Source organism: Haliotis rufescens, unplaced genomic scaffold (assembly GCF_023055435.1).
Source record: "Haliotis rufescens isolate VD_foot unplaced genomic scaffold, xgHalRufe1.0.p SCAF_6, whole genome shotgun sequence".
NCBI lineage: Eukaryota > Metazoa > Mollusca > Gastropoda > Lepetellida > Haliotidae > Haliotis > Haliotis rufescens.
Genome location: NW_025964334.1, coordinates 9,678,475 through 9,746,415, shown reverse-complemented (window position 1 = coordinate 9,746,415; position 67,941 = coordinate 9,678,475). Strand labels below are relative to the sequence as shown.

At 40.4% G+C, this 67,941-nt stretch overlaps 4 protein-coding genes across 4 annotated transcripts; all 4 read right to left on the bottom strand.

Moving 5' to 3' along the window:
• Positions 1-16,101: 16,101 nt before the first annotated feature.
• Positions 16,102-29,138, bottom strand: LOC124151659 (CD9 antigen-like). The gene is made up of 8 exons (XM_046524239.2): positions 28,980-29,138; positions 28,708-28,881; positions 21,631-21,831; positions 20,852-20,926; positions 20,152-20,247; positions 19,887-19,973; positions 19,093-19,176; positions 16,102-18,082 (listed from the first exon to the last, which is right to left on the bottom strand). The coding sequence occupies exons 2-8, from the start codon at positions 28,771-28,773 to the stop codon at positions 18,020-18,022; spliced, it is 672 nt and encodes a 223-aa protein (XP_046380195.1). The 5' UTR covers positions 28,774-28,881; positions 28,980-29,138; the 3' UTR covers positions 16,102-18,019.
• A 1,545-nt stretch (positions 29,139-30,683) lies between these two features.
• Positions 30,684-40,083, bottom strand: LOC124151660 (CD9 antigen-like). The gene is made up of 7 exons (XM_046524240.2): positions 39,870-40,083; positions 37,256-37,456; positions 35,796-35,870; positions 34,875-34,967; positions 34,440-34,529; positions 33,920-34,003; positions 30,684-32,485 (listed from the first exon to the last, which is right to left on the bottom strand). The coding sequence occupies exons 1-7, from the start codon at positions 39,933-39,935 to the stop codon at positions 32,426-32,428; spliced, it is 669 nt and encodes a 222-aa protein (XP_046380196.1). The 5' UTR covers positions 39,936-40,083; the 3' UTR covers positions 30,684-32,425.
• Positions 40,084-45,298: 5,215 nt separating this feature from the next.
• LOC125374732 lies at positions 45,299-47,376 on the bottom strand. Its single transcript, XM_048386063.1, has 2 exons — positions 45,499-47,376; positions 45,299-45,423 (listed from the first exon to the last, which is right to left on the bottom strand). The coding sequence occupies exons 1-2, from the start codon at positions 46,469-46,471 to the stop codon at positions 45,401-45,403; spliced, it is 996 nt and encodes a 331-aa protein (XP_048242020.1). The 5' UTR covers positions 46,472-47,376; the 3' UTR covers positions 45,299-45,400.
• A 380-nt stretch (positions 47,377-47,756) lies between these two features.
• Positions 47,757-56,607, bottom strand: LOC124151661 (CD9 antigen-like). The gene is made up of 7 exons (XM_046524241.2): positions 56,335-56,607; positions 51,758-51,958; positions 51,004-51,078; positions 50,324-50,416; positions 49,935-50,027; positions 49,028-49,111; positions 47,757-48,012 (listed from the first exon to the last, which is right to left on the bottom strand). Exons 1-7 carry the CDS (start codon positions 56,380-56,382, stop codon positions 47,959-47,961), a joined length of 648 nt encoding a protein of 215 aa, XP_046380197.2. The 5' UTR covers positions 56,383-56,607; the 3' UTR covers positions 47,757-47,958.
• Between the last annotated feature and the right edge of the window lie 11,334 nt (positions 56,608-67,941).

Here is a 67,941-nt window from a genome sequence, read left to right as displayed (position 1 = left end):
TGTCTCTCTGTAAACAGTGTCACGCTGTGTCTCACTGTAACCAGTGTCACGCTGTGTCTCACTGTAAACAGTGTCTCGCTATAATCGTGTCCCAATAATAACCGTAGCTCCATTTATATCTTCCAACAAACGGCGTCTAAATGTTAGCGAATCTTGATATATATGGCGTCCTAATGTTTTAAGACACGGTGTCCCACAGCAGACTGCCTCAAACTTAACATATCTATTATCTTCGAGATAAATTGGAAATTCACACTTGAAAAGTCTAAATCACCATTCTCGTCATGTAGGTTGGTACAGAGGTCGCCATCATTTGGAATATCTCTGCATAGATCCATGGTTTTATATTTGCGCGTTTGATTTCCAACTCAGTGAGATCTTAGAGAACTCTAGATCTGGTGGACGCATGAGGTGAAGATTCTCATCAAAGCGTTTTATGGTAGATCTGTGAAGAACATTTCCACATTTGATGCATCAGTGATTAAAGTGAATAGGTGAATATGGTTTTACGTCGCTTTTAGCAATATTCCAGCAGTATCACGGCGGGGGACTCCAGAAATGGGCCTCACACATTGTGCACATGTGGGGAATCGAACGAGCGAACGCCTTAACCAATTAAATCAATAGGCTACCCCACCGCCCCAGTTATCAAAGTAATGGCAATTACATAACTAGCAGAAGCAACAAACACCCCCACATGTCGCTAGTCGGGTATAAGATCCTGGGTGTCACGAACCGATGTATTAAGTGAGTGAGTGAGTACGGTTTTACGCCGCTTTTAGCAATATTCCAGCAATATCACGGCGGGGACACCAGAAATGGGCTTCACACATTGTACCCATGTCGGGAATCGAACCCGGGTCTTCGGCGTGACGGGCGAGGCTACCCGAGGCTACCCGACCGCCCCTCCGATGTATTAAAGGGTCATCTCCACCAACAACTGTGTTGAGAGAATGTGTACCGTCTAGAAGAGGTCAACCAGCAGCTCAATGTTCATCACACCAGCAACTGGATAAAAGAACGTTTGGCCACAGACGTTTTTCCTTCACATTAACTTCTCTTTGGAATAATCTACCTATCACCATTAAGGGATCACAACACTAAGCACCTTTCAGTCAAGACGAAAAACATTCCGGAAATATTGTCTGGTTTCATATGCAAATGTACTTTAGTCTGCAGTGTAGTCACACGTGTGCTCATTGTCTGGTTTGTTTGTCGCATGGCAGGAGTACTACTGTGCTGTGTAAGGCAACAATACTTACTTTTTTATGCAAATTGTATGAATGGCGGGTGCCACCAGTCGGGCAGGACATGCTTACCCTTTTCGCGAACACCTGGTGTCGTGACTGATTTTCAGTGGTCCATTCATATAATTTCCACAGCTATTTTCCCTTTACCCCAAACGGAATCTGTTTCGGCAGAAAAACTATTCTGGTTATTCTCTTGCATTGAAAATTCATATTTTCAAGAAAAATCGCATCTCAAGCACTAGACACGACTATCTGCTATTTTCTAGTTTTTATCCCCCGCCGGGCCAGAATGGCCGAAGGGGGATTATGTCGCGGCGCAGTCCGTCCGTCCGTCTCTCTGTTTGTCCGTCCGTCCGTCTGTCCGTCCTACAGAGGGTACTAAGCTTGTGAAATCAACTCCTCCTATAGTTTCCAGAGAATATCCCTGACACTCTACACACAAGATGTCGACATGTTGATGATACGCATATCGCAGTCCCGTTTCATTTCGACTAATTTTGACGGAGTTACTGCCCCTGTTTTAGGGAGCTTCATTTGACTCGTTTAACAAATTCATGCGGGGGATGTTGTGCTCTCAGAGCACTCTTGTTACCACTTGTGCGAATGTAGCAGCCATTCTTGATTGGATATTATTATAAATTGACACTTATTTTTATTTTAATTTTAAAAAGCCTGTTCATAACCTTTCTTGCATTCTTGTAACGATAGTATACGATGACAGCTTGATATATGCGTTAAAGCTGTTATAAGGAATCTCAGTGTAAGTGTATTATATGTGATTGCCTGTTCAGAAAATAAGATAGATTGAGAACGAGTTGAAATACAGTTATGGGAAAGAGAGGTATTACCACCGTGATACTTGGGAAGTTTTTTTTGTTTCAGTACTGAATGTCCCAGTAATGTGTTAAAGCGTTCGCTCGTCACGCCGAAGACCCGGGTTTCATTACCCACATATGTACAATGTATGACGCCAATTATAGGTGTCTGAGACCTGCATCACTTCGGGCTTTCCTCCGACATTAAGCTGACACGCCGTAATATAACTGGAAAACTGTTAAAAGTGGCGTTAAAATAAACTCACTCACTCACTCACTCTTTATCAAATTTAGATTTCTCAGATCAAACATCTCAGATTACTTTTATTGCCTCGTTCAAATAATTTCAGCCGCGATTTGCCGTTCTTCCCCAAGTGGAATCCCAGAAAATCTAGGATGGTTATTCCCTTGCATTGACAATGTTTAATTCGTTCTTTACAACCCAAACTATATATTAACAAAATATATGCAACTAGTTAAATTAATGGCGCCATTACACCACATGAATCGGGACATCAATATACTCTACCTTATCAAATTTAGATTTCTCATATCAAACATCTTTCTTTAATCTTTAAAGACTGTTGTGATGATAAACCTTGTCATCAATGTGGGATACAAAATTAGACATTTTCTGTCTGACAGAAGACACGAAATATCAAATATGTTTTATAAAATGTGAGTTGAGGGTATTGAAGAGGGGGGACATAACGGATTTTTTTCAGGACATCGAGTGACGCATGGTTTGTTATAAAACCGGAGACTAAGTTAACTTTTTAAAGTTTTCTTCCAGATATTATTACATTACAGTGGGACATTAACGTTCAACTGCTTCACGATATCTATTCCGTAAAGATAACTCACTATCTGCACTCCTCGTATCAATGCGTCCGGTGATTCACAGTGATAGTTTTGGGCATAACATCTTCCAGATACATCACTTAGGAAAATCGCGATTCAAGCCCCTTCACTTTCCCAATTATGACGTGGACTTGATGTCCTTATCTGGGCCTTCCCGAGGAATTGAGCCTCCAGACTCACAGCCTGGTGATAATGCAGCTGGTTTCCATTGATTGTGGCAGGAGATAATGTAGCATCTGAAAGACACTACACTGAACATGTCCAGTTTCAGAAAGAAAGAAAAAGAATTCCCAATTATTATTCCTTGTTGATTTGTTGTATATAAGGAATACTACAAACAAAGCATGCAGCATTTAAGACGCTTAGAGAAAAGAGGTATATCTCCTTCGTGTTGCAGTAACCCACCATGAACTGTAAGTCAACCGCTCTTTTTAAGGCAAATGTGTATCAAAAAAGGGTAAAATGATCATAAAGTATGTTTCTTATAAAAATATTTGTAATGCTAACTTGCATTATATTTTATGTGTAGTTCAGGAATCTGACAAATTAGATATTCGATTATGGAAGTAATAAAAAAATCATGTATATTTCACAAATTTTTCCAAATGTAAATTTGACATAATGCGGTTTGGGATTTTTTCTAATTTTCATAAAATACAACAGGTTTGCTAATCAAAAACTGTTATATTTCAGTCTTTTACACATCAGTCCTAGCTTCCTGTGTCTTGGGGTCTTTGACCTGGCAGCTCTTTGGAGCACGTGCCAACCCAGCATCCCCTTGTGACGTCAGACGCACTGAAAACAACGGGGCAGATGCAGTGACAAAGCCACCCTTGCTGACCGCTACCCACCCGGAAACTGACAGGCCAAGCAATATATCACGTGCTGATGAGATTAATGACGTCAGCGATGACGCGGATAGTTGCGATGATTATTCTACTCGTGTGCTCACATCAATGAAACTTGTTCGGAATGCTGTTGACGTTGCGTTTTCTAAAGCCGTAAGTATACATGTATCAAAGTTCGCCTGGATATTGCTCGACTATCGCTAACCTTGGAGTAATATCATACTCACTCACTCACTCACTCACCCACTCACTCAACCACTCAACCACTCACCAACCCACACACCCACACAACAACTCACTCACTCACTAACTGCCGTCATATAGCTGGAATATTGCTGAGTGGGCCGTTAAACAGAAAACAAACAAAGGATTTCATTCATAAAAATAATTTAACTGGGAATATGTTTTATTTGAAATAAAAAAAGCTGACTTTCATGACCTTACATCAGTAGTTAGAGGAGAATGGGCGGATCATCATAAATATTCAAATTGCAAAGAGGCTCTTCATATTGCTTTTCAAATGACTGATTCTTTAATGCACTTTTGACTTCTACTATATTTTCCCGTGTTTTCTTAGGGACAATTGACTTGTCTTTGCATGTGTTTGTAAGGGGTGTCATCGTGTGGACAGAATACGCTAACGTTTTCGCGAACAGCTGACACTATTAGTCAGAGATTTCTTATGATTAAAGGGTTGTCGCTTTTATTAACGTTAACGACAGATTTTTCGTTTTCCGGTTTCTTCAACTTTTTAACCCCTAAGGATACAAAACGGGAAGATCTCCGAAAGGTTCCCCAAAATACCGAAACCTGACTTTTCATGCCCTGAATGCCTTTCAAAGCAATGCTAAAACTAGCTCCCTCACTCACTTTGTAACATTTACACATTTCAGTGTTCCACACTCTGTAGTCACTACCCCAACAAGTGCAGGTCATCTAACTTCTGTGATGTCATCAAAGAACGGGCAAGAAACGCTGTTCACATCCCCGAATGGCCACAAGACACGCCCATCCCATCGCTCATGGTAGAGTTGTATTACTTATTTTCGAATAACATGTTCCCGTGAAAAACATTATTTTACAGAAGCTCTTGACAATAATATGTTGTTACATGGATACATCTTTTTTATTTTTCCTAAGTGTGATTAATTGTTATTTGGTAGGGCAAATTTGTGAATTAACGTTTGTTTTCCCGCTTCAAGGCAGCCTTTCCTCAATACGTGAGTTGAAGTGAAATGGGGTTTAACGTTCCCTTTAGGGTTTTTACACTTATGCAGGGACGTGCTGTGTGTGGCTACTTGTAAATAGTCCGGTCAAAAGCCACAGTTTAACATGAATACCCCACTCAGACAGATTGGTCCGAGCCGACCAGTCCTTGTTTTTGCCCCTTAATGCCGAGCGTCATGCAAGATATCAGCAAGTACCAAATTTTAACGTCTTTTGGTACGACGCGGCCGGGGATAGAACCCCGACCTTCCGCTCTCCGGACGGACGCTCTACCACTAGACCACGGAGGCAGTCTCTTTCCTCACAAAGTAGGTAATCAATAAGATGATGATAACGTCCAAACACTTTCATGCAAGCCAAAAATATGGAGCAAACACAATCACTTTGAAATCTTTGAAAATGAATTTATTAGGATTAAGAGAATTTCATTTATCGTTTTAGCCTGCTGTGGGCCACCTGATGGATCTCCTGGCGTGCCTTGACATTGCTGAGAGGAACGTGAAACAGGCTCCAGTGAGTTTTCTTCATCAGGTGACAGCCTCCTTCAACCGCACGCGAACCGAGGTGCTTGGCCTAAACATTGCCAAGGAGGAACTGGTAAGAGAATTTAGATTTTTGCCATGTTGTTTGTTTGTTTATTCTTTAACGCCGCACTCAGCAATATCACAGCTATATGACGGCGGTCTGTAAATAATCGAGTCTGGACCAGACAATCCAGTGATTGATATCATGAGCATCGATCCACGCATTTAGTTGGTTGGTTTGTTGTTTAACGCCGCACTCAGCAATATTCCAGCTATATGACGGCGGTCTGTAAATAATCGAGTCTGGACCAGACAATCCAGTGATTAATATCATGAGCATCGATCCACGCAATTGGGACCGATGACATGTATCAACCAAGTCAGCGAACCTGACCACCCAATACCGTTAGTCGCCTCTTACGACAAGCATAGTCGCCTTTTACAGCAAGCAGGGGTCGCTGAAGACCTATTCTACCCCGGATCTGTTTTTGCTATGAGTGAGTGAGACGTAATTCAGTTATATCACAGGATGGTCCACACATCCCACCTTGAGGTGTGAGTGAGTGAGTGAGTTAGTGAGTGCGTCTTGTTTAACCCCGCTTTGAACATTACTTTAGTGATATCACGGCGTGTGCGTGAGGAAAAGCCCGTCGTGATGCAGCTCCACCACTTTAATCACATACATAAAACGTCAACGCAAGCCAATAACTAGTCATGAATATCTCTTGAAACCGGACCCGTGAAGATTCTGGGGTAGAATAGGTCTTCAGCAATCCATGCTTGCCGTAAAGGGCGACTATGCTTGTCGTAAAAGGCGACTTACGGGATCGAGTGGTCAGGCTCGCTGACTTGGTTGATGCATGTCATCAATCCAATTGAGTGGATCGATGCTCATGATATTGATCACTGGATTGTCTGGTCCAGACTCGATTATTTACAGACTGCCGTCATATAGCTGGAATATTGCTGAGTGCGGCGTTAAACAACAAACCAACCAACCAACCAACTCTCGAAACAGATTCCATTTGGCGTAAAATGCAATCTGTGTGCGAAATACGCTGACAGCTGGAAAGCGCACGTTAAATCTCCAAGATAAGTAAGCAAGTAAGTAAAATGCAAAATAGCGGTGAACTATATATGGATCACCGAAAAGGCCACGAGCACGGGTATAGTGCTGCCAAACCATGAAGCTGGAATTGAGGCCATGATCACAGGATTCTGTCACGCCTAAGGGACGCAACTCTGCACAGTGAATTCCGGCGCCTTAAACGATTTGGTCAACCGTGTCCAATGACCAAGCGCCATACAGTAGTTGAAACGGTGTCCCTCTTGTTTTCGTCAAGGTCATGTAGAACATTTGAAGATCACTAAACCAACATATTTATTTCTAGGTCTTCTGCTCAAACATTCCGGCTCCAGTTGGACAATGTAGATCTGATGTAACCCTCACAGACCCTCAAGACCCGTACACAGCCGTCATCAACGGTCTTTACGTCCTCGTATGGGTCAGTAACGACATGACGACAATGATACAACAAGCCTCTAAATGACCGAATCATTTCGACACTCTGATGAATATTTCTGTGTTGATGTCATAAGGCTTCTTTTGTAAAGTGATAGTAATTTATTTTCGTATGGATATGTTAGTCTTTCGTCTCATTTAAAGCTTTACCATTGTCCATGCATTCTGTGACGTGTTGTGTATGCAATGTTATGGTTTCTCAGGTTTTCTACAATGAAATGGTGAATTTTCAAGTATTTGATCTGGTTACGGCCAATGACTATTAAGACTGAAATATGTAAACATATGTAAGGAACAAAACCCTTTCTTTAATCATAAAAAGTATCTGCTAAAGCATTGTTTATCCATTCTGGTACGTGTTTGGGGATACTCTACTAAAATTGAGGAAACATTGCAGGGAAACGGTTTTATCGTCCTAAAACTTTAGTTTTACAAAGAAATGGTAAATGCACAGTCCATTGTTCAATTCCGACTATATCATAATCATCGGTCATTGACATAAGCACGCGCCTCTGTGTCTAATTACTGTCTAAATCACTGTCTAAATATAAAAAAGTATTTTAACGTCCTGTTGGATCACTGGTTTTGACATTTAATAATACTGAATTTAGATTTAATAGTTTTGAGATTACGTCTTGTCTTTCAACTGTGCGGTCATGTTTTGTGAGGAAGTGTCAGTTATTGAAGGAATTGCCATTGCCATTAGGTCATTTTCGTTCTCCATTTTATAGTGTTACGTGTCAATTACCAAATTGAAACACTATGTTAACCCAGAAATCTGTGCTAAAGGAATTTAGTATGAAACCAACAAATTGTATACAGTCAACAATTGTATTAAAAACTTAACTAGGTTTACAAATCAATACAAATTACTGCACATAGTTACAATGGCAGTACACAAAAGAGTGGTAGTACCATATTCTGAGGCAGTATAAAATGTGCGAGCAGTGGAAATGACAAGAATAATATTCACCTCGCCGCAACAGTGGTCAAGCTTCCGATGGGCCTGTGCTAGGAATCCAGGGTTGAATGTGATCTTCACACAAGAGCTGGTCTTGGTGTAATGCCACATGAAATGTGAGATGACAGGCACGTGCCTGCTCCACTTGTTTAGTCTACCTAGCTTCCAGCACTTTCTATACAGTGCTAGGCCAGTCCAGTGTCACTAGAACATCACAGAATATTCCACGTTTCTAAAACCACCCATGCTTTTCTGGAAATTTACAGCATCTAAATATAATAACTTCCTTACCACTGCTTACATTAAATAGTACTACATTCCTGACAACAAATCATTGTCCAAATACAATGCCATGAGCTTCTACTGAATCTCAACAGAAACAATTTAGTACAGATCCAATCATTGTTTAACAATAAATTTTACTGCCATGTAACAATTGTTCATTTAACTTATATTTTCTTTTGTTTTTTGGTTATGAATATGTTAAACGTCAAGCTATTCTTGAGTTGAAGTGACTTCCTGTTAAAGTCCTAGCTTTTAGGTTCGCATTTAGTGTGCATTTACGTTTTGACCATAACACTATGGATTTCATTTTTCGTCATACAGCTTCTTTCATAATGTTCATTTATTTACATTGTACATTGCATTGTAGCGTCAGTACATTTGGAATTTTGTTCATTTGAAGGTGCAAAACGTTTATACGCATGTATGTAGCGTTTGATCCACGCGTCGATGTGGTCTAAGGCGCCGAGCATGCCATAAACCTCATAGGTTCGAATCCCAGATTGGCCACGATTACGTTTCAGATTTCTCAGCATCAAATCCGTGGTTTCACCAAAGTAGTAAACGTCTAAGACTTACGTCACTTCCTGCTTCCCGCCCTTATCAAGTTGACACGCCGTGCTGTAATTGAAATACTGCTTAATACGTCGTTTAACCAATCTTACCCACTCATATTCCTAGCAATCGAACACTTCCACTCTGTTTGTATTCATTTGCCTTGACACTTAATTATTTCAATAAAAAATGCACTTACTTCATGTTTCATTTGCTGTTTTAACGACCATGGACCACAACGAGACCGTATTCTTGTATTACATGTGACATTGATTCCATGAAAATATCTCATCATTTGTTGTGCATGACACTCATCCATTGTAACATTTACTCACGAACAGGTAAACAGAACATTCAGGCTACCTTTATTTTACGTTTTGAAACGTTTGATTTTATTCACGCAAATAATTTTGGTTCAATTTAATATCAATTCGGGAAAAACAAGGCGAGGGGAGGTGAAATGGGACTTAACGTCGCATCCAAGAACATTTCACTTATATTCATGTCTATCCTTGTACAATGCCGAAGTTAAACACCTCAATCAGACACCGTATGCTGACACCGAGCCGACCAGTCCTTTCATTCCCTAATGCAGAGCGTCAGACAGGGTAGCAACATGTACAACACGTCATCTTTTTGTATGACGCAGCCATGTGATCTAACCCCCGACCTTCAGACCTAGGACGCAGACAGCAGAAACAGGATTCACATATTGCAGCCATACAAAATGTGTAGTATGATAAAGTGAAGTGTATTGTAGCATTGATGCGGTGCGGTGCGGTGCGGTGCGGTGCGGTGGGGTGCGGTGCGGTGTAGCATAGCACAGCACAGCACAGCACAGCACAGTACAACACAGTGAGTGAGTGAATGAGTATGTATTTACGCCACATTTAGCACATTATCACTTCCACAAACGCGAGGGACACCAGAATTGGACTCCAAAGTCTGCGAGATCCAACAGACCCTGCGGTGTCGCTGAACGTGAGCGAGTTTGTTTCATACCCCCTTGTACTTGACCTGTACCGCGGCATGTCAAGTTTTATATTGGAGGATAAACAGATGTGATTCAGTTCTAAGACGTTTACCTCTGTGGTGAAACCCACAACACGGGATCAAAATCAAATATCGAACCCTTGATTATCGGTGCCTGTCACGACTAAGGGACGCAACCCTGGATCAGACTTTGGCGACTGAGCCACCCGCGTCTCTTGTGATAAGATATTCAGGAAGATTTGACGACTACAGTTGGCGATGACATCCTGTTAAGCTGGGGGAAGATGATTGACTGGTCACACCTTCACAACCGAATGGGGGTCTTTGGAATCTTTTAAATAAACAAATCAGAATATATCGGTATTACAGACAATTACATATTTGTCAGAATTTGATTTTTCTTTGTGTGTAAAACGTTGTTTAGATAAATAATGTACTACTTACGGTTTAGGGAACACTTCAGAATCATAAACCCAACAAAAACCATTCCATCTTCATAAGAAGTCTCCTCCAATAGCAGAATCCTTTGTACGTCAAAATTCTACTTTTGATATAAAACCCTCCTTTTCCAACCCAAAGTTTAAAACTTAATAGAGAAAATGTTGAAACCCAGAGGTATATGCTAAAACATCCTAAATAGTATTCGAAAACATTCTCCAGCTGATCGTATTTTAGGAAGGCTCAATAACTAGTTAGAATTGAATCTATTGGCCAGGTTTTGATATCTACGGAGGGAGTGAGGATTTATGCCGCTTTTAGCAATATTCCAGCAACATCACGGCGGGGGACACCAGAAATGGGCTTCACACATTGTACTCATGTCGGGAATTGAACCCGGGTCTTCGGCGTGACGAGCGAACGCTTTAACAACTAGGCTGCCCGACCGCCCCTTGGTTGATATCTACGACTAAGGTGATGAGTATATATGCTTACCTAACTGAATTTACAGATAGCTGATATGACAGTGACGTCAATCGAGGGACATGCGAGATGAATAGGATATTGGCCACTCAAAATTATTTCGATCTCGTCTCTAATTTGATACATGTTTCTCGTATACTAAAATTAGGAGGTTAATATATCAGTGGATTACAGTTACATCTTTGGTAATCTTTTAAATATTGACCCCCATTCATTTCCATATTTGATTCTCATGGGAACGTTTTTATCTTGCAGATATTAAGATTGTTATTCCTAAACACGCCACCAGTCACAAATCGATGAATAGCCAGCCATTGTGTGATTTTATTGAATTTGAAACAATATGTCATCTGACAAAAACGTGTTTGGTTTAAATCCGATCGGATCCGAACTTAAGATCATATTAAACGTGTTCAGTTTATCAGATTGAGTAAAATGATACCCCGATGTACGTTTTGTTGGGTTTTATTTATTTGTTGTTTAACGTCACATTCGGCAATATTTGACGGTGGCCGGTAAATAATCGACTCTAGACCAGACACACTAGTGCTTGATATTATAGCAACGATAAACGTGGTCGGGGTACCACGACACGAGTCACCGAGTCGGACCGCCTTATCCATTAGGTCATCTTAAGCGAAATATATGAGCTATAACGGTCCAGATAATTCACGGACCGCCTCCGTGGTCTTGTGGTAGAGCGTCCGCCCGGAGAGCGGAAGGTCCAGGGTTCGATCCCGGGCCGCGTCATACAAAAAGATTAAAAGATTGTACTTGTTGTTACCCTGTCTGGCGCTCGGCATTAAGGGGCTAAAACAAGGACTGGTCGGCTCTGAGTCAGTATACTGTGTATATAGCACTATAAATCGGCATCAGTCCGGACTAGTACAAGCAGCCACACACACACATACACGTGCATGCACGTCGCTATATAAGTGCAATAATCTTGGACGCGACGTTAAACCCAATTTCACCTCACCTCACCAGATATTTCACGCCGGCTGGTCAAGAGAAGTCAAACAAATGGTCAACCGCAAGAGGACGACCAACGACATCGGGCACACTAATAGACAATCAGCCAAGTCACAAAAGTATAGTTAGCCATCTTCCCAAGTCGCTGTCTTACAAACAAAATAATGTCTTGTGTTACTACTAAGGTCAACTGAAAGATATGTAATCAAGACAGTGTTTTATAAATATATATTCATAGTTCTATGTTTATGATATTCTTGTCAAGAAATGATAGTTATCTCCTTTCAATGACAAAGGTATAAACAACGGGAACCTGGAACATGTCTCCAGTATGCTATTGCTTGTCCTGGGGACACCTGATGGTGTTGGACGTTGCTTTGGGTTTCTAACTGGTTTGTCCTGCCCTGACTCCATTATCTAGTGTTATTGAGTATTTGATACACCTAAATAATTTGTTTGTTTATTTGTTGTTTAACGTCGAAATCAGCAACATTCCGGCTATATGACGGCGGTCTGTAAATAATCGAGTCTGGACCAGACAATCCAGTGATTGACATTATGAACATCGATCCACGCAACAGACATACGAAGACACGCATCAACCAAGTCAGCGAGTCTGACCACGTTAGTCGCCTCTTACGACAAGCATTGGTTGCTGAAGACCAATTCTACCCCGGATCTTCACGGGTCGGATATAATCTGAAAACTTCTGATGTTCATCTCCGAACTATGTAGAGAACACCATTCAACTTCTCATTTCCGTAAAACTTGACGATACTATTCCATTAAAGATAACAAATCATTGTTAAATTTAAATTTCAACCTGAGTATTTTTGTCTTTGAAAGGCATTTCTTCTAATTTTACTTCTTTTTTTTTACTGGCCTGTTAAGAGACCATCCGCTTAATAACAATAAGCTGGCATGACGCGGTGTTTAATCCCAAAGCGCGTGTTTATGTACGGCGGGAACACGTTTCACTTGCAAATATTGAAAACTCTTAACATCCCTAGGCTTATTCAGTGGCATATTGTGTAGAAATGATAGATCACCGAGAGCAGCTTATGCATATTGCAACAAAGGTTCACAAATTAAATTATAGTGACGTGATTGTACACGTTGCGGTGCAGGGTCCCGTTCCACACGACGACCGTGAGTCTATGTTAAAGTATGGGAGTTACGATAACCTTAGCTCTACGATAGCATTGTGGAACGGATCTATGAATTCTAAAGATGGGCCGATGTATCAAATTAATACGTGTCAACTTTTCACGTGTTTGAATTATGCTGGCAAACTCAGTTGGAGTCAGCTGTGGATGGCGCAGATGTGTGCCTAATCACACACGACAGTGACATTTAAAAATAAGTTATACAAGTGGCAAGTTATAAAAAACACTTCGAGTTTAGGTATCTGACGAGCGAAAAATAAAATTATATGCATTGAATTATTTTTCCAAGCCTCAAAATATATATGAAAGGTTACGTTCTACCAACATTGCAGTGTTTGTGAGTAGGGCAGATCGGTGTTATCTCTCCTCCCAACCGCCGTGTCGTCAGATAAATATGACACTTCTAAATGTCATACTGCATCTCTTCCCTAAGATAAACATGTCATCACCACTCCCTTTATCATATCCATAAACGCCCAAGGAGTGTAACCGACTTAAGCGATTGTTTGCCTCATTAATGCTTTGGATGCACATGACTTGCCCTTGCATGTGTTTGTTACGGGAGCCACCGGTGGGGTACGATACGCTCACCTTTTCGCGAATGCCATGTATCATCACGACTTTAGAGTGATTCATAAACGCATGCTCATGATATAGTCGGCATCCGAGATATTTTATCATTATGGAAATTGTTTTGTGGCATTTATTCACATATTCTCGATATAAACTGTGCGATATCTGTCCAAGTTCTAATCCTTCCCTGGAACATTAGAGAGTATGTGCATATTGTTTAACGCTGCAGTGAGACATATCGAGTCTGGTGTCGACGTAACAGTGGTTGATATTAGGAGCGACGTCCAAAGCCGTCGGGGTACGATGTCATGCACCCAGCCAAATCACTGAGTCTGACATGCATATATGTAGGTAGCTGGGGGTTTATAGCCCGGGATTCCTGTGATGCGAGTACAAGTGTATTAGGGACATAGGGACATAAGGAAGCAATACTACAAGGGAATACGTAGCGTGTGACGAGGAGGTGGTGGTATAGCTATACCAGATATTCGTGCTTGACAAAACTCTTTTATCCACACAAGATCTTTCGCCGTTCAACGGCTCTTCTGGTGTAATTACACGATGAACGGAGAAAGATCTTGTGTGGATAAAAGAGTTTTGAAAAGCACGAATATCTGGACTCTTTTTTTTGTATATTTAATACGTATACACCTGTCGGCATTCGTGACCAACTCGTGTTATTCCGGGACAAGCCGAATAGCGACTCGTGCCCCTCTCGTGGCCATTTTTGCGACTGGGTTCCGTCTAAGCGCAAACGGGCAAAGCTAAAAGAATTGTCAACTTGTGGGACTACTTCCAACATGGCTGCCGACACAACGCCGATCCATTCAACGCCGATCAAAACACAAAGTAAGCTGTGTTTGGCGGGATGTACAAACCCATATAGACTGTTCCAACTGAGTGGTCGGAAGATAAGTGGCAAACAAACAGTCATAGATCGTTTGGAAGACTTTTTCAGTGTAGATTTGTATGAGAAAGACCAACCTTATTTGTTTCTGCGTACGACTTGTTTTACAAAGATAAACAATTATCATGAATTGAGATCAGCTGCTTCGCAACATGCTATACATATATTGTCTACACTACAACGTGTTAAAAGACAAGCCCGAACGCCAGCTGGGGCATCTAGTTAAAAAGTACACGTTAGTGAGGACACCAGAGACGATAGATCTAGCACAGACCCATCTGACACAGTACTAAAACCAAAGGTAAAAGCCAAGAGGAAGTTACTCCCAACTAAACCAAGGCGAAGGACAGTGGCTGAAGTTATAGCTGAGTCTGTCAGTGCTACCACTGGTGCAGCAACAAGTCAGGACACATCACCGGACTCCCGTAGACCTACAGAAGAGAGTCAAGTCGAACACAAGTACTGTAAGCCTTTGATATCAGCCCAGCCCGACGCAAATAAAGAGGAGCAGTGTTCTGCAGTAAAACTTGTGGAAGTACCTGTCACACTTGAAGGTGATACCAAAGCCCTCACTGGACAAATTAGAATCATGTGTTCCCCAGGCAAGAGTGTATAATATAATAAGACTCCAGACCACTTGTCAGACACAATGTGTTAGCTGCTGCTGTCTGTGAACTGAAAGAATATTGTCCGCAGTTATTTCACGTTATCCAGGCAGCTCTAGGTGATAAGATACCTCAAAGTTCAAAGATTGCAACAATTGCCACAATGTATGGCATGATTCTGCACTGCAACAATAATAAGGTGTCAGCAGTGCAGAGATTGTTCACAACAGCAGGCATAAAGAATCATGCCGACAGCAAAGTATATATGGCTAGCTCTTTCTTACAGTTTTCAGCCCATTCCAGTTTGCCAAAGTTTGAAGTAAGTTTCATTGCAACCAAGTTGAAAGAATGCATACTCTGATACTAATAAACATGATCGCATCGCCAGAATATAGTATGTCAACAACTGTTGGTATATTCACCATATTTTCTTGTGGAAATTATTTAATGATGTAAAGATGTAATAATTATAATGAAAACATCATTATGTGGTTAACATGAATGCATTTACTATGCACCCATGTATTCTTTCACCTGACAGGTGTGTGAGAATATCTTTTTACATGCATGCACATTTTATTATCAGATTGTTTTTTCACGATTAACTAACACATGGCAACACTTTACTGACAGGTTACGGAAAAGGGCGAGTGGTGACGAATGACCTGACTGATGAAATCACGTCGTTTAGGAGAACTATGACGTCACAATACCAAGGTGACAATGGACAAATAACTTACGCCTTTACATTTTAGTTTTTTAAAGCTAAGCTTTTTAGTTTTCCCGCTATATAAGCTTAATTTTGATCATGAACCTACATTGTTTCAAAGAGAGCAACATTTCATTCCTAAATACGCGCCCAAGTTAAATGTGAAGGCGTAAGTTATTTGTCCATTGTCAGATACACTGAAGAGCTGACATGAGACAGTGAAAGTACTATGTCTGAAACTGATATAAAGAAGATATTGGACTAACGTGGACTTTATTATTTTAATATATAGAACAGTATTGTCGACTCTGTGATAACGAGTCATGAAAGTGTTTTGTGTGTATATTGCGGCACTCAGCAACATTCCAGTAATATACGACAATATGTATCTATAATAAAAGGCCGACACAGAGATTGAAATATTTATTCAATTCAATTTCTTTCAAGAAGGTAAAAAGAAATACTTCAAGAAGATAGAGCAAAACATAATTTGTCCTAATTTTTTACTCTCCTGCATATATATGAATAACATACTCAGTGTACATACCTGCGTTTTGGTATGTCCAACATGGACGAAATCTTACAAAGGTATTACATATATTTGACGAGGCAATACGTTACACAAAAAGCTGACACGCTGTATATACATGTAATTGAAATGCATTTCAAAACGGCAGTAAAACAAAGTCGCACACTTTGAAATGTGTACTGGTGTTTGTTTGTTTGTATAACGCCGCATTCAGTAGTATTCCACCTATAAATTGGTGGCCCGTAAATATTCGAGTATGAACCAGACAATCCAGTGATGACACGCAATCTATTAAGTCACCGAGCCTGACCACCCGATCCATCGGGTCGTGTTTCTTTACAAGCACTGGTTGCTGGGGGCCTGTTCTGCCCCGGAATTCCCAAGGGAGTGGGATACATGAGATAAAGCAATATTCATCATGATACATTGGCATCGGATCCCAATTGCGTGGATTGATGCTCATAATATCAATCACTGGATTGTATGGTCAAGACTCGATTATTTACAGACCGCCGTCATATAGCTGGAATATTGTTGAGTGCGGCGTTAAACAACAAACAAACTTGACGGCAAGATGACAATATCAGATAATTGTTGAAAAACGAGCATTCCATATATAAGTGTACATGCTACCTGGTCTGGCGTTGGATATAAATGTCGCCAAACTAAATCTTCAGTACTAAAAAAATAGTGTTACCTATGATGATTGCACTGACGTCTATAAACACTGTTTTGACGTTTTCCAGCGTGCAGGGTGCAGCGTTAAACAACAAACAAACTGACACGCATGAGCCATTTCTGTCTATAAATATATCTTCTATGTTTCCATAATCTTTCATGCCGATCCTGAAGCAAAATATCCTAAAACTCCCAAAATAAACATACAATACTTCGGCATGTGGAGATTTCTTCAGTTTTCGAAAATGAAGAGATTTTCTTCTCCGTTCAATTACATGTGTATAATAATTAAAGACAACTCAACCCCATAACACCGCCTCCGTGGTCTAGTGGTAGAGCGTCCGCCCGGATAGCGGAAGGTCCGGCCCAGCCGTGTCATACCAAAAGACGTTAAAAGATGGTACTTGTTGTTACCCTGTCTGGCGCTCGGCGTTAGGGGCTAAAACAAGGACGGGTCGACTCGGAGTCAGTATACTGTGTCTGAGTGGGGTATTCATGTTAAACTGGGGCATGGTATCTCAGTGGGCTAGCACTATAAATCGGCATCAGTCCGGACTAATACAAGCAGCCACTCACACGTGCATGCACGTCGCTATATAAGTGCAATAATCTTGGCCGCGACCCAATTTCACCTCACCTCGTAACCTCACCACTTAACCCCATAATAACTTTTTTTAAATCATTTCAGAATGTGAGAAATAATTTCAGTATGGCATCCGAAGTAGCATGCAAAAGAAGCCGGTGTCTATGTGAAATCTTACATATTTGTATAAAAGTAATACAATGATATGAAAAAAGAAAACCACATCCATGTACTATATAACAACAGAGTTCACAAGTATTTTGGTTGAGCCCATCTCCTCTTATACATGAAACATTGTTCAGAACATCAATCCCTTTTTTACTGAAATAATCATTGCACTGTTTTAGCAATTTTAAACAAAGAATATTATTATTTATAAATACAAAATGTTGTATGTTCTGAACAAGAGTTTTATAAAGATCATGTTTCAGAAAATAGATCTAAAAACAGTATCTCATTATTTCATACAAAAAGGGACCAGATACACTTATTGATGAGTTATTATTTATAACTGCTGTTGTTCTTTCGCCGTGTTGCCTTACTCATGTCGGAGCTTCCTTATGGCGCAACAGAACATCATGGACAAAACCAGTCCTAAAATCTGTAAAGAAAACACAAAGTACCATCAGAAATGTGTTTGTTTGTTTGTTTGTTTGTTTGTTGTTTAACGCCGCACTCAGAAATATTCAAGCTATATGACGGCGGTCTGTAAAATAATCGAGTCTGGACCAGACAATCCAGTGATTCAACATGTATCAACCAGGTCAGCGAGCCTGACCACCCGATCCCGTTACTCGCCTTTTACGACAATCATAGTCGCCTTTTACGACAAGTATTGGTTGCTGAAGACCTATTCTAACCCGGAATCTTCACGGGTCCCATCAGAAGTATCTCGATATCATCACTAGTTTACTATGCATCTGATGCAAGCCATTTGTTTCAGTTATATATAAGCTTCACTAACTACAGGTAATAGGTCCATGCTTGCCGTAAAAGGAGACTATGCTTGTCGTAAAAGACGACTAACGGGATCGAGTGGTCAGGTCGCTGACTTGGTTGATGCATGTCATCGATCCCAATTGCATGGGTCGATGCTCATGATGTCAATCACTGGATTGTCTGGTCCAGACTCGATTATTTTACAGACCGCCGTCATATAGCTGGAATATTGCTCTGAGTGCGGCTTTAAACAACTAACAAACCAACGAACAAACAGTTACACATACTCGGGATCAATACTATGCAGAACCTCGCTTTCGAAATGTCGCGCTTGCTTCCCAAGTACCAAGTGGTCCGACTTCCCCATTGTTCTCGGTGCCTTAGGATGGGTACCTCCCAATCTGTTGACTGACATTGGGAGAGTACCCGGGTTTGCTACCAGAAATACAGCCCTTCTGACAATCTGGGTAATGCAGAAGGCTGCAGTGTTGGGGAGTCTTCACATTCTCTGAAAAGTTCGGGGTGGGTTTGACTAGGCAGCGCTTCCTGGTACCCAGTCAGATCGTCTCGATCCAACATGATTATTTACAAGCCGTCGTTATATGGAATGTTGCTGGATGAATCCGGCGTCAATCAATCAATCAATCAATCAATCAATCAATATGTACTGACCATGATAACCGTTCCGAGAAATGCCACGCCGGCCGTCATACCCAGGTTAGGCGCCAATGTTTTGAAAAACTCCTCAGCACAGGGCTATAAATAAGAGAAACGGTAAATGTTTATCAAACACAACATTATGTAGAAAGTGAGACCTTTAGTTGCACAACACAGTGCATTATTAACATATCGATAGTTCCATCGGAGAAGTTTTCATGCTGAGTCAATACATTAACGTCAAGGACCCATCTTGTAAGAGCCGAATGTTGATAGGATGGTCCTTAATTTCACCCTAACGCGATTGCCTCGTTCGTTTCTCATTCAATCACTAGTTTGTCTGGTCCAGATTATTTACAGGCCGACATCATATTGCTGGAGTTGTGCCTACTTTGAACAACATCCATCTCGCTTGTTGAAGTGAGTCAGTTAGATATTCGACCCCGTTCATCCAGAATATTAACGAAGTCCCAGGTGGAAGCGTCGGGTAATCAAATTTTCGGAGTAACGAATATTGATAAAGAATAATGTACCTTTAATTATACATCGCGTTCAGTAAAAGAGGGGGCACGGTATGTCAGCACCATACCCGTGCTCGTGGGTTTCACCGAAGTGGTAAACGTCTGAGACCTGCATCACTTCGGGCTTTCCTCCAACATTCAGCTGACACGCCATGATATTACCGGAATAGTGTTAAAAGCGGCGTTAAACCTAACTCTCTCACTCAATTAAAGATCGTCACAGGAGTGGGTTTTCCGAACTAACTAGGTCCGGACCATTGAGGTTGTGCTGTAAAGGAGTAAACGTACCTTCAGATAAGTCTCAATTTTACAGGCTCCAGCCATGGCGCTGATAGGATAATCTGAAAATCCAGATTTGGCTCCACAGCAATGGAACTGAAACAAAACCAATATATTTCATTTTTTTTCTGTGGTGACCTTTCTTGGCCTTTAAAAATAGCATAATAAATACCTCGGTGAATTTTGGACAGTACACTTCAAAATATACTCCAACAAAAAATAGATGGAACCAATATTTCTCACATGATAGCATAAAATGGAAACGATGTCTTACAGCTTCCTGGAAATTATATATGAAAAGTTTGGCATCTTTGTCGCTGTTGTAGACGTCGACTTTGCTCTGGAGGTAATTTCCAAATGCGTCTTTCACCTGAAAAGAAAACGTAAATTGATAGACATAAATAAATGTACAAAAGTACAAATGAAATACATGAGTAAAAACAGAAACACATATTTGTTTTCTAAGTGAATCTGGTTTAATGCCGCTTTGAACAATATTTTAGTTTCAGTTGGATGTGGGAGGCAGACTGGTGTGGGTCTTAGATGTTTCTGTGAAACCCATGAGTGAGTGGGTATGGTTTTACCCCGCTTTTAGCAATATTCCAGCAATATCACGGAAATGGGCTTCACACATTGCACCCATGTGGGGAATCGAACCCGGGTCTTCGGCCTGGCGAGCGAACGCTTTAACCTCTAGGCTACCCCACCGCTCCTGAAGCCCACGAGCGATGCTATCGTGCTGACAAACCTTTGTTCAATATTAGGTCGAACCTAGGACTCGAATATATGATCATATGATCCTGGGATGCTTAAAGGACGCAACCCAGGACAGCGCATTTGTGAGGTTTAGACGATTACTCCTGCCCCTATCATAAAGTGATGCCAGGTCAGTTTGCTTCCTTTCGATTTTAAGCATATGGAATCGTCACAATAGTCAGCGTTCTTAACCCGCTTAGGATGCTTAGTGTACTTACAGTATCCATCTGAGTAAGAACCACCACTCCAGTTGCAAGAAGAATGACACAGATGATGGACAAACTGATGAAGAACTGAAATAATAAAAAGTACATATTACCAATCAATAATTATTATTTGGGTCACATTGTTCTACTAACCAGTCACAAGAGCTGTTGGGCTGAACCCATCTTTAACACCATTTCATTTATATCCTAGCCTGTCAGCTTAGTGTAAATTCTGGTCGGAACGGATACGAAATTTTGGTTTGTGTGTTGTTTAACGCCATAGTCAGCAATATTGACGGCAACCTGGGAACAATCGATTCTGGACAAGGCAGTGGTTGATATTAAGAGCAACAATCCGTGCCGGACGGGTACGATGACACGCAATTAGCTTTACCGAGACTGGCCAGCCTATCTATAAGGTCGACTTTAAGAACCGGCACGGGCTTCTGGAGATACCTGTTAAACCAGTTCGTCGACCCGTGAAGATTCCGGGGTAGAATAGGTCTTCAGCAACCCATGCTTGCCGTGAAAGGTGACTATGCTTGTCGTAAAAGCCTACTAACGGTTTCGGGTGGTCAGGCTCGCTGACTTGGTTGATGCATGTCATCGATACCAATTGCGTGGATCGATGCTCATGAGATTAATCACTGGATTGTGTGGTCCAGACTCGATTATTTAGAGACCGCCGTCATTTGGCTGGAATATTGCTGAGTGCGGCGTTAAACAACAAGCAAACCAACCAACCAACCAACCAGTTCGTCATAGGGTATCTGAAAAGGACGTGATCTCACCACAACAAGCAGACACTGGCTCTGTCTGATTGTTCCAAAAACTCCGACAACGCCAACGAGGAGGATGACGCAGCCAATGCCGATGAAGATGCCGGAGGCGGTCTGTAAAGCGTCAAAATTGACAGACTCGTTTATGTATTTGCCGGCGTCTGGGTCAACCCGTATCCAGATCCCAAAACCTACAATCCCAAGTCCAAGAATCTGGAATGAAGCAATACATGATTCACATGAGTACATTGGGAAAAGAGCGAATACTGCAGAGAATTGAACAAAACTATACTGCATTACACTACACATGTAGGTAGGGCAAACTTTATTTCCTAAACAGCTATTGTCCAACTCGATCGATTTCAGAATCAGAGCTCCAGATAAGCTGCGTTTCTGCGTAAAAAACGCATCAGAAATGCAGAGACACGCAGTAAAATATAATCCAAGCGTATCAAATACACAACGAACATTACAGATACGCTTCAAAAATAAAACTTGTGCGTATCGTCAAAATATTGTGAAGTAACCCTGCGTATTCGATTAGCAAATCCGCAACTTATTTTGAAATTATAAACTGGCATTCCGTCAACCTTGCCAAACTCCACGATGACAGTTACATCATGATCATTTGCCATCACACTTTCTTGTGGAAGTATTGTGGTATTTTTGAGTCCTATAAAGCTCTCGAACCCACACGACACCAGTTTGCAGGGACTAGATGAATAGTGTTTTTAAATATTTAACTTAAATACCCACATGTGTATAAACTAGTGGGTAACAGAAATTTGAATACCCAGATAGAATTACTGATACCCAATGATTTTAATATGCATGGGTAAAATACCCACAACACCTAAAGCTTATCTGGAGCTCTGAGAATAATATTTTTGATAACTAAAACAACACTAATTATACATTATTTCATCTCTTTTACAAAGGTAATTCAATTCGAATTATGATGTTATACTTTAGAAATATAGTTTGCTCTACCCCCATTTAGTTTAATAAAGTATAGGTTTGCCCTAAGCCTTTTTGTAGTTAAAACACGAGGACGCTGGCGTCTGAGTGCTTTTACGTAATAATAGTTCAGGGCAAAACTATACTTTATAAAAAAAACACAAAAAAAACAAAAAAACAACAAAAAAACTATTCTTTAAAACATGACACATAGGGCAAACTATATTACTTTTCTAAGATGTCAAGTTTAAGACTAACCTTGTGTTTTATTAGAGATGGCTAAAAAAGAAAGCCGTTATAAACGGTGCCTAAAGTTGAAAATTCCCGAACAGGGCTAACTGACGGGCAGTTCCACCTACTTGCCTGTTGCCTTACTTAAGAGACCAAGTACGATTTAAACATAATAAAACACGACATAGGTATTTTATGGTTTAACTAAGTCATCCGGGACCCGTGAAAATCCGGGGTAGAATAGGTCTCCGGCAACCCATGCTTGCCGTAAAAGATGACTAACGTTGTTTAACGCCGCACTCAGCTATATGACGGCGGCCAGTAAATAATCGAGTCTGGACCAGACAATCCAGTGATTGACAACATGAGCATCGATCCACCCAATTGGGACCGATGACATGCATCAACCAAGTCAGCGAGCCTGACCACCCGATCCCGTTAGTCGCCTTTCACGACAAGCATAGTCGCCTTTTACGGCAAGCATGGGTTGCTGAAGACCTATTCTACCCCGGATCCTCACGGGCCACTGCACGTTACCGTAACCGACGTGAATCGATGGCCTTGAGGCAGGCTATTGCCTCGTCGTGGGACGTAACATGGAGAGGGGGGGGGTGGGGGGGGGGTGTAACAAGAGAGGCTGTTGCCTGTAGAAATTTGTTAAATGTAGGTACCCGACCCCCTATTACCCGACCCTACCCGGGTACCCAGTTTAGGTCTAAAGACATGGGAACATAATGTCTGATTGGGAACTGTTTTACCGCAGCCCTGGCCAAAATTATTTAGATACATGTATAAATCTATCACATCATGCGTACACTGAAGTTAACTGAAGCTTTATCTTTACTCAAACATATACAAGTCAAAAGGAATGTGTGCATCATCAGAAAGAAATGTGAACATTAGCGACTTGTAGTGTAACAACTGAGCAAAAGTGAGCTTTTGTCATTAAACAAATATATCACGTGACTAACCACGGGCCCGGGTAGTCCTGTGGGTACCTGGGTCCTACTCAGGACCCACCCGACTCGAGTACCCGAGTTACCCGTCCCAGTCCTAGTTAAATGCCCCACACTGAGCAACGTTTGAGGCAAAATCATATGACGCTCTTTCAGAACAGTAAACTGCGGTTATTACGATTTAGTTCGATATAAACGTAGTTCGTTATAAGCATATATACAGTGTATAAACAGCAAATGGTCGGGATTAAAAAATATGTTCGTTTTATCCGTCAGTTAGTTATAAGCGTTTTCGTTATAAACGTAGTTTACTGTAATATGATCATCTATGCAATGTCTAGTGAGTTTGGTTTAACGCCGCTTTTAACAGTATTCCAGTTATATCGCGGTGCATCAGCTTAATGTGGGAGGTAAGCCCTATATGATACAGGTCTCAGACGTTTACCATTTCGGTGAAACCCACCAGCATGGCGCTGACAAAAATAAAAACATTATCGGGGCGAACCGGGATTAGAACCTTCATGCAGGTTCCTGGCGTGCCCAAGGGACGCAACCCTGCACAGCGAATTGCAGCCCCTTATACGACAGGAACACCTGTGCAATAGATCAAGATGATGGCAAATACTATAGGGTTTCAAGTATCGTGGACGTCAGGCAGTTGTATTCATTGAATAGGTCAGCGTGACCCAACCGAGGTTCACTGCACTTATTCCCACTCACACAGCCCCATACGTTCGTGTTAACCTGCACAAACAATCAATGTATAGGCGTGTCTACCCGATAAGGTTCAACAGAACAAGGCCAAGCATAAAAGGGGCTTATCACGTATACCTTCAGTGCGTGTCGTATTACAACTTTCAATATCGACAAGTTCATATCGATCGAACATAAATAGTCATGCCTGGTCGTTATGTTGTGATAACACTCAGATATGTTATGCATAGGATAGATAAGCTTCACCCAACAATAGTTCGTTAAGAAAACACTTCCTGACTATGTTGATAGTTTGTTATTCCTTGGTGCAATGAATAGTGTGTTCGTGACTTAGCAATATTGCATGTGTATGACGGTGACCTGTTAATAAGTAAGCCTGGACCAGGCAATCTAATAAGTTATTTTAATCGCAACGATCCACGCAGTTTGGGTACGTTGACACCAAATCGACCAAGTCACCGAAGCTGACAGATCGTCGCTTCGTACGGTAAGCAGAGATTGCTCGGGTCAAATTCTAACCCAACTCCGCGGAGTACTATTTATAGACACACGTGTGACAGTTCTTGTATAAACATGTATACGTCGCTGACGATGTTTACATTCAGAGATGTATGAAAGCGCCCATATATAATATGTTTTTATTCAGAACATATAATCAGTGTATAGTCAGAAGATATGTGAACCCCAGACATAATATGTGTATAGTCAGAACATGTGAGTCCCAGGCATAATATGTGTATAGTCAGAACATGTGTGAGTCCCAGACATAACATGTGTATAATCAGAACATGTGTGAGACCCAGACATAATATGTGTATAGTCAGAACATGTGTGAGTTCCAGACATAACATGTGTATAGTCAGAACATGTGTGAGTCCCAGACATAATATGTGTATAGTCAGAACATGTGTGAGTCCCAGACATAACATGTGTATAGTCAGAACATGTGAGTCCTAGACACAATATGTGTATAGTCAGAACATGTGAGTCCTAGACACAATATGTGTATAGTCAGAACATGTGTGGGTCCCAGGCATAATATGTGTATAGTCAGAACATGTGTGAGGCCCAGACATAATATGTGTATAGTCAGAACATATGTGATAGGGGCCCAGACATAATATGTGTATAGTCAGAACATGTGTGAGTCCCAGGCATAACATGTGTATAGTCAGAACATGTGTGATAGGGGCCCAGACATAATATGTGTATAGTCAGAACATGTGTGAGTCCCTGGCATAATATGTGTATAGTCAGAACATCAGTGATGCCCAGACACAATATGTGTATAGTCAGAACATGTGTGAGTCCCAGACATAATATGTGTATAGTCAGAACATGTGTGATAGGGGCCCAGGCATAATATGTGTATAGTCAGAACATCAGTGATGCCCAGACACAATATGTGTATAGTCAGAACATGTGTGAGTCCCAGACATAATATGTGTATAGTCAGAACATGTGTGATAGGGGCCCAGGCATAATATGTGTATAGTCAGAACATCAGTGATGCCCAGACACAATATGTGTATAGTCAGAACATGTGTGAGTCCCAGACATAACATGTGTATAGTCAGAACATGTGTGAGTCCCAGGCATAATATGTGTATAGTCAGAACATCAGTGATGCCCAGACACAATATGTGTATAGTCAGAACATCAGTGATGCCCAGACACAATATGTGTATAGTCAGAACATCAGTGATGCCCGGACATAATATGTGTATAGTCAGAACATGTGTGAGTCCCAGACATAACATGTGTATAGTCAGAACATGTGTGAGTCCCAGACATAAAATGTGTATAGTCAGAACATGTGTGAGTCCCAGACATAACATGTGTATAGTCAGAACATGTGTGAGTCCCAGACATAACATGTGTATAGTCAGAACATGTGTGAGTCCCAGACATAACATGTGTATAGCCAGAACATGTGTGAGTCCCAGACATAACATGTGTATAGTCAGAACATGTGTGAGTCCCAGACATAACATGTGTATAGTCAGAACATGTGTGAGTCCCAGACATAACATGTGTATAGTCAGAACATGCGTGGGCCCAGACATAATATATGTATAGTCAGAACATGTGTGAGTCCCAGACATAACATGTGTATAGTCAGAACATGTGTGAGTCCCAGACATAACATGTGTATAGTCAGAACATGTGTGAGTCCCAGACATAACATGTGTATAGTCAGAACATGCGTGGGCCCAGACATAATACATGTATAGTCAGAACATGTGTGAGTCCCAGACATAACATGTGTATAGTCAGAACATGTGTGATAGGGGCCCAGACATAATATGTGTATAGTCAGAACATGTGTGAGTCCCTGGCATAATATGTGTATAGTCAGAACATCAGTGATGCCCAGACACAATATGTGTATAGTCAGAACATCAGTGATGCCCAGACACAATATGTGTATAGTCAGAACATGTGTGAGTCCCAGACATAACATGTGTATAGTCAGAACATGTGTGAGTCCCAGACATAACATGTGTATAGTCAGAACATGTGTGAGTCCCAGACATAACATGTGTATAGTCAGAACATGTGTGAGTCCCAGACATAACATGTGTATAGTCAGAACATGTGTGATAGGGGCCAAGGCATAATATGTGTATAGTCAGAACATCAGTGATGCCCAGACACAATATGTGTATAGTCAGAACATGTGTGAGTCCCAGGCATAACATGTGTATAGTCAGAACATCAGTGATGCCCAGACACAATATGTGTATAGTCAGAACATGTGTGAGTCCCAGACATAACATGTGTATAGTCAGAACATGTGTGAGTCCCAGACATAACATGTTTATAGTCAGAACATGTGTGAGTCCCAGATATAACATGTGTATAGTCAGAACATCAGTGATGCCCAGACACAATATGTGTATAGTCAGAACATGTGTGAGTCCCAGACATAAAATGTGTATAGTCAGAACATGTGTGAGTCCCAGACATAACATGTTTATAGTCAGAACATGTGTGAGTCCCAGATATAACATGTGTATAGTCAGAACATGTGTGAGTCCCAGACATAACATGTGTATAGTCAGAACATGTGTGAGTCCCAGACATAACATGTGTATAGTCAGAACATGTGTGAGTCCCAGACATAACATGTGTATAGTCAGAACATGCGTGGGCCCAGACATAACATGTGTATAGTCAGAACATGTGTGAGTCCCAGACATAATATATGTATAGTCAGAACATGTGTGAGTCCCAGACATAACATGTGTATAGTCAGAACATGCGTGGGGCCCAGACATAATATATGTATAGTCAGAACATGTGTGAGTCCCAGACATAATATATGTATAGTCAGAACATGCTGGGCCCAGACATAATATGTGTATAGTCAGAACACTTGTGAGTCCCAGACATAATATATGTATAGTCAGAACATGTGTGAGTCCCAGACATAACATGTGTATAGTCAGAACATGTGTGGGCCCAGACATAACATGTGTATAGTCAGAATACGTGAGTCCCAGACATAACATGTGTATAGTCAGAACATGTGTGAGTCCCAGACATAACATGTGTATAGTCAGAACATGTGTGAGTCCCAGACATAACATGTGTATAGTCAGAACATGCGTGAGTCCCAGACATAAAATGTGTATAGTCAGAACATGCGTGGGCCCAGACATAACATGTGTATAGTCAGAACTGCAGCCTCGTGTGAAATGCGTTGTCTGTATTGTGATCGATAATGAGTCAAGAGGGAAAACCTAGTTTCGTTTTCATTTTGAGCTATTACTGTTTCTCGAGGAATGGAGGAAATGACAATGGCATATGAAGGATAACATGATCACTTGATCACTTTATGTCCCAGACATAACATGTGTATAGTCAGAACATGTGTGAGTCCCAGACATAACATGTGTATAGCCAGAACATGTGTGAGTCCCAGACATAACATGTGTATAGTCAGAACATGTGTGAGTCCCAGACATAACATGTGTATAGTCAGAACATGCGTGGGCCCAGACATAATATATGTATAGTCAGAACATGTGTGAGTCCCAGACATAACATGTGTATAGTCAGAACATGTGTGAGTCCCAGACATAACATGTGTATAGTCAGAACATGTGTGAGTCCCAGACATAACATATCATATTCAGACAGTGCAGACAGTGAGTTTCTATTCAGAACATGCTAGAACAAGATATCCCCATGCGTGTTACGGATACAAGAACAATACTGCACTTACCAAGAACAAAATGTTGAATGCATACATCAAATATTTGATGCAATCAATTTTTCCTCCGGAACACATGGCTGCTGATAAGTAAACCCAACAGAATCAGATGTACTGTACGCCAGAATAGTTGATGCGTTGTGGGTGTCCTATTGACAAATGATCAGCAGCTATATACGGCCACAGCTGGAGAGACAGAAATATCGGTTTGAACATACGAATACAAATATGACTCATACGATCATTTGTATGTTACGATTAACGTGTTAAAACTAAATCTCTACCTTTCACTGTCGCTGTATAACTCTTTGTGTCGACGAATAGTCACGGTTCGACTGCAGCCTCGTGTGAAATGCGTTGTCTGTATTGTGATCGATAATGAGTTAAGAGGGAAAACCTAGTTTCGTTTTCATTTTGAGCTATTACTGTTTCTCGAGGAATGGAGGAAATGACAATGGCATATGAAGGATAACATGATCACTTGATTTTACAAGCTTGACCATAAATTCTTCGCGAATATGATATCAACAGAAATGGGTCAGAGGGGAAAGCTTGTAGGAGTGAGTGAGTATGGTTTTACGCCGCTTCTAGCAATATTCCGGCAATGTCACCACGAGGGACACCAGACATGGGCTTCACACATTAGGGGAACCGAACCCGGGTGCTTGGCATGACGAGCGAGTGCTTTAACCACTAGGCCGCCCAACCGCCCCTACAGCTTGTAGGCAAAGAGGAAGTGCACAGAAAAACTTATTGGTAATAAATCAGAATAACAATTTGCATTTGGTTAATCAAATAATTGTTATTTTTCAAAACATGTCACAAATGATTAAGACCTGCATCACTTCGCGCTGTCCAAACTGCTGAAGACGACACGTCGTGATAGAACTGAAATACAGTTCAAAGCGGCGTTAAACTAAAACTTAGTAAGTTTAAGTTTTTTTTATGTTTATCATCCTTGTTAATTCCAACAATATTAATTATAAAGACTCTCCAACGGCTTTGGCACAAACACAGTACCTTAAGCGACTTGATTATGCTTGTATTTTTTGTACTCAGATGTCCATCCATGGTACGACTAAGAATATGTAGAGGGCGTCATGGAAAATGAAAATTATACAATTCATTGTTCTCGGTGACTTAGGTGTGGTACCTCCCGATCTGTTGACTGACATTGGAAGAGTACCCGGGCTTGCTGCCAGGAATACAGTATCTGACAATCTGGGTAATGCAGAAGCCTGCAGTGTTGTGGAGTCTTCACATTTTCCGAAATGTTCTTGGTAAATTCGACTAGGCAGCGTTTCCTGGCATAAGTCCCAATTGCTTTCTGAGCTGTGTGTGGAGAGGACAAGGGCCCTGAGCTGATAATGGACCGAACCTGATATTTGAACTGTGAAATCCATTAAATTTAAGCTTGAGGGAGAGCAATGTTTCTAGTTGATAATATTGCACTACCATACATTCTAGCATTGTGATTGATAAGTTGGTTGGTTGGTTTGTTGTTTAACGCCGCACTCAGCAATATTCAAGCTATATGACGGCGGTCTGTAAATAATCGAGTCTGGACCAGACAATCCAGTGATTAATATCATGAGCATCGATCCACGCAATTGGGATCGATGACATGTATCAACAACAAGGTCAGCGAGCCTGACCACCCGATCCCGTTAGTCGCCTTTTACGGCAAGCATAGTCACCTTTCACGGCAAGTATGGGTTGCTGAAGACCTATACTAACCCGGAATCTTCACGGGTCACCTGTGACACCTAATTTGTAATTACGATATGTGTGTTGATGCATAAGAAAGCAGAACATCATCTTTGACTATGACTGAGTTGTAAACGTCATTACCTTTCCATTTTGTAGCCCGCTCCACCGCTAAACTTGTATAAATCACGACCTTGCATTCACAGAACTGCATAATCTTGGCAGTCAAAAGCAGCAACACGGGTGAAACGTTTGCTCGTGAAACAATGACGAATAGTTGGTGACATCCGGCAAATGATTTATTCATATTTACAATCAATTAATGATATCAGTTGTTATTACCACATTAACATTTAATATCGGTAATCCAAAAAGTGATATCATAAGATACCATGGTCACATCAGGAAAGACATTGCTAATATCAGTATTTCACTTTGAAATACATACGGTTCTTTGAAATATATTATGAAATGCACTGGTACGTATAATTGATTTAATGATAAGGTAAACTGATATCAGTATTCTTCGATAAATTAATATTAAAACATGATATAATTAATTAAATGAATGTAAAATGTCTGAGTGACAAGAACTTTTTAACATCTGACTTCACTAAACAAAACAAACACACTAACAAACATTGAGGGTTGTTTTGGAAGGGTCATTCCACAGCACAGCTCTTCCTCGGAACATATTTACATGTTCTGATGGGAAAAGAAGAATGATTGAAAATCTATTACTCCTAAAAAATAATCATAAAGATGGCCGCCATAACAATGGGGCAATGAATTGAATCCAAGAACTGAATGAGAGCAAAAATACAAACATGAGAACGAATGTCCAGAAGCCTAAACGACATGACATTTCGCCCTTTAGAAAGTCACATGCGAGTGAAGGTAACAGTAATCAACTACGAGATAAGCAAACTGATTAACTGTAGATTTAACCGCCCTAAATTGAATTTTGAACCGAATGCGCAGCTTAAGGTTTTAGATCTTAAATTTAGCGCGGTTAAATCTACAGGTGACCTGGTTCTACATGTTTATTTCCATTCTGTCATGTCCAAATGAAACGTGAACTCTTTCCTGCTAGCAAATACATTGAGTCAAGAGGCATGGGTTGAGTCCAGTGTTTTGAGTGGGTTGTCAATCAGAATTTACGGAATCACCGACAGCCTTTAAACAAAATATGCCACTCTATATGCTCAAGCAGTAATGTAATGTAATACATCATTCGAACTTATGACAAGCGCTGAACACATGTAGCACGACAGCTTCTCAAGCTGACATGAGGTAGGCACCCAAAAAGAAAACTAAGCAAGCCTTGAGGAAAGTTTATTTCTACACCGCACACCACTTTTATGACGTCAGATCGCTCACTTTGTCGCAAAAGATATGACGTCACAGTCGTATATAGAAAAGCGCCAAATATCAAGCTCTCTGTTGTCCTCAAATTTGAAATTCATTCTCTTTGTTGATTTCTATCTTGTTTTCTGCACCATATGTATAGCCCCACATCCTGAATAGTGTAGTAACCGCAACATTGTATTTTGTAGTCTTTAATTGTACATATAATTATTTAAATATGCCTACTGATAATGACTTTAAAGAAGTACTTTTGTAAAATATATCACCTTCCACAGTGACGCGGCCGTCAAATCGGTTGTTTCAATCAGAGAGGGTTTATTGTGATTTGATACTTCTGACTGACCAATCAAAATCGAGTATTTTCCAAATGCATGGTAGAATAAAGTATTGTGACAGTACAGTTACAGCTGACATAGATCAATATAACAATATATTGCGGACTTGTCAGTTGTCATATGTGCTGTTTGAACACGTCAATAAACGGCTCATTTCAGGTTACAGAAAGTATGAAAAAGCGAGGACAAAGTTCCAGAAATGAACCAACATAAACATTTCTGTGAATATAAATTCAGATACATAAAGCGGTACAGCTGGTGTTGCTTCAAGTCTTGCTTATCGACCAATTCGTTGTTCTTCTCTTGACCTGGATCTTCCATCAATATCCAGCCCTCCGTACGGCACAGCTGAATATCAACGACAGACTCATTCCTAAAATCTGCAACATGCAAGATCAGTGATGTCATCGAATTACCAGGAATGTGTTTAGTTGTCTTTTACTGATCAATGCCATTCGTAATTCTAACGAAGGTCTTTAAAGCTTAAAAATATCTCAACTTTCATGTTACCACCAACATTGTCAACCCTAAAAAGTACCACTTTTTCAATTTATATGTTTTTGGGTAAACAGTGCCAAATACTTCACAGGTGTCTAAGAGTTGATTTCTTCAGAATACCAATGAATCCAAAACACAAGTTGTCCAGTTTTTCAGTATTGTAAAAATACTGAAATGTCTCAGGCCTACTGTGCCAATCTGGGTGAATAGAAGATGTGCTGTAATAATGTTAAATTGTTTATGGGACATGTCTAATCATTTCTTAACTTCATAGCGTGACATGTATAAGATGTTAAGGACATTAATACATTGATATTTACAGGCAACATCAATTAATAAAACTTTAAGAGATCTGAGAATTGGTCCGAGGTAGGTATGCACAACGAAGACTTTGAAACAATGGTACTCGTCGTCTATACCCTGAATTACACACTTTACACAGACTATATTCCTTCGGGATTTGGATACATAATAGCTTCCTGTTTCAACATCCGATACAGTTTACATGCTCAGTTTACAACTGCATTTGATATATGTACCTTGACATCCAATAATCTCTTATGAGCATACAAATGTACTCTGTTGATGAAATTTAACTGATGTTAACCCCATACCTCAGCTCCATATGAAAGAATTGGAACTGCTTTAAGGTTGAAGATTTGAAAGAACACCTTCAAATTTACACTGTCGATAAATCTGAGGTTGTTTAGTATCCCCAAAAGTTCCAGCTTCTATTGAGTGAAAATAACAGGATAATTTAATAGATAAATACACTCCCAAATATGTATAGTTTCTTAGTACATCCGATGCCCTGTCTATCTAAAGATATCTCTCAAACTGTGCTCAGTACAACTACTTTAGTCTTTTCTGTGTTAACATTTAAACATGATCTTGCATAAAATTGTTCCAGCACATTCAACTGACTTTGTAATCTAGGTATCGTACTCGACATCATTACAGCATCATCAGCAAAAATACTTTAACAATATCTGGGTGTAATACTCTGCATCTAGTTCGTTAATAAAGAAAGTAGACAAGAAAGGACTTACTATACAGCCTTGCCTAACTCCTAACGTGTATGCAAAAACTCCGGAATACATTAATCTTTACTTGCTTAATGTTATCAGTAAGTTTTCTACGAGGATGCCATCATAATGAGGTTGAATTAAAAACAATATGAGAAATGAAAACATTGTGAATGCATTTTATTATTGCATTTTCATTCTTGCTGATAAAGTGTATATTTGAAATTATATGATTGTACATGTCATTGCGAAAACAACTTTCAGGAACATTTTTTATCAGACTACACTCACCATGACAGCAGCAGTGCCGAAGGCGACTCCGATCGTCACGACGATGTTGGGTGTCAGTTGCTTCATATACTCGTCGGCACAAGGCTATGGACAGAGGCAAAAGTTATCATCAACCATAACGATATGTGTCGCTGTATGCACTTGGGCATTTTGGTATTAAATGATATCCCTATTATAACAAAGAAAACGTTTACGTATCCAATTCAGTTTCAACTCAGCTGTCAATACGTTTAAAGGAAGTTCTTTTTGAATGAAATTACTTGTATGTACGTATATTGCTATTTGTTTATATTTTCCTCTGGTTAAATAGGTGTATAAATAAACCAAAAATGCATTTCTCTGCTAAAATCAGAGTTCAGTGTACTATTTTGACCATATCATAAGCATGTGTTTATGAATCACAATAGTGATGATAGCATGTTATTGAAAACGTGAACGTATCCTGTCCCACAGATGGCACCGTCACAAACACAAAAACACAAAACAAACAAAAACTTCCAAAGGCAAGTCAATCACTTACCCTGTAGTGGTTCTGCTGTGTACAGTCGTCCGTGGTTATGTTCACGATGCGATAATCGAAAACGCCTCTTTCGGCTCCACAGCAATTAAACTGCAAGACAGGTTTATCAAAGTTTACAAATGCCAATCCTAAAAAACACTCATTTATCTCTGATTTATCCATCAGTGAGAAACAATGGATACTTCTATATTATTGTTACACAAGTCTACGGGGTGAACTGGATTTTACAGATCTTGGCAGTGTGTCGACCAGGCGGTTAAGATTTACTCTAACTGAAATCTTTAATGGGTAATTGATATTCTGTTCTTAAAGGGAAGGCATGTTCTGTTCCATTGTTCCATAATCTTAGGAGTTCCATTATGTATCTCAAATGGAATTAAAAATGAAAGAACTGCTATTTTTCAATAATGCTTATAACGGTTTAAATGATCTTACTGTTTTCTGAAAATTGTCCATGTACGTTTTGGCATCTGAATTTGTAAAAGCGTTGACTTTGCTCTGTAGGTGATTCCGGAAGGCATCCTTCAACTAAAGGAGAACAAATAATGGAACTGATAAATACAAAATTCTTTGGAATAGGACCGTTTTCAGCCTCAGACATATCCAGTCTAACACACCTATCTTGTTCTCTTTGATAAATCCAATGAAATCATTTACATCCTTGAACATTCTGTCCCTTTTTACACTAATGTGATTGACAAGATTCAGGAAAAACATGGCAAATATGCGGACCTCAATTTCGAAATGTCACGCCTGCATCCCAAATACCAAGTTGTCGGACTCCCCATTGTTCTCTGTGCCTTAGATTTGGTACCTCCCGATCTGTTGACTGACATTGGGAGAGTACAAGGGTTTGCTGCCAGGAATACAACACTTCTGACAATTCCAGTAATGTAGAGGTGAGGTGAGGTGAAATGGGGTTTAACGTCGCGTCCAAGATTATTGCACTTATATAGCAACGTGCATGTACGGGTGTGTTTGTGTGGCTAGTCCGGACTGATGCCCATTTATAGTGCTAGCTCACTGAGATACCATGCCGCAGTTTAACATGAATGCCCCACTCAGACACAGTATACTGACTCCGAGCCGACCAGTCCTTGTTTTGGCCCCTTAATGCCGAGCGCCAGACAGGGTAACAACAAATACCATCTTTTAACGCCTTTTGGTATGACGCGACCGGGGATCGAACCCCGGACCTTCCGCTCTCCGGGTGGACGCTCTACCACTAGACCACGGAGGCGGCCTTGGTAATGTAGAAGGCTGCAGTGTTTGGGAAGATTCTTTTGCAAAGTCAAAAAAGAATTGAAAATGGTAAAAGATAAAATACATTTTTTTGCTGATCTGATGTTTACTTACAGGTTTCCTTTGAGTCAAGACGACAATTCCAGTCACAAGAAGAATGGCGAAGAAGATGAACAAACTCATGAAGTACTGAAATGATAAACAGATAGCATTACGAAGAGTTGACATTCAAAGTCCCCAGCAACCGATGCTTGTGGTAAATGAACAGGCCACTTTATTGATCGGATGTGAGGCACGGTGTTTTGGGTCATCGCTTGTGATCCTACTCCGGCCACGTAGGAAGTTGTCAATCATCAATCAAAGGTATATGTGGCCGAAACACGATAGTGTAGACATCGCTGTGATATGGGTGGAATAGTGCTACCTGTGGGTCGGACAACATGGGCGACATGTATGTTAAAATATATAAAAATGTGGTGTAATTTATGTCGTGCCTTCTACATGCTAGATCATGGCCTATACATAAGAAAATATTTTGTACCCCCAAACCATTATCAGGCGGCGTCCACATATTTGTTGTGACCTCCAGGTATTATTTCGTGGCCTTCATATATTTTGTCGGGGCATTTATGGAAAGTCGTGTCCTCAAGGTATTATCTCGTGTCCTCCAGGTATTATCACGTGGCTTCCACATTTTTGTTGTAACTTCCACGTATTATTTAGTGGCCTTTAGGAATTTTTTCGTGGCCTCTAGGTAGTACCCCATAGCCAATAGGTATTAGACCCGTGAAGATCCAGGGTAGAATAGATCTTCAGCAACCCATGCTTGTCGTAAAAGGCGACTGGGTTGCTGAAGACCTATTCCCCCCCGGATCTTCACGGATCGCCAATGAGTGTGAATACCCCATTTTAGGTCATATTATGGGATAGCATGTTGACAAGCGAAGTGTCATACATTGGACATAATAAAAAAAATGAATTAAAACCAAAATTACAATTATCGCAGTGAATCGTTAACGTTAACGTTAGTGATATAGCAACAGGAATGTTCTATATAGTATATGGCCCGTGAAGACGCCGGGGTAGAATAGGTCTACAGCAACCCATGCTTGCCGTAAAAGGTGACTATGCTTGTCGTAAGAGGTGACTAACGGGATCGGGTGGTCAGGCTCGCTGACTTGGTTGATGCATGTCATCGATCCCAATTGCGTGGATCGATGCTCATGATATTATTCACTGTATAGTCTGGTCCAGACTCGATTATTTACAGACCGCCGTCATATAGCTGGAATATTGCTGAGTGCGGCGTTAAACAACAAACAAACAAACTATATGGTATATGAATGATCATTTCTTCATTTAAATGTTCTCAAAAATCTTAAAATCGAAACTGTGATAATCTAGTTATTGTACTGTACATCGATGACAGGTATTCAATCTAAATATATGCCTTATCAATGTATAACTTTGTGTCGTCAGGATATGACTGAAATATTGCCAATGTGACCTTAAAGGTTAACTCACTCACTATATGGAAACATGTACCCTGTACGTGTAAGCAATGACGCACTCACCACCATAAGAAGTTGCTGCCTTTTCCTGATTGCTCCACAGATCCCGACATTACCAATCACGAACATAACAGCGCCGATACCGATGAAGATATAAGCTGATATATACAATGGGTTGAAATTGTACGCTTCATCTATGTATTTGCCTGTGTGTGGACCAAGGCGGAGCCAAATCCCAAACCCTGTCATACCGAGACCAAGAACCTGAAAGGGAAACAATGAACAAGAGTGAGTGAGTGAGTGAGTTTGGTTTAACGCCGCTTTTAACAGTATTCCAGTTATATCACGGCGTGTCAGCTTAATGTGGGAGGAAAGCCCGAAGTGATGCAGGTCTCAGACGTTTACCACTTCGGTGAAACCCACGAGCAAACCTGACAAACCTAGAAACAAAATCGGAGCGAACCGGCATTCGAACCCACAATCATAGGTTTCTGGCGTGCCCAAGACACGCAACTTTGCACAGCGAATCGCGGCGCCTTAGATGACTAGGCCACCCGTGTCCCCGTGAATACAAGACAAGCAGAGAGTTATGGAAATCTACCTAGATTAATTGAATATGAACATACGTTATATTCCTAATACTAGTATATAAAACTCACAATACGGAAAGACACGAGGAGAAAACTCCTTCATCGTGTCGTGTCAACATATATAATGAAGTTAAAACTGATACAACTTTAGAATTCCCCCAGTAATACATTGGTTAAGTGGACCGACCCATATATTATTTTGCGATAATTTACAAGGTTACTTTGATTCAAGTAAGCTGGAATGCATGTATAAATGAATTGAAGGAAGGACACCGTGCCTATTTGTTTTCTTTCACTCACGTCGGGATTAGGTACCGAGAATTTGAAGACACTGTCAGTGTTAACTCCAAGCTAGCAATTGCAAGTATGTGACTTTAGTTTTCATTAATAACCAACATTCAGTCACACATGATCAAAGGACATGGATCCAGTTGGTTTTGTTTGTTTATTTGTTTGTTATTTATTTGCTTGTTTCAAATCATTATGTTCCGGCACTATTTCAGTTACTAGTACAACTGAATCTAGACCCCGGGTATTGGTATTCTGGAGCATCGTCCCTAGCTGTTGGGTTACAACGACATGCAACCCACAAAGTCACGGACCATTGCCGCCCAAACCATTAGTCGCCTCTTACGACAGGAGAAAGTCGCTGCGGACATATTCTAAACCGGAATAACCACCTAGTACATGTATACAGAGCGTTAATGTATCAAACGACACAAAGAATGAGTGGTCGAATATTTCTGAACTCAAGTCGACAATGGCGGTAGAAGTTACTTGCGGCAAGAAATATTCACAGCTTTGATAGCACGCAAAATACGTCTTTTCAAATGGTATTTATGGTACGACTTTACGCGTATTGAAATTCAATAGGACTGTACAAATGCTTTGTAAATGAGAAGAAATTATCTTTAGATACCATTCGTATTGATTTCAATAGTAACATTTATTGACAACCAACCTATTTGAAAAGAACAGACACGTCCACACCTAACGAATGCATGTTTAACGTATGACCATTCGCATAAAATCGTGCACGGCTGATATTGAGATAACAAACACATGTATGATCTGACACATGAAACAGAGGTTTGGGTAACCAGCCATCATGAGCCATGTACACGTAATGAAGAAGTTATCCCTTGTTTATATGACGTTAAGTTGATCTGCTCTGAACTGTTATTGTGTGATTATTTGTTTATAAGGTTGAGAAGAATTGGTCACGTAATACCTCCAGAAATATCTTTACGTGATTAACTGTCCTGAAACTTCAAGTGAACGATGTTAATGTACATAAGTGTCTCCTCTCTCCTTTCGGTCATTAAATGTATTAAGACCCGTGAAGATCCGGGATAGAATAGGTCTTCAGCAACCCATACTTGCCGTAAAAGGCGACTATGCTTGTCGTAAAAGGCGACTAACGGGATCGGGTGGTCAGGCTCGTTTGACTTGGTTGATACATGTCATCGATCCCAATTGCGTGGACCGATGCTCATGATGTCAATCACTGGATTGTCTGGTCCAGACTCGATTATTTACAGACCGCCGTCATATAGCTTGAATATTGCTGAGTGCGGCGTTAAACAACAAACAAACAAACAAACAAATTAAATGTATTAATTGTAAATAGGCATACATGTAATTCTATTGGAGAGGGCGTTCTAAGATATTGTAACGTGTTCCCAATCCTTTTCATGAGACTAAAACTTAAACTGAAAAAATAATTTAAAACTCAACCACGCAGTCTGATTCATCTAGTGTCTGATTCATCACCTAATGTCGTCACTCCTTGCATCTGCAAAACATGAACTGAATGCGTCCAATGGATACTTTTGTTATTATTCACCCTTGTGTTCATGTCAGACACATACCAGTCGACAGGCACTGGAATAAACATATCACGACAATGATCACATGAAGCCTTTCACACACCAACATGCTTGTCATTTTTAATGAACATATTTGTTTGACATGTATGAGGCCCATGAGTATTAGTAATGTTTAGAACATGGGCGTGGGGCTAGATATCCCCATACGCATTATGGTGTGGGCGGGACACAGGCGTTCAAGAACAATACTCCACTTACCATGAACACAATGTTGAATGCATACATCAAATATTTGATGTTGTCAATCTTTCCTCCTGGACACATGGTTCGTTGCTTTGTAATCCAACCATAAACAAGGTAATCTAGTGACCCTCAGAAATCCAGGTGTGTCACATTCCCGCTGGTGTTCCTCTTGACAGACCAACAAGGACTGAATGCGTAAGGATATGACGTCTCATTCGCGTTGGTTTCTATGCATCACCGAGTTAGAGCAATATGGAAAAAATAAATATCACCTTGAGCATGCTGTCGCTTATATGTATACTGTGTATAATGTATATGAAGTGATGACACTATTCTTTTTAAATTAGGGACAAGGCCAATTCGGAATGCTAACATAGTTGATTCGGGTTTTACAGAGTGTTTGTCTGTCACATTATTTGTCTGTCACATTATTTGTCTGTCTTATTATTTTTTATTTACTCTTTTATGATGTTAATCTAGCAGTTAACGACCGCGTTAATTACACGGAGACAATATTCACACAGAGCGATATTTACAACATCTAGACCAGGATTTGAAATGGTTCCATACTGTTCAGCTATGTCACCCTTTGAAAAGCTGTCGTCATGCTTCGCCTAGTATATATAATACATCCAACTCACCGTATATACGCTTTCAATATAATGTAGGGGGGGGGCACAATACCCTTATATTTGGTGGGGTATATATATAGCATTACCTTACTACACAAGGACGGCAAATAGCTAAATATACAATTATGAATGTGACTCATCATGAGTGAGTGATTATGGTTTTTCTCCGCTTTCAGTGAGTGAGTGAGTTAAAATTTAACGCCGCATCGGCATTATCTCAGCCATATAGCGACGAGACCAAGTTAATATATTTATAATTTAGTCATTTATGCAAAGTTTTGTTTAAAAACAAGTTGTAAAACATATTTGAGCATACTATATTTAGAAACAATTCATGAAACATATTTGAGCATAACAATATTATATATACAGTTTTAAAACACGGGCTATAGGCCACCAGTAACCAAAGCTAGGCCACCTCGCTGGGGATCATGGGGATTTACAGTACCTCTGCTTCCTGCATGATATCCCAGTAGGATTTATGTCATCACTTCAGCCACTGGTGATTGTGCACAATGCTAACCAATATTAAAAAGTACTCATCAAAGAGTTGGCTTAAAAACACTGGTTGTTGATAGTTACATTGATTATGATAGGATTACGTGTCACACAGTGGGACAATAATTTTAGGGTACTTTAACCTCCTGGACAGAGCCTTCAATAATGTCTGTTAATAGTAGCATCACACCAAAGTTAAAAACAAGCATTTAATTATTCACATACATATTTAAAATGTATTATACAGACTAATTTCTTTCAAGTAATTTATGATGAGATGCCCGCTGACACGGGAAAAGAGATCCTGTAGATTTACACTTTGATAATGTGAATCCCTTGCGATTGTAAAGTCCACACAGTCAAGCAATATATGCTTGACGATGAACCGTTCATCACAAGGGATACACTTAGGAGGTGCGTCCTCATCTGTCTTAAGCAGATATTCGTGTGTAAACCGACTGTGGCCAATACGACATCGTCATGTCTTGACTGACAACCCAAGTAGGTATGACTGATTGTTGGTTTCAATTCGTGTAGTTTATTGCTTCCTAATTGGGTGTCCCACCTCTTTTGCGTGAGATCCCGAGTATAAGATTTGATGGTTGGTTTGAAATCACTGTACGGGATAAGAAGTGGAGATAACGGTTTGTCCAGAGCTGCTTTGGCTGCAGCATCGGCTTTTGAGTTACCTGTTATGCCTACATGACTTGGCAACCAGCAAAAGACGATGTCACATTGGCCAGTGGAAAGATCATTATAGGGTTCTAAAATGTCAAGGATAATAGGGTGCAATGGTGAGACACGTTTAAATGCCTGAAGTCAAGATAACGAATCAGAGAAGATGATGAAATATTTAGATTGGTTTTGTTGTTTTCAGAATTCTTTAGCAATATTAGGGCGGGGACATAGTTTTGTTTGTTGATGCTGTTTATTATTATTATTTTGTTGTTTATTTGTTTGTTTGGTGTTTAACGCCGCACTCAGAAATATTCCAGCTATATGACGGCGGTCTGTAAATAATCGAGTTTAGACTAGATAATCCAGTGATTGACAGCATGAGCATCGATCCACGCAATTGGGATCGATGACATGCATCAACCAAGTCAGCGGGCCTGACCACCCGATCCCGTAAGTCGCCTCTTACGACGCCGAAATCCTATCATCGATATACCTGAAGCTTAACTTAAGCTTCTTGGACAGATTCCCTTGTTTTGAATTCCGATTCATATGCATAAAGACGCAGGACAGCAAGACGATGTGTAAACACTTTTAAGCACCAAATGCATCTTTGCGTGCGTCACTATTCATGAGAGCAAAAACATGTATACTACACAACCCGTGAAGATTCCGGGGTAGAATAGGTCTTCAGCAACCCATGCTCGCAGTAAAAGGTGACTATGCTTGTCGTAAAAGGCGATTAACGGGATCGGGTGGTCAGGCTCGCTGACTTGGTTGATGCATGTCATCGATCCCAATGCATGATATCAACCAAGTCAGCGAGCCTGACCACCCGATCCCGTTATTCGCCTTATACGACAAGCATAGTCGCCTTTTACGGCAAGCATGGGTTGCTGAAGGCCTATTCTACCCCGGAATCTTCACGGGTCTATCCTATTTGGGAAATACATCAGGGGAAATGAATACGATTGTGTACTCACTGTATTGATGCAATCCGTAAGTGTACGCCCCTTTTGGCAATATTGCAGCAATATCACGACGGGGGACATCACAAATGTGTTTCCCCTTGTACCCATGTAAGGAATCGACCCTGGACCTTTGGACGACTGCTGTTACCACTAGGCTACCCCTACGCACTCCGTGACCCGTTTCACAAATATATCTTTACTTTGTGTGTTCTTAACGCTTTATGGGGGCACGGGTGGCCAAGTCGTCTTAGGCGCCGCGTTTCGCTGTGCAGAGTTGCGTCCCATGGGCACGCCAGAAACCTATGATTGTGGGTTTGAATCCCGGTTCGCCCCGATTATGTTTCTAGGTTTTTCAGCACCATACCCGTGCTCGTGGGTTTCACCGAAGTGGTTAACGTCTGAGACCTGCATCACTTCCGGCGTTCCTCCCACGTTAAGCTGACACGCCGTGATATAACTGGAATAATGTTAAAAGCGGCGTTAAACCCAACTCACTCACTCACTCACTCTTGTTCAATGTTTCCCTTTCACTCACTCACTTAACGCTTTATGGAACAGGGTAGTTATCTCGAACGACGTATTAAGCTCATGAATATATCAATATATGTGTTTGATATTTCATACAGGTTGATATTTTACATGATATATACAAGTAGTGGCGGTTCATAGTACAACTGCTTGGATGAGCAGCTGAACTCAGTACCCATAGAAAAACATGTTACTTATGATATTCAAAGTTTTTTGGGCCGACCTCCTGGTCTTCAGGGGAACTCACTTGCCAGAACAAACATCTCCATATGCATCGAATCACCCAAACAACAGCAATAGGTCTTCAGCAACCCATGCTTGCCGTAAAAGGTGACTATGCTTGTTGTAAAAGGCGACTAACGGGATCGGGTGGTCAGGCTCGCTGACTTGGTTGATACATGTCATCCATCCCAAACGCGTGGATCGATGCTCATGATATCAATCACTGGATTGTCTGGTCCAGACTCGATTATTTACAGACCGCCGTCATATAGCTGAAATATTGCTGAGTGCGGCGTTAAACAACAAACCAACCAACCAACAACATGCACACACCGATACCCATGAATACACATACACACAGACTGTTTTCAAAACATTTATTTGACCTTTGAAACAATATATATTTGACTGCCACACAAAATACATTGTTGTAAGGTGGGGTTTTAAAAAAATATTTAGGCTCATAGTTTTAAAAATTAAAAGAGTATCTGGTTTTGCAGCTGCAACTGAGAAAAATATAGAATCCACACAAAATCAATTGAAAAAGTTTTAAGTTTATTGGATATCATTTCCAATAAATTAACTGTACTGGTGCTTAGTCATCACTCAAAGAATAAGAAAGAATACTTCTATTTGGTTCTAGCTTTTATAATATAATTTGATTTAAAACTTTTAAAAATAAAACGCAATAATTCGCATAATACACAACTGCTGTTTGTGTCTTAGATATCGTATGTTTGAACATAAATAATAGACAAATTCGGCACAAATTTACATATAAAACATGGTATGGAGCATATGATTCAAATTCATTTCATACCCCAGTCTTCGTTCAACCAATTTATGTCAACACAAAATGACCCAGCCACAGATTACCTTTTAAAGTGTTGCGGGAATGAGTGGTGTTTTAATAGACATTATCAAAATTAACAACAGCTCATTCAATCTTCAATTACATAAATTCGGTATACTTTCTTTTACTCCTCAGTTTATAACCTAACTGTGCAGACGAAGAAGCTATTGGAGCGTGGCGTAAACAATTAAGTTTACACTTCTCGCTATTGTTCTTAAATGAAAGGTGAGGTGAGGTGAAATTGGGTTTAACGTCGCGTCCAAGATTATTGCACTTATATAGCGACGTGCATGTACGTGTGTGTGTTTGTGTGGCTGCTTGTACTAGTCCGGACTGATGCCGATTTATAGTGCTAGCTCACTGAGATACCATGCCGCAGTTTAACATGAATACCCCACTCAGACACAGTATACTGACTCCGAGCCGACCAGTCCTTGTTTTAGCCCCTTAATGCCGAGCGCCAGACAGGGTAACAACAAGTACCATCTTTTAACGTCTTTTGGTATGACGCGGCCGGGGATCGAACCCCGGACCTTCCGCTCTCCGGGCGGACGCTCTACCACAAGACCATGGAGGCGGTCTCTTAAATGAAAGACAATATAGCAAACGTTATAATAAATAGGTTTTATTCAACGAAGGCACTTACAAGGAGTAACGGTTATTTATGCATGGCATAGACATGAAAGCATAAAAATAGTAGCGAGCAGCAAGTAGCATATTTTCTTTTTCCTGACCACTGTTTGTTTCCTTGAATATAGTGTGATTACCGTATTCGACGTAATAAGCGCTCAGGGCGCTCTCAAAATTATAAATATGGTCCTCTTATTAGAATATTATTTTGGTGGGAAAAAAACAGAGTTGAAAGATAAATTGCGTGGTTTATGCTGATAGCCTGAAATGTTTACATACGACAGATATATTTTTCCAAAATTTAATTGCCAATAATTAAGGGTGCATATAACACACGAATGCGTATTATACGCGAATAAATAAGTCTTGTGTACATTGATCAATCGGGGTGCTAATTGGGATTGTTCACTAGCCAATATATTAGCAAATATCGCCATCGGCGCTTATTAGAGCGGGAGGGGGGGGGGGGGGGGGCGCTTATTACGTCAAATACGGTAAGTTGTTTTATTTCAGACACATATACACACATACATGGAACTAAGATGTCCTCTTCATTGAAAATCTTACAATTGTTTGAAAAGCATTAACCTGCTTTATTAAGGGCATATGCTTTAGTTTCAGTTTCGTACAAGAAACAAACAATACAATGTTTGCGAAATCTACAAGTACTCTAGATTCAATAGCATCCACAACTAAGAAATGATGAATGTATGCAATATCTACTGTAGAGTCAATAGCATCCATATCTAAGAAATGATGAATGTATGCAATATCTACTGTAGAGTCAATAGCATCCACATCTAAGAAATGATGAATGTATGCAATATCTACTGTAGAGTCAATAGCATCCATAGCTAAGAAATGATGAATGTATGCAATATCTACTGTAGAGTCAATAGCATCCATAGCTAAGAAATGATGAATGTATGCAATATCTACCGTAGAGTCAATAGCATCCATATCTAAGAAATGATGAATGTATGCAATATCTACTGTAGAGTCAATAGCATCCATATCTAAGAAATGATGAATGTATGCAATATCTACTGTAGAGTCAATAGCATCCACATCTAAGAAATGATGAATGTATGCAATATCTACTGTAGAGTCAATAGCATCCATAGCTAAGAAATGATGAATGTATGCAATATCTACTGTAGAGTCAATAGCATCCATATCTAAGAAATGATGAATGTATGCAATATCTACTGTAGAGTCAATAGCATCCATATCTAAGAAATGATGAATGTATGCAATATCTACTGTAGAGTCAATAGCATCCATATCTAAGAAATGATGAATGTATGCAATATCTACTGTAGAGTCAATAGCATCCATAGCTAAGAAATGATGAATGTATGCAATATCTACTGTAGAGTCAACAGCATCCATAGCTAAGAAATGATGAATGTATGCAATATCTACTGTAGAGTCAATAGCATCCATAGCTAAGAAATGATGAATGTATGCAATATCTACTGTAGAGTCAATAGCATCCATAGCTAAGAAATGATGAATGTATGCAATATCTACAGGAGAGTCAATAGCATCCATAACTAAGAAATGATGAATATATGCAATATCAACAGGAGAGTTAATAGTTTCCATAACTAACAAACATGTAATGTAAATTTATTACAAAACCAATAACTACTTTTATCTACAGGCAATTAATCAGTTTCTATTTTTTTAAGAAAATTTGTTACATCTTCTTATCCAAATGTTTTTATATACTTTAAATACTTTATAAAAAGATTAAATCCAGTCTACAGCATAGTTCATGTAGGAAGACTTTGCACGTGTTGGACGTATTGAGTGAGTGAGTGAGTGAGTATGGTTTTACGCCGCTTTTAGCAATATTCCAGCAACATCACGGCGGGGGACACCAGAAATGGGCTTCACACATTGTACCCATGTCGGGAATCGAACCCGGGTCTTCGGCGTGACGAGCGAACGCTTTAACCACTTGCCATGGGCTACCCGACCGCCCCCTGGGCTTATTGGAAAGTAAATGAATGTTATTGAGGGAAAGAACAGATGACACAAATTTAAAGTGGTTTGGACATAACCTATTTAGGAGATAAAACTACTGTGTTCCGAAGTGCTCGGTTAAAAAAGTTAAAATCAGCGGTTCTTAATCTACACTGAGGCTATCTCTAATTTTAAAACACAGTTCGTTGATATCCGTTCTACAAAAAACACAATTAAACGCGAACTATTTGGTGTTAGCGAAGCTATTGGGCGAAGCGTCATGTATGCATCTTGTGTGTGCTCAGTTTTCGATCTGAATTAAGGAAACACCGGTAATAGCCTGTAAACAATTATGGCGCTGTCTATGCTCAAGCAATGTTTTTTAACATCATTATACTTTATTAGCATACTTGACAAGCATTGAAAGTGTTTAGCACAGGTACTTCTTAAGACAACATGCGGTGGGCACCAAAATAGAAAATAAAATAAAGCAAGCCTAGCCATGTTCGGGTCTACGCCGCACGTCACTATGACCTCACATCGCTCATTGTGACGCAGCTGTGCATTTTGTAAGTTATTATTGTACAAATAATTATGTTAAAATGTCTACCGACAATGACTCAGAAAGAAGTACTTTCCTATAAATATTAACAACCGCGGTGATGCTGCCATCAGATCGGCTGTTTCAGTCAGAGGTAATTGCCACGTCATGGTGGATTTCTTGATGAAGAAGGTGCATGCACAAACAATTATCACAACCCCTCCCATGGATCATAACCCTGTTGACGACACTGAACTTTACAGTTATTGGTTTTCAAAGCATTGGTAAAAGAGTCAAAACTTTATGTATACCTAGACACATTGTAGAATAGTTTTAAAAATTCGTATCAGAAATACATTGTTTACAGAATTGTCAAAAAAATTATGTATGGCTTAATAACTATTGCAGACATAATGTTTCGACAAAATACAAATATAGTTCCTCGATCTCTGGGACAAATACTGCCAAGAACCTGATTTCTTGTTCTTCTTCCAAAAGAAGGTGAAACTATTCCTACTCTCGATCCCTGGATTCTCAACTTTGCTGCCTTTTGCCCTCTCGTGCTTTGTGTCCCTCTTCAAAATCATTCCTTCCTTATGGCACAGCACAAACACATTGACAAAACCATTCCTAAGATCTGTGAATGAAGGAAAATAGTCATGGACCTACTGGAACATGTGCAAGCAGTATGACATATACATGAATATATTGGCATTATCAATGGACATTGGTTGATGTAATTACCAGAAGCTCGTCGTTAACCTCATAAGGTATAAAGACCCGTGAAGATTCCAGGGTAGAATAGGTCTTCAGGAATCCATGCTTGCCGCAAGAGGCGACTATGCTTGTCGTAAAAGCTAAAACTAACGGGATCAGGTGGTCAGGCCCGCTGACTTGGTTGATGCATGTCATTGATCCCAATTGCGTGGATCGATGCTCATGATATCAATCACTGGATTGTGTGGTCCAGACTCGATTATTTACAGACCGCCGTCATATAGCTGGAATATTGCTGAGTGCGGCGTTAAACAACAAACAACAACAACAACATAATGTATAAAACGTTAACACCAGAGAATAATAAGTGTTGTGTTACTGCCGAAACAGATTCCATTGGGTGGAAAAGGCAAAATAGCAGTGAAAATTCTAAGAATGGATCACTGAATCATCTGTAATGACACAGGGTGTCCAATGAATGCTTGGACTAATGGTTAAAACTAACGATTTGTATCAGTTACTTCTAAAGCGTAAAATATACGGGAATGTGGTTGTTCACAATTGTTTTAAAGTTGAGAGTACTTCTGAGACACTAAGGAATTATTTAATCAGTGTAGATAAAGGTAATTGTAGTTTCCTTAAAGGTAACCGTCAAGCGCTCATTCCAAGCGCTGCTTACCCTATTGTGTACGCTTAAGTCATAAGAGGGAGCTATAACAGTGGTTGTGTGTGCAGAAATGAAATTCCAATGTGACGTAGTTAGATCACGTGTTAGTTAGATCTTCCAACCCTTTTAGTATCGCTTGATGGCTTTCTTTACGAATATCTTATAACCAAGGAAACGGGAAACATACGGGAGATTGGCGTTTACAACATATGACTAAATGTGAAACAAATTATGTGTTGGCGCAATGAACCCACCAACCCCCACTTACCATAATAAAAGCTGCACCGAAGGCGACTCCAGCCGTTACCATGAGGTTAGGTGACAATGTTTCAAAAAACGCGTCCGCACAAGGCTGTAAATCAGAGATGTAAGTTTCAGGAAGATTTTCAGCGTTGTGTGAAGAGGCAAACAAGTTTTTAATTTATAAAATGTATAATGTTTTCAATTAAATTTGAAGCAAAATATTCATTATATATGTTTATAATTGGACTCGTGAAGATCCGGGATAGAATAGGTCCTCAGCAACCCATGCTTGCCGTAAAAGGCGACTATGCTTGTCGTACAAGGTCAGGCTCGCTGACTTGGTTGATGCATGTCTTTGATCCCAATTGCGTGGATCGATGCTCATGATGTCAATCACTGGATTGTCTGGTCCAGACTCGATTATTTACAGACCGCCGTTATTTAGCTGGAATATTGCTGAGTGCGGCGTAAAACAACCAACCAACCAACCATTCAAATATAATTGAACAAATGCAAAACCCTTTCCATAATCAGAGTCCACTATTTATCATGAGCATGTGTTAATGAATCTCTATCAAATAATAATGGCACCAGGAGACATTAAAGCCATTGAAGACTTTCATTCAGAAAATAATTAATAAGATCATTTAATATCTGTAAAAACAGTAAAAAATATCGTGGTTTTCCTTTTCTTTGGTCATATCAATACTTCTCATACGGAGTGAGTGAGTGAGTGAGTGAGTTTGATTTTACGCCGCTTTTAGCAGTATTCCAGCAATATCACGGCGGGGGTCACCAGATATGGGCTTCACACATTGTACCCATGTCGGAAATCGAACCCGGGTCTTCGGCGTGACGAGCGAACGCTTTAACCACTAGGCTACCCGACCGCCCCTCTCATACGGAAAATAATCAGTAATCAAACTACTAACCGTCATGATATTCTCTGCTTTGCAACCAGTGTTTAGAGTCACGATAGCGATGCCATAGTCAGTAGCACCATGTTTTGCTCCACAGCAGTCAAACTGAAATATGAAGCGTTCAAGTAAAAAATGTCATCACTCTCTTGTTAAGGGAGCTGAGAATAAAAAATTCGAGCGCACGCAAATCCAAGGGGGTAAAATGTAGCGTTCACTTTGGGAATGAAATCTGCCGCAATATCCATAGAATTGTTATTATGTGATGTTATTATGTCAAAATATACGCCATTAAACACATATAGAAATCGTATGGTCCTTATTTCAATCGTTAGTTCATTCATCTGAATTGTATTTTCCCACAATGTTTCTCATAAGTTTTGAACAAAAGGAAAATGCCATACTGTATTCTGGAAATTGTTCATATAGGTCTTCGAATCTTCGTTGTTATAATCCTTCACTTTGGTCATTAGGTGATCCCCAAAAGACTCTTTCACCTGAAAACAATAGTAAGTATATTAAATTAGATACATATAATTAGATATGGTGTGTGTGTGTGTGTGTGCGTGCGCGCGTGCGTGCGTGCGTGCGTGCGTGCGCGCGTGCTTGTGTGTGTGAGGTGAAATGGGGTTTAACATCGCGTCCAAGGTTATTGCACTTATATAGCGACGTGCATGCACGTGTGTGTGTGGCTGCTTGAACCTGTTCGGACTGATGCCGATTAATAGCCAACTGACATACCATGGCGCAGTTTAACATGAATAACACAGTATACTGACTCTCAGCCGAAAGTTCTTGTTTCTGACCTTTAATGCCGAGCGCCAGACAGGGTAACAACAAGTACCATCCCTTAACGCCTTTTGGTATGTCGCGGCCGTGGATCGAACCCCGGACCTTCCGCTCTCCGGGCGGACACTAGACCACGGAGGCGGTCTCGTGTGTGTGTGTGTGTGTGTGTGTGTGTGTGTGTGTGTGTGTGTGTGTGTGTGTGTGTGTGTGTGTGTGTGTGTGATCACTGGATTCAATTTTCTGTAGACTGAGGAATGGCTTCATACGCTAGTGAAATTCTCTCAATGATACTCACAACATCCATTTGCGTCAAAACGACCACTCCAATCGCAAGCAGAATGGTGGAGATGATGAACAAACCTATGAAGAACTGAAATGATAAATATGCTATCATCACTATCACTATAATTATCATTAGATGTATCAGTATCATATGGTATCATAATTAACACAATAAGTCTCCAAGAATCCTAATAGTTAGAAAGACATCATAGTTTGTTCACAATTCATTTCATTTCTTGTTGGAACTCACGCGAAATAGAAACTTATATCAACTTCATACAAATTGCACTATTGTTCAAACATATAACAATATATCAGATTAAATTATTATACTTCGGTTGGTTTGTTGTTTAACGCCGCACTCAGCAATATTCCAGCAATATGACTGCGGTCAGACAATCCAGTGATTAATTTCATGAGAATTGATCCACGCAATTGGTATCGATGAAATGCATCAAACAAGTCGGATCAGAAGGTCCGTGGTTCGAATCCCATCACGGGACTCGGCAATTTTATGGCCGCTACATTGGCCCCCAACGTGGGGCTGACCATGCACTCCAGTGATTGATATCATGAGCATCGATCCACGCAATTGGATGACATGCATCAACCAAGTCAGCGAGCCTGACCACCCGATCCCGTTAGTCGCCTTTTACGACAAGCATAGTCGCCTTTTACGGCAAGTATAGGTTGCTGAAGACCTATTCTACCCCGGATCTTCACGGGTATGCAAGTTGTGATTCACCTACATGTTACTGACAACTTACCACGACTAGTAGACACTGGCTCATTCGGACGGTTCCACAGATTCCAATAATTGCTAAGAGGATGATGACAGCTCCAACACCGATGAAGACGTAAGACCCTGCATACAACGCATTAAAGCTGTCGGAGTCATCTATGTATTTGCCTGCATCCGCATCAACGCGTAACCATATGCCCAGACCTGTGACTCCCAAGCCAATCAGCTGCAACAATATACATTCAACTCATTAAACAGAGACACGAACAATAACATTCGTGTTTGTTTGTATGTGCGTTTATAAACTCCGCAGTCAGCATCATAACAGTTATAAGACAGCGGTCTGTAAATAATCTGGTGTGGACCAGATAATCCTGTGACTGTTATTATGAACAATGTTTCACGTCGTCGTGGCACAAAGACATGCAGTCAACCAGGCGATCCATATAGTCGCCTCTTAGCATGGGTTGTTGATCAGGACCAACTCTAACCCGGAATCACTAAGGAGGACTTATACCGTATTCGACGTAATAAGCGCCCCGCTCTTATAAGCGCCCACGGCAATATTTGCTAATATATTTGCTAGTGAACAATCCCAATTATCACCCCTTCCGATTGATCAATGTACACAAGAATTATTTATTCGTGTATAATACGTGTGTTGTATGCATCCTTAATAATGGGAAATTAAATTCTGGAAAAATATATCTGTTGTATATAAACATTTCAGGCTGTCAGCATAAACAACGAAATTAACGATCTTTCAACTCTGTTGTTTTTCACCAAAATTATATTCTAATAAGAGCCCCCTATTTCTATTGTTGAGAGCGCCCTGGGCGCTTGTTATGTCGAACACGGTAAGTCTTTATAGGAAAACGTGGCAAAGTTTTACAAAAACAGCGACAAAATCCTCTCTATAAGCTTAAGAAATTTCTGTTGAAAGCTAAGCCCAGTGTACGAGTCTGAGATGATGAAAGCATGTATTTATGTATCACTATCAGGTGTTCGTGAAAAGGTGAGCGTATCCTGCCCTACCGGGGTCACCCGTCACAAACACATGCAAATGCACGTAAATAGTTCACCTGAAAAAAAACATAAGAACCTGTGGTACAAGTCAATATTGGGAATTGAATCACACAACATTTTGTTACTTGGTAATGTCCTCCACATGTCTACCATCCCACTATTTGACAGCTTTACTAAGTCTTCGAATGTCGTTGCCCTGATCAAACAACTTTTGAGCAAGAGTTGCATGATGCCCTTGAAATATTCGCTGACAGAGCAATATTCAAGTGTATCTAAAAAGTTGTGACATGTAGACCTTTAGATTATTATTTTTTTATTTTTTTTGTTTAACGCAGCACTCAGCAATATTCAAGCTATATGACGGCGGTCTGTAAATAATCGAGCCTGGGCCAGACAATCCAGTGATTGACATCATAAGCATCGATCCACGCAATTGGGATCGATGACATGCATCAACCAAGTCAGCGAGCCTGACCACCCGATCCCGTTAGTCGCCTCATACGACAAGCATAGTCGCCTTTCACGGCAAGTTTGGGTTCCAGAAGACCTATTCTACCCCGGATCCTCAAGGGTCTAGACCTAAAAGGATGGAAGAGGGGCACGTGTGGCCCAGTCGTCTAAGGCGCCGCGATTCGCTGTGCAGAGTTGCGTCCTATGGGCACGCCAGAAACCTATGATTGTGGGTTCGAATCCCGGTTCGCTCCGATTATGTTTCTAGGTCTGTCAGCACCATACCCGTGCTCGTGGGTTTCACCGAAGTGGTAAACGTCTGAAACCTGCATCACTTCGGGCTTTCCTCCCACATTGAGCTGACACGCCGTGATATAACTGGAATATTGTTAAAAGCGGCGTTAAACCAAACTCACTCACTCACTCAAAGACTTGAGTTGCGGTAATATAACACGACATAAAGCAAGTCTGTTATATGATCATTATTGAAAGTGTTTTCGTGCTTGTATTTGAAATGTGTATAAGTCAACCAGAATGCTCACATGGTTGCATGTGTCTGCATAGAGTAGTCGATGCTTCTTTAATTTCTAAGGAAAAAGCTATGATCATTTTCTAATTATTATTATTATTATTATTATTATTATTATTATTTTAACCAAACTCACTTTTAAACTAGCTCTGTAACAGATAGTCCATCAAAAAAAATAATTCCAATTTTATTCGTAGATGGGAAAGTCCGAGTAACTCTCCATTCCTTAAAAATAATGGAGCAGAGGCCCATTATTTTTAAAGAATGACAGCTACGAGGAGATTCTACTACTTAAACCTCATCCCCACTTTTACATTTTGACAAACTATTCTGTTGTGGAACATATTTGAAAAAAACCCAGAAATCTTTGTTGTGTGTATTTATACTGCGTGAGTCGCCCTTGCGTGATGCACGAGGAATACGTTCTCTGTCGCTGTTGCAAGAGCGCTAAGCTCGGTCACGAGCTGATTTTTACAATGCATGGTTCACGGCTCTTCGTAGTTTTGTTAGGCCCTAAACTAGTATTTATCAATCGCTTGCACATTGTCAATACATGCAGATGGGATTAATAGGAAATATAGAGACCCGAACAAGGATATATATATTACCTGATTTATTTTTCTCTCGTCAAATTGCTAATTGCTATTAATATGAACATTGTTGTAGATAACCCGCTCTAACACAAAATATATACATATTATTTTGAGCTTTTAGCATTATGCAAAATTATGAAAATATTTAATAGTTAATACCTTCACGTGACGCCGTAGCTGAGTTTCACAATTACACGTTCTCAAATCAAACGTTGCGGGTTCGAACCCCGCTGGCGACACATATTTTCGGAAAAAATGAAATTATTCACTTGTCAATAGATTTAAAACATAGTTCTGTCTATTCAAAGTAGAAATTAATTCAAATGTTTTTTCAAGATAATGTATAGTTGACAAACAAGTCTCCATTCCTGAAAAATAGGATGACGTCACAGATGTGTTTAAGAGTTGTTACAATTACTAATTACATGTTATCGTCATGGAAAGTTCATTAAGATTGAAGACGCTCTGTAATCGAGAGGAAATGTCCTTTTGAAACCCTGGACATTTATGGAAGAGGATTGTTGACAGCAACACCGCAGGGACACAACGCCCACCTGTTATCAAGAGGGAGTGCTATGTCAATTACAATCAGTTATGGGCTTTATCCCGCGCGTTCGGCTGTAGGAAAGTTGCTCTGCACTATTACTGGACACGAACAGGGCGGTGTGTAACATTACCTTGGGTCGCGGTACATGTCGCGGGTCATACTAGTAGAACATGACACGCTCACCTGTTTCGGGAACATGCATTTACAATGAGCTTTATGGGTTACACCCTTGTCGCTAATTGTTCAGGGGATACTCATAATGGGTTTTTACCGGCGTTTTACTTCACAAAGCTACATGACGGCGGTCTGTAAATAATGGAGTCTGGACCAGACAATCCAGTGATTTATATCATGAGCATCGATCCACGCAAATGGGATCAGTGACATGCATCAACCAAGACTAGTAGTAGTAGTAGTAGTAGTAGTAGTGATATATAGATATATATATATATATATATAGAGAGAGAGAGAGAGAGAGAGAGAGAGAGATATATATATATATATATATATATATATATATATATATTTATATTTATATATATATTAGATGTATATATATAAACAGAGTGGATGGTCACATTATACTCTAAAAGGAGACTGCGCACTGTGTCAATTTGCAGTCCTAGCAAGTTTATAACAAAGTCATCAAAATCAACTTTTTTGTCTCCATATCAAGTTAACCGTTAGTATGTCCCATATATATATATACAATTTATTAGATAATGTCTCAGGGGTACGGTTGGCTGGCCTAGCTGTTTACGCGTTCACCCGCCATGCACTCACTCATCCACCCACCCACTCATCCACCCACCCACTCATCTGCCCACCCACTCACTTTGTGCAATGACGTCTGATTTGAAATGAACCCGAGGTCGTGATGCTCACAACTCCACACCTAACTAGATTACTGAGCTCGTGGTATTCGCTCTCCACATGACTCCCCGGTGTACAACGTGTGATCTTGCTGGAATATTGTTTATAGCGACGTAAACCCGACCCTCACTCAGTCGTAAACACGCTTCATTTCGGTGGAGCAGGAAACGCTCGTCTGTCAGTGAACACCTTGTATAATCTGAATGTGATTGTGATGCGTTAACACATGCTTAGATAGTTAGAGTCACACAATTGACTGTTCTTTCAGCGGATATTCTTTATGATCATAAAAAGAGTTTTGTCGCTAATATTCTATTTGCAACGTTAATCGACACGTGCTTACCCCAAATTTCATCAAACATTCAAGTAATCAGCCATTCACACGCTAAAATGAAAACTATGTGTACTTGTTGATACTAAGAGGATCTTGTGGTTCACCAGTGTTCATCACATGTTCATATTCAGGGAAAGATGTAATCAGCCATTCACACGCTAAAATGAAAACTATGTGTACTTGTACACACTAAGAGGATCTTGTCGCCCATCAGAAAGACAATATCATACAAGAACAACGCAGTACTCACCAAGAACAACGCGTTGAACGCGTTCATCAAACACTTGAGTGAACACATGATTACTTGAGTGTACGTCCACACAGAAACAATGACACCAACAGCTACGCTCCACAGTATATCCTTCACGACGCTATCCCTCTGACACACTTCCAACACTGGCTTAATTGTATGTGTACTGCGCTTGTACCGGGGACAGGTCACTGCGGTGGCCCACCTGAAACACGCTGTGCAGGATCTGTATTTACACGATCCAACACACCCGCCAAGCTTTCAATTCACCAGTCACCGTGACCTGGTCCCACATGATAATGCAGCGACAGTTACAGTAGTGGTTTCCATTGCTCTAATGCGCCCTTTGACTATTCAAAACCGGTTTTGACGCTTAACGGGGTAGTCGACACCACCAATTAGGCTTAAGTTACTTCTCATGTTAATAACGTGATTCACAGTATTAAATCGGATTTTCTTTTTATAATCTTGAAACCAGTTTTGTGTTGTTTAGTTTTTGTCTGTTTTTTTAATTAGTAGTAACGATTATCATCACAACAAATACCAGTGTATTGTTTGCTTAGGCTATATATAATATACCATATTTAAACACTTAACTTTATTCTTTTTTGCATATTTATGAGAAGTTTATTATAATTATTCAGCACTTTGTACATATCCATATGCTCACTGTATGCTATTTTTAAATTATATATTTCCAACTTCATTCTTAATTCTAAAATTGTAAATTGTTTATATCTCTGATGTTGTATTATGTTTAATTCTATGTAAGGAGAATACGTGTGTCCAATCTTATCGTCTTTAAGACAATAAGATATGTTTAAACTTAAAATAAGGCCATTCAAAGCTTTCGACCCAAACTATAAGTTAAAAACGTAATGAGTTTCTTTATAGAGGTATTAAGGAAAAATCTAACACCAATATTTAAAATCATAAATGATGAATAAAGTATGACGAAATAAACAAGTGTATTTATTCTGACATCTCTGTCACAAATTGTATAGGGATGGTGTGTTTAACTATTAACGTATTATCTCCTGGTATCATCTGGGTGTTTTCTAGAATGACGCATTTATTTATTTGTTTAGTAGTTTCAGTCATTCACTTATTCATTCATCTATCAACTTTTCATTTATTCAATTTATCATATTTTTTGAATCGCCAAAATCCATAACGAGTTTGTCCACGTTTTCATCTATTAATCTTACTGACATTGCAACTTTAGTCTTACACTCCAGATCAATACTATTTTAACTAATATCACCACATTCACCACATGCAGTTCTGTGTAACCACTGCATATATAGCAGTACTATTGACATGTACTATGTGAGTGAGTTTGGTTTTACGCCGCTTTTAGCAATATTCCAGTGATATCACGGCGGGGGACACCAAAAATGGGCTTCACACATTGTACCCATCGGGATTCAAACCCGGGTCTTCCGCGTGGCGAGGGAACGCTTTAACCACTAGGCTACCCGACCACCCCACACGTACTATGTTCACAGAATGGAGGATAAAAATGTTTATCATCCAAAACTGGCTCCCACAGGAGATATCGCTTGGATAAGATCAAGCGATATCTACACTGTAGATATCGCTGCAATGAAATTACATCACAATGCTTTGCAGACCATTGTGACGTCACTGGTTACCATGACGTCACAATCAAATGACATCACTAATGGCTCTGCTACTGAAGCTGTTAGCAGTACTTTTTACACTGAAGACACTGCTAATTACTGTCTACAAATTGAAAAAGTTGGAAGAATGATTTTGGATGATAAATAAAATCTCACCCTCGTGTCTTTTGATATCAAATATATCAACACTCGTTGATAAAAGTGACAAAAATCCTCCGCAAGCCTCGGAATTTTTCCACTTTTATCAACTCGTGTTGATATATTTGATATCAAAAGACACTCGGGTGAGATTCTCTATTTAACAACAAAAATACTTAATATCGATAAGAACTTTACAATACGATGAGGGGATATTGACAAATGCAAATATGACATAAAATTCAAGAACAGGTTGATATTACCAAAATAAAATTATTTGTCCATGTGATTAATGACATTGCTTTATTTAATAATCTGTGGATGGTTGTAATAGGAGGAAGCGGAAGGAAGATGGGGGAGGCTGGCGGTGGGGGTAGGAGGGACAGGCTATAGGGGGGAGTGGAAGGAGTAGGAGGAGGGGGAATAGTGAGTGAATGTTTTGTTTGTTGTTTAACGCCGCTCTCAGCAATATTCCAGCCAAATGACGGCGGTCTGTAAATAATGGAGTCTGGACCAGACAATCCAGTGATTGATATCATGAGCATCGATCCACGCAATTGGGATCGATGACATGCATCAACCAAGTCAGCGAGCCTGACCACCCGATCCCGTTAGTCGCCTCTTACGACAAGCACAGTCGCCTTTTACGGAAAGCATGGGTTGCTGAAGACCTATTCTACCCCGGAATCTTCACGGGGATGAGTTGTGAGGAGTCTGTCAGTTATATTACGGTGTATCAGCTTAATGTGTTACGGGAAGCCTAAATATATGCACGTCATTTCCTATTTAGTGGTCCACACGATTAACTAGTATTGTGACGGCGAATTACAGTGTATCTTGAAGACGTCAATGTCTCTGTACTTACACAGGGGATTTCCAGATTTGACGCATCAGTGACCAAATTTATGTCCCACGCGATTCCCTATTTTGACTTGTACCTTAAGTTCCCGTGTTTTTTCAGGTGAACAATTGACTTGCCTTTGCATGTTTTTGTGACGGGTGCCGGTGGGCCAGGATACGCTCATCTTTTCCCGAACACCTGGAATCATCACTATTTCAAGCTCATGATATAGTCGGAATCGTACAACGGACTCTGCTTTTAGCAGACATTTGTATAGAATATGGAAAAGGGTTTGTCGCTTTTTTTTCACGACAGTAGTGACATTCATTCAAAGTTATTTAATATGTCTAATAATATCAATATAAAATGTTGTGGGAAAAAATATATCAGACCGTAGCTAGGGAATACAAGCATGTTTGGTGATATATGAAAGTGATCAGTATTATGTTAAGTGCATTGTGACGGACAAAACCCATGACATAAGCTGACATAACATCTGGTCCAGTTAACAGGCGTTGAAAGAGAAAGTAATTTTCGGTGTCGTATTCCGTTGACGTGTTATCTGTTTCGATTCGTGGAAGCAAGCGTTCCTATGGCTCTGTGAATATGAATTAAAACGCTTCATTACAGGGCAAACCCTGGTGTGATTTGATGGGCTTTATAACCAATCACATGTTAAGATAGACACAATTTTATGGATAACAACTTCTTCAATACTGTGAAAAGCGACGTTTCGGTATAGATCCTTATACCGTTGTCAAGCAAGACTGAATTCTGTACTATGTCCCTCATTCAGTCTTGCTTGACAACGGTATAAGGATCTATACCGAAACGTCGCTTTTCACAGTATGGAAGAAGTTGTTATCTATCTTGTCATCCGTCAACTTCTAAGTAATGCCTATCAAACAATTTAACAATCACATGTTTTCTGCAATACCCATTTGCTGGATGCAGTTGTGAGTATGGTGGTACAGTTTATATTTGATAGATACGTAATACTAGTATTACGTTTGAGTAAGTGAGTGAGTATGGTTTTACGCACTTTTTGGCAATATTCCACAAATATCACGGCAGGTGACACCAGAAATGGGATTCAAACATTTTACAAATATTGTAAATCGAATCAATACCTTCCGCGTGACGAGCGAACGTTTGCCACTGAGCTACCCCACCGCCCTGGTGCTAGTATATATTATTGGATGAATTAAAAAGCGTTATATAATGTCATAATATCGAATGAAAATGAATCGTAGTTAATAATTGTTATAATATCATAACGATTGGTCCAGTCGTCTAAGGCGCCGCGATTCGCTGTGCAAAGTTGCGTCCCTTGGGCACGCCAGAAACCTATGATTGTGGGTTCGAATCCAGGTTCGCCCCAATTATGTTTCTAGGTTTGTCAGCACCATACCCGTGCTCGTGGGTTTCACCGAAGTGGTAAACGTCTCACCTGCATTACTTGGGCCTTACCTACCACAATAAGCTGACATGCCGTGATATAACTGGAATAATGTTAAAAGCGGCGTTAAACCGAACTCACTCACTCACTATAATATCATATATATATTTTATAATAGTTTAGATTAAGATTTATACATACATTAAATATGACAATAATGATTTCAGTCAATTACATTTCGTCTTAAGTCCAACTATGACCTTAAATCTAATACCACGTTTCTGAATGACAGCCACATATATTCCATGACCTATGTATGCAGACAATCTATGATATCTGATACTTGGAAACCTCTGTCATACTAAGCTAAGGTCATACGTTATCACAGATGCAGCTTGTTCTATTTATGCCACCTGTCAGTCTGTCTATCAAACAGTGACACTAGCATGATAGTCAGATTGGAGGATAGCCTACACCGGTCCACTCGGCGTTTTCCGCTTCCTGCCGGATACCTCGGGCACATGTGAAGCTTGTCTCCTGTACCATCATTATTTGATAGTGATTCATCAACACATGCTCATGATAAACAATGGACTCTGATTATGGAAAGGGGTTTGCATTTGTTCAATTATATTTGAATGGTTGGTTGGCTTGTTGGTTTTTTAACGCCGCACTAAGCAATATTCCAGCTATATGACGGCGGTCTGTAAATAATCGAGTCTGGACCAGACAATCCAGTGATTGACAACATGAGCATCGATCCACGCAATTGGGATCAATGACATGCATCAACTAAGTCAGCGAGCCTGACCACCCGATCCCGTTAGTCGCCTCATACGACAAGCATAGTCGCCTTTCACGGCAAGTTTTGGTTCACGGGTCCATATGTGATGTAGCGGTTTTGAGTGATTGCGTTGTAAACCATGGAACGCCAAATCCCGTCGCATATATATTCGTATGACACGACAGCCGTTTTGAAAGACAGGTTATTCCGTGGTGAACAGAAAGGAGAATACACATTGATTTGAAGCCAAAATATGATGGAAAAATCTAAACAATCATACTAGACACAGTTTGTGTCATGTGACAGTCACGTGCACGGAACTAGTTCCAATATGGCTTCCAATATGGCTTCCTGCCAGTGCGAGGTCTTGTGTGCTGAGCTAAGATGAGGGTGGTTTGAATGTACACTCTTCAAAATAAGAAACGCGCAGGTAGATTTTTTGTAAATTTATTGTACCTAATAAAGTCGATATATCTAATTTGATATTATAGATACAAATATTAAATTTTGAGCTCGATAGACAAATGTTGTCGTTGACATTGAAAGGCATTGAAAACTGTTCATCGTCATGTCACATAAGGCCACACTGTTGCGCCGAACTTAGTATCTCGTGTGACCGCCCCGGGCAGCAATCACAGCTCTGCATCTCCTCTGAACTGACTGGATAAGTGTACGAATTCTGTCCTGCGGAATTCTGCGCCATTCTGCTTGCGATGACTTAGGTGGAACGGTCGAATGTAGCGATCCTGTGCAGGGGTGGTAACTCTTGGTCGGCCGGTTCTCGGACGGTCTGTAGTGGAATTGAACTGTTTGTATCTGCCAGAAAGGCGGCCAATGGTGCTGTGGTGGACGTTGAAGTGGTGTGCAACAGAAGACTGCGATTCCCCTCTTTGGATGTGTCCCATGGCGATGTTCCGATCGGCAGCACTGAGTCTCGGCATTTTCGAACTTGAAAAATGTTGACAATTGAATGACAAATTATTGGCTCATGCTTGCCTTTTTATAGCCACTACTTCGAGTTACGAATGCCATAACTTGCACGTGCATTTTGTTTTACTGTTTTCCTCCATGACATTTTTTAACAAGTGTGAAAACAATGCCGTTTAAGACATTGCAAATCGACAATGGCTGCGTTTTGAAACACCGTGTCGAATATCAGGCCACCAACATTTTCCAATAACATATATCCAATTTATATACCGGATTTTTCGCGCTGTCAGGTTCAATGAACTACATACTACCTGTGCGTTTCTTTTTTTGAAGAGTGTAAATCTGTAATCGGATAGACGGATGTTTGATGTAATATCTACACGAATCCTCGCTCAACAGTCATAACGATTTAATCCTTAGGTATATGATCCCTTGTGGACTCCGAAACTTAGACTTAGTCCCAGCCCTCCGTGTATTAGGTAAGAGCGCTAAGCAGACTTTGTGTTGTGACCTGGGTCATTGTGCCACCTGTTACCGGAGGGCGAGGCTTGTTCATGCTATATATCGTTAATAAGTTTGTTTTTTCTTTGCAGTCGGTACATAAAACATTTTACTCAGTTTTTCAGACAAGCAGGACCTAAACTATCCATGTTGTCAACACCATTCAAGATAAAGAGTACTCTGGATCCAAACCTACCAGTACTATCTCCTTATTACCAAGCGCCAGGCAGGTTAACAACAAGCACCATCTTTTAACGTACTGGTAGGACGGGGCCTTCTGGTCTCCGAGTAAACCCTCTGTCCTCTAGATCACGGAGGCAATCGTCAGCTCCATAGTATTCACAGTGAGAGTGTGTCTTTATGCTGCTAAGGGTAATATTCCTGCACTATCACACCATAATTGTCTTTCTTCAAGCGTGGTGCTCCCTATGGGAAATAGAACCGGAGTCTCGGCGTGTCGAGCGAACCCTTAACCACTAGGCTACCCTACTGCCCGACTACTACAATATACACTGTGTAAAACTATTCGTAGCAATGTATTTCTATCCGACAAACCCGTTACTATTCTTACCAACGATACCCCTCTCTCTCTCTAGCAGTAGTTAACATCACCATGCTAAAATTACATCTACGCTACGCGTGACCGTTAGTATTGTCTGTAGTGGGTATGCCAGTGTAAGGTGTAGGGATGAACGAGATGATATGATGCTAAACCAGAGGTCATCTGTCAAAAGCAGTGGGATTGATCTATGTAACACAATTGATATATGTATGTAGGCACGTGCCTTTTGTTTTGCTGTGAACTGACAGTCAGCTGAGCCTTGTTTTTGTTTTTTGTTTTTGTTTGTGTGTGTGTGTGTGTGTGTGTGTGTGTGTGTGTGTGTGTGTGTGTGTGTGTGTGTGTGTGTGTGTGTGTGTGTGTGTGTGTGTGTGTGTGTGTGTGTGTGTGTGTGTGTGTGTGTGTGTGTGTGTGTGTGTGTGTGTGTGTGTGTGTGTGTGTGTGTGTGTGTGTGTGTGTGTGTGTGTGTGTGTGGTTTTATGCAGCCTGTAAATAATCGAATCTTGACCAGACAATCCAGTGGTTGATCCTTTGAACACAGATCCACATAATCGGGGTACGATGACATGCAATCAACCAATTCTCCACGCCCAATCTGTCGCCACTTATGACGGCACAGAAAGCAGGGGACAAATTCTAAGCCAAGACTAAGATCCGAACTGAGAGAAATTCCCGGTTTTATATAAGAGATGATGAAACTAATAGGCTATGAAGGCAATCCTAATTCAAGCTGGTAACGTAACTGGGCCAGCAGTAATCTCACTTGTTCAGCCTATCTGCAGTTGGTGTGGAGGTTTAATACGAAGTGATAGTGACATATTTAGTCTGGAGAGTACCACACACAACATTTACGTTTTCCACGAAAGCCATGATATCAATTATGAATTCTATATATAGTAGTGTGGCATTCTAGAACAGTCCACCATCGTATTCTCATCTTCGCATATGACTACCGTGGTTATGTTGTGACATTTATCTGAACCAATCATGAAGTATGGCTTTTGGGGAATAAGGAAAGGGTTTTGTCGTTTTTATTTTGAGAAAAGGATGCTTTGTTTCCATATATGTCATCAGCAGACCCTTCGTATGAAAACATATAGACAGTTGTAAAGTTAACAGTATTTACCAGTATTTATTCAGAAAATACAGGGGCACGTGTGGCCAAGTCGTCTAAGGCGCCGCGATTCGCTGTGCAGAGTTGCGTCCCTTTTGCACGTCAGAAACCTACATGTATGATTGTGGGTTCGAATTCTGGTTCACTCCGATTATGTTTCTATGTGTGTAAGCACCATATCCGTGGTCGTGGGTTTCACCAAAGTGGTAAACGTCTTAAGCCACTTCGAGCTTTCCTCCCACATCAAGCTGACACGCCATGATATAACTGGAATACTGTTAAAAACAACGTAAAACCCAACTCACTTAGATATAACACGATTTTTTTACATTTGAAACCCCCGGCTGAATCAAATGCTCAAGAACACCCGAAAATCTGAAAACACATGATTATCTCCCAATTGTGTTATCCATACATATCGGAGAGTATCGGTACCTTCAACCCCGTTGTTGTCACATCACACAAGACACCACAGTAGCAACAGACAAGCCTGAATGGGTGGCAAGCACGACGTGCTTCAGCAACAGACACGTCTGAATGGGTGGCAAGCACCACGTACTTCAGCAACAGACAAGCCTGAATGGGTGGCAAGCACTACGTGCTTCAGCAACAGACACGTCTGAATGGGTGGCAAGAACTACGTGCTTCAGCAACAGACAAGCCTGAATGGATGGTAAGCACCACGTGCTTCAGCAACAGAAAAGCCTGAATGGATGGTAAGCACCACGTGCTTCAGCAACAGACAAGCCTGAATGGATAGCAAGTACTACGTGCTTCAGCAACAGACAAGCCTGAATGGATAGCAAGTACTACGTGCTTCAGCAACAGACAAGCCTGAATGGATAGCAAGTACTACGTGCTTCAGCAACAGACAACCCTGAATGGATGGTAAGCACCACGTGCTTCAGCAACAGACAAGCCTGAATGGATAGCAAGTACTACGTGCTTCAGCAACAGACAAGCCTGAATGGATGGTAAGCACTACGTGCTTCAGCAACAGACAAGCCTGAATGGATAGCAAGAACTACGTGTTTCAGCAACAGGCAAGCCTGAATGGATGGTAAGCACTACATGCTTCAGCAACAGACAAGCCTGAATGGATAGCAAGTACTACGTGCTTCAGCAACAGACAAGCCTGAATGGATGGCAAGAACTACGTGTTTCAGCAACAGACAAGCCTGAATGGATGGTAAGCACCACGTGCTTCAGCAACAGACAAGCCTGAATGGATGGCAAGCACTACATGCTTCAGCAACAGACAAGCCTGAATGGATGGCAAGCACTAGGTGCTTCAGCAACAGACAAGCCGGAATGAATGGCAAGCACTACGTGCTTCAGCAACAGACAAGCCGGAATGAATGGCAAGCACTATATGCTTCAGCAATAGACAAGCCTGAATGAATGGCAAGCACTACATGCTTCAGCAACAGACAAGCCGGAATGGATAGCAAGCACGACGTGCTTCAGCAACAGACAAGCCTCGATGGATGGCAAGCACTACGTGCTTCAGCAACAGACAAGCCGGAATGGATGGCAAGCACTACGTGCTTCAGCAACAGACAAGCCTGAATGGATGGCAAGCACTACATGCTTCAGCAATAGACAAGCCTGAATGAATGGCAAGCACTACATGCTTCAGCAACAGACAAGCCGGAATGGATAGCAAGCACGACGTGCTTCAGCAACAGACAAGCCTCGATGGATGGCAAGCACTACGTGCTTCAGCAACAGACAAGCCTGAATGGATGAAAGCACTACATGCTGCAGCTTCATTATTTATGATCATGATCTTCTATTAGCAATGTTTTACATCATGTTTCAAGTGAGTACTACCTTGCTTCTATACGACCCCAAAGCGAGAACAACTTAATGGGACGGACAGACAGGTTTGATTATTTATTTAATTATACTGAAACGCATTTTATGTCAGGTGCTTACAAAATACAAAGTAAAACATTTCTATAAAATACATGTTTTATTTATATCAAGCTTCTTTCACAAAGATGCGCTCGAAGATGAGCAGGCTTTTCAGGAACATCATACAACCAATGTGTATTTTATATATACACAAACCATAGAATAAAAGAACATAGGTTCATCATATATAAATAAGTTTAGTATAATTAATGAATATTCAAACAATAAGTGCAAATATGTTTGCAATGATTCATTTCAGTAGACACAAGCATAGTTCCGTGATGTCTGAACAAGTATTACATATTCCGGTTCAATAACAATACCTCAAACAAAAGTATGTGCTTGATTTCTGAAGGTAAACTGAACAGACTGCAATCTTTTCGATGGCAAGGAAATGCATAACATCAATGAAATTAAAGAAACATGATAACAGAGATCTTCACCCCACATATTGGCTTCAGGTTAAATAAATGTCAAAGGTTTCTTCTCCAGAAGTTCAGTATCTGGATCCATGTACCGTGTGTGTCAATGATGAACTCAATGTTTAGATATGGATTCAAATAAATAAACATTAATGTTATGTACAATGTATGATGACAACAGTGATGGTATGCTTCATATCAACTTCGGTGAATTCTTCTCAAGACGTTCAACATATGGATCCATGTATCGTGTGCGTTGGACAGAATGTACAGATCCCTTTGGTCTTGTATTGTGGGGTTAGTGATGACGTCATGAGATTCAGGGGTGACAACGGTTGGTACTGACAAAGCCTTCGAGACAATCTGTAAAATACATTAAAAAAACTATGTGTGTGAGTGGCGGGTGCTACTGGTAGAATAGAACATGCTTATCTTTTCGCGAACCTGGTGTTATTCCTGGGGGTTTTCATTTCGGTCTAATTTTCATCATTATTTTGTTTTCAAAGCCCCTGGAATTTGTTCAGACATTCGAGACTGCTTATTCTCTAGTGTCGACGTTTTGAATTCTGGTGAGATGTTTCTACTTATCACAATTCCCTTATTTCAAATATGACAATGATGGCAAATCTCACCATTTGTTTCAGAATGAGTTGGAAACTGTAGATCCTAGTGGACAGAAGGTGAAGTAGACAGTATTTGGTGTCCCTTGCCCTCTGTGTCACACAGGAAGCACCTGATAATGGACACACACTTCCAACACACGCTCGTCTCTGGGTCTCCAATACCATCTGCTCAACTTGGATCAGGTAGTTGCTTGTAATGAAGCATATTGTCTGAATCTCGTGCTGAAGTAAAAGAAATCTTGAAGATATTACAAATTATCTTGGTTATATAGAGGAATACTGGGTTATCAGAACCAAGGAGTAACATTGTGTGCCTTTTGGGGTTTCATATCCTCTCACTTTCATAGCTCAAAATTAGAATTTACTTCATATGACACAAAGGAATCATCACTTACCAAATCCGTGTCTGGTGTCTCAAGATTTGATGAAGGTGACGTCGGATTGAGGATGGATTTGGCAGCCACTCTGATGTCATGGCAACACGTGCGGGATAAGTGGTAAGTTTCACAAAATTGAGTACACTGAAATTGGAGAAACATATTTTTGTGTAACATTAATTATGCTTTCGGTCCAAGTGTTGTATCTATATTTGATACACGTATTGTTATTCATAATCTCCATAGACATATTCAGCTTCACAATGAATGAAATTCGTACCAGGATATTAAAGCTGATGTTGGTTGAATAATCTACATCTTCTAAGATAAGTATTGCTTTCCCAATCCTTGTCTGAACT

Excerpts from the sequence above, each read along its gene's own strand:
- LOC124151659 (XM_046524239.2), bottom strand. The coding sequence starts at position 28,773 with ATGTGTTCCGGAGGAAAAATTGATTGCATCAAATATTTGATGTATGCA. Across the intron at positions 19,974-20,151 it reads TATATAATTTCCAGGAAGCT|TTCCATTGCTGTGGAGCCAA; the intron begins GTAAGACATCGT and ends GTTTTGTTTCAG. Across the intron at positions 18,083-19,092 it reads TTCTCGGAACGGTTATCATG|ATTTTAGGACTGGTTTTGTC; the intron begins GTCAGTACATAT and ends TTTTCTTTACAG.
- LOC124151660 (XM_046524240.2), bottom strand. The coding sequence starts at position 39,935 with ATGTGTCCAGGAGGAAAGATTGACAACATCAAATATTTGATGTATGCA. Across the intron at positions 34,004-34,439 it reads CACAGCAGAACCACTACAGG|CCTTGTGCCGACGAGTATAT; the intron begins GTAAGTGATTGA and ends CTCTGTCCATAG. Across the intron at positions 32,486-33,919 it reads TCGGCACTGCTGCTGTCATG|ATTTTAGGAATGAGTCTGTC; the intron begins GTGAGTGTAGTC and ends TGCATGTTGCAG.
- LOC125374732 (XM_048386063.1), bottom strand. The coding sequence starts at position 46,471 with ATGGAAACTATTAACTCTCCTGTTGATATTGCATATATTCATCATTTC. Across the intron at positions 45,424-45,498 it reads CGCAAACATTGTATTGTTTG|TTTCAATGAAGAGGACATCT; the intron begins TTTCTTGTACGA and ends CAATTGTAAGAT.
- LOC124151661 (XM_046524241.2), bottom strand. The coding sequence starts at position 56,382 with ATGTGTTCACTCAAGTGTTTGATGAACGCGTTCAACGCGTTGTTCTTG. Across the intron at positions 50,028-50,323 it reads TGAACAATTTCCAGAATACA|TTTGACTGCTGTGGAGCAAA; the intron begins GTATGGCATTTT and ends TTCATATTTCAG. Across the intron at positions 49,112-49,934 it reads AAGCAGAGAATATCATGACG|CCTTGTGCGGACGCGTTTTT; the intron begins GTTAGTAGTTTG and ends TCTGATTTACAG.